The 72,089-nt window shown below is 41.4% G+C and overlaps 2 protein-coding genes and 2 pseudogenes across 2 annotated transcripts; 2 read left to right on the plus strand and 2 right to left on the minus strand.

The window, feature by feature from the left end:
- Positions 1-326: 326 nt before the first annotated feature.
- LOC148121230 (olfactory receptor 5V1-like) lies at positions 327-1,247 on the plus strand (annotated as a pseudogene).
- Positions 1,248-10,603: 9,356 nt separating this feature from the next.
- LOC146893971 (uncharacterized) lies at positions 10,604-13,372 on the minus strand. Its single transcript, XM_087908743.1, has 5 exons — positions 13,230-13,372; positions 12,458-12,588; positions 12,029-12,125; positions 11,223-11,391; positions 10,604-10,889 (listed from the first exon to the last, which is right to left on the minus strand). Exons 1-5 carry the CDS (start codon positions 13,249-13,251, stop codon positions 10,817-10,819), a joined length of 492 nt encoding a protein of 163 aa, XP_087764869.1. The 5' UTR covers positions 13,252-13,372; the 3' UTR covers positions 10,604-10,816.
- Positions 13,373-13,547: 175 nt separating this feature from the next.
- Positions 13,548-31,419, minus strand: LOC148121231 (uncharacterized). Its single transcript, XM_087909497.1, has 24 exons — positions 31,166-31,419; positions 30,251-30,368; positions 29,371-29,544; positions 27,955-28,061; positions 25,677-25,743; positions 24,489-24,569; positions 24,060-24,156; positions 23,288-23,418; positions 22,853-22,949; positions 22,081-22,211; positions 21,652-21,748; positions 20,880-21,010; positions 20,451-20,547; positions 19,631-19,809; positions 19,244-19,340; positions 18,472-18,602; positions 18,037-18,133; positions 17,265-17,395; positions 16,836-16,932; positions 16,064-16,194; positions 15,629-15,725; positions 14,857-14,987; positions 14,428-14,524; positions 13,548-13,789 (listed from the first exon to the last, which is right to left on the minus strand). The coding sequence occupies exons 1-24, from the start codon at positions 31,417-31,419 to the stop codon at positions 13,548-13,550; spliced, it is 3,012 nt and encodes a 1,003-aa protein (XP_087765623.1).
- Positions 31,420-71,368: 39,949 nt separating this feature from the next.
- The window catches only part of LOC148121232 (dehydrodolichyl diphosphate synthase complex subunit Nus1 pseudogene), an 827-nt pseudogene continuing 106 nt past the window's right edge, over positions 71,369-72,089 (plus strand).

Genomic DNA, 72,089 nt, shown 5'->3' on the forward strand with positions numbered 1-72,089 from the left:
CTGACAAATTCAGTTTATGAGGCCACAGTTACTGTGATACTAAAACCACATAGAGACTATGCAAAATAAAAGAATTGCAGATCAATTTCCCATTTGAACATAGATACAAAGCACTCAATGAAATATCTGCAAAACAAATCAAAAACACATGTAAAAGATGATCTACCATAATCAGATAATAGTAAATATGATAGCAGTAAGACAATCCATCTTCTATCATATTCTGCTGTTTTCCCACTTTCTCAGCACCGGAATCATTAATTAATCACTTGAATATTCATTCTTTGCTTTCACTTCCCTTAGAAACATCGCTGTGGACATATAATATGGACGTCTACAATCTTAACACGGTGACTCAATTCATCCTCATAGAGCTCTCTGACCTCCCTGAGGTGTGCTATCCACTCTTCGTGGCCTTTATCACCATCTATCAGATAACTTTGCTGGGAAACAGGGTCATCCTTGTGACCACAGTTACTGAGAGAACTCTTCAAACTCCCATGTTTTACCAGTTGGCAAATCTGTCCCTGCTAGACATATCAGCCACTGACCCCAAGATGGTCAAGAATCTCTTTACTGAAGATCACAGCATTTCCTTTGTTGGGTTGCTTTGAAGCTCTATTTCCTGGTGGCCCTAAGTGGGACTGAAGTTTTCTTGCTGGTTGTGATGACTTATGCCTGGTATATGGCCATATGCTTCCCTCTGTGTTATTCCCTCATCATGACCAAGGTTCGTTGTGTACACCTGTTGTTAGGGACCTGGGTAGCTGGGTTTCTCAACTCCTTTCTCCACACAAAGTCTACCTTTAGTCTGTCTTTCTACAAGTCCAATCGAGTAAACCAGTACTATTGTGATACCCTACCTGTGGTGGCCCTGTGCTATTCATCCACCTACATGCCAGAAATGCTTGTTTTAGTGGTAGAGGCACTTGGAGGGTTGGTTCTTTTCTCATCACTTTGATCTCCTTCATATACAGCATTCTCACCATCCTGAAGATCCAGTTAGTGGAAGGGAAGTGCAAAGCTTTCTCCACCTGTGCTTCCCACCTTCTTGTAGTCTTCTTGTTCTATGGCACAAGCATATTTACCTCTATCCACCCATCCTCCAGTCAACATTGTCCTGCTAGAGACAGACTCATCTCTATGAGATCATTACCCCCATTTTAAACCCAATTATCGACAGTCTGAGAAACAGAGAAGTCAAAGGAGCACTCAGAAAAGTTTTACGTCTTAGGATATGTCCATAGAAAACATGATTGAAGAGTCTCTCAAACTCTTCTGAGAATCAATATACAAAAAGAGGTAGCAAAGTACTAAAACGATGTATGTATAGAAAGAAATGGATAACAAACTTGCATTTAAATTCACATATTGTTACGCACATCTCTGTACCCACTTTAAAGTTTGTAATTGAAAGATAAAAACCTTTGATACTGCATAGGATTGGTAGGTTACATGAGATAACTGTATCTCCTGCTCTCTTACCTGTCTCAATAGCTATATCCACAAGAACGCCAGCCTTTATATTTACATATATCTATGTTACCACTTTCTTTTTGGTTCTAATCTACATTTATCCATGTAGTTATAAATCTTCATTATGTTTCTATTTTGTCTTGTTCCTTTTAAAAGACTTTTATATATGACCATGACTGCCTTGGCTGCTTGCTTATCAGCACACCATGTGCAGGCTTCATGCTCACAGTGTCCATAAGAGGGTGTTGGACCTCCTGCAACTGGAGGTATGGAGAAGAGTGAGTCACCATGTGGATGTCGGGGACAAAATCTTAGTCTTGTGTAAGAGCAGCAATTGCTTTTATCTTTTGAAATATTCCTTCCACTACAAATTTTATTAATTTTTTAATTTAAATATTGGTTTATTTTTAGGTTTGTGGGTGTTTTGTCTACATATATATTTGTGCACTATATATATTCAGTGACTATGGAGGCCACAGGAGGACATTATATTCCCAGGAACAGGAATTTAGGATGATTGTAGTTCATCATCTGTGTTGTGGGAATTAAACATGGGTCTTCTTAATCTCTGAGCCATCTCTCAAAAACTCCATAATTTACTTTAAGGGATAAGTTATTATAAACATCTAAGTTCAAACATTAAGTTTAAATTGGTTTTGTTGTTTATAAACACTGTGAGTAACAACTAACCATGATAGTTATCAAATATCTACCATTTTGTGGTGAGAGTTCTTGAAAAAATTTTCCCCACTAAGTAATGCATGTCTGATACTATCTATTATATTGAACATACTATTGAAGTAGCATTCATATGTACAAAATATTATTTATTCTGATATACTGTGCACTTATCAAAAGTTCTTTTTAGAACAGAGTTGGGAGGGGAGGATTTTTGTTACAGACAAGACAGTGAGAAACTATAAAGAGTACTGTCTAGCCTGATGTAGATGTCTCCTTTATGTTTTCAGATCCTTCAACAACAAATTCTCTTTTGTCTCCACACTCCTAAATTGACAGCACACTGCTGCGATGCCAAGCGGCAGCTCTGGCTCTGGCCATGGCCCAGGGCTTCCTGCTTCAGCCGCCTCTGCAGCCCCAAGGAGTCTCAGAGCTTGAGGAGGACGGGCTGCTGCTGAGGGAACTCCTGGCAACCCTCAGCCCCTAAGACCCCAGCCAGGGGAGTCCAGCGCTCAGGGTTGTGGCTGGTGGCTGGCAGCGCAGGGACAGGCAGGGCAGGGACCTAGCTGGCTCTGGAGGAGACTGCTCAACCCAACTGACCAGCCTCCCATATGGCAGAGCTGGAGGAGGAAGAGCTGGAAGGGTCTGAAGAAGAGGACCTCTCTGCTGCTGCTCCCTCCGCCAGTGGGCACCGCCTCCCAGACCAGCAGATCCTGCCGGGGCCCCTGGGGTTAGTGCTGTTGCCAGCCTGTGGTTCGATGCTCTGGAGACTGCAGCAGTGGCATCCCACCCCACCATACACCCAGGCCTTCTCCCAACCTGGGTGCCCACCTTCCCACCCCCAAGCCCCATGTCTCCTTCACTGGGACACAAATGGCTGCAGGATGGAGGAGGTCTCTCACCTGCCCAAAGCCAAAAGCTGCCTACCAGGCCCCAGGTGGGGATGGGGGTAGAGTCGGGGTCCAAAGCCAGTCCATGCCCTGGAAGTTATCTGAGGCCCTGCCAAATCTGACACCAATGGTTTCCCCACCAAGGGAGCCAGATGTGTGCACAAACTGGACCGTAGACCCAGGGCAAGGAAGAAGCTGGTTTGTGGGCCAGCAAACCTGCCAGGCACTCGGTTGGGGCCGGGTGAAGCTGCCAGATGAGGAATAGAAGACAAGGAACCGAAGGGAGAGAATGTCCGTTGGTAATGGTGGCAACTTTTGGCCCTGGGTCCAGGGTCCTGGTCCGGGCCCAGTGCTGAGGAGAGCCTTGCTGGCAGGTCGGCGGGTAGATTTCCTGGAGCAGCCTGGTGTGGCTTCAGCCAGGTCAGGGGTAGAGTGTTGGCTGGGCTTGGCTGGACTAGGCGGCCAGAAGGGATGTTGGAGGTCATGGGGGTGGGTGTAGAGGCAAGCAAAGCGGCAAACTCTAGGAGCCCTGCAGCCTCTGCAGCCTGTGCAGCCTCTTTCTATGGCCATACCACCCCGAATGTACCCGATCTTGTCTGATCTAGGAAGCGAAGCACAGTCCGGCCTGGTTAGTAGTAGTATGGGGGACCGCCTGGGAATACTGGGTGCCCTAGGCTTTTCTTTTGGCTGTTTTTTTCCCTTTGATCTTCTGTGGGCCAAGGGCCAGTCTGGGCCAGAACAGGCCACTTCCATTTGCACCCTGGAAAAAGGACCCACCCATGTCTGACAAGGTTCGAAATCTAATCAGGCATCCAGCAAACCCACAGGGGAAATACCCCAGTTTGGAATCCCAGGGCCAAGGAAGGAAGCTAAGAATCACAAGGTAGAGGCAGTTTTGAGTGACACGCAGCTCCAAAACTGATCACAATCATAGGCCACCCAGCGTCGCACTTGTCTCCCCAGTTCCCTAGCTCCTGGAACAAAACTCGATTTTTGCAATAGATAGAGCATTTCAGAGAGTCATAATCATTGACACAGTCCTTAATGACAAGTAACCTTGGCTGTGTCATACATAGGTATTCTTGTCACTAACAGGAAGGCTGAGACTATCACAGAAAATAAGGTGGGGAGAAATCAAGAGTCATCAAAGGAGTGGAGTGTAGCAGTTCCTCTGAATAGAAACATTGTCTCATTGAAGGAGCTCCTGAGACTTAATAAGTAAACAACCTTACAAGTCCTGGGGAGCTGAATCAAGAGTCACAAGGGCCCTGCCCTAGCTTCTGGAAGTTGTAAACAACTTCTGATGGGAACATTGTCTGAGCAGCTAAGCTTCCTGGAGGAGATTCTCCAACCTGGGCAGCTTCCTGTAAGTCTAGCAGAGAACTCCAAGGCTACAACATTCATGCTGTGGTGGACTTTCTGGTGATATGGCAACATTTAAATCATCCCAGCTCCTGTAAGCAAACCTAACAAACACCTTGGTTCTTCAAGTTGAACTTTTATGTAACCATCATTTTATGTATTATTGGTCCTGGTATCGACACAAAGATATGTGTTTCATGACTCCCCAGGTGTTGTGATCTGGCTGCCCCCACTCCCGCTGACCAACAGCTAAACTTCCTCGTCCTCTATAATCAACAAGGCTGTTTGTCTTCTTTCTGACAAGTGGTTTTCCACAGAAGCATTCCCAGTAGAGGATGCCCTTGATCTTGACCTCTGACTGCTCAGCATCTCTCGGGCCAGCTGCCTAATGGTATAAAAGGCTCTAGTTTGGGGTAAAATAAAGGTTGCTGTTCTTTTTTTTGTATTCAAATTACTTTTTTTTCAAAGTTTATTAAATTATGAAAGTTTTCATTTCCACCCCTCCTCCCAACACCCTCCCCCTCCTCCTCCCTCTCCATCCCTAAGAGCAGTCAGGGCTTCCAGCCCTGTGGGAAGTTCAAGTTCCTCCCCACTCCCTCCAGGTCCAGGAAGGTGAGTGTCCAAACAGACTGGATCCCAAAAATCCAGTATATGCAGAGGAAACAAGTCCCAGTGTCATTGTCAATGGCTTTTCAGAAAGGCTCCGGGCCGGATTCTCTGAATGTGGCTGGCCCGGAGCCTTTCTGAAAAGGTTGCTGTTCTTCTCCCTGCAAGGAAACCTCTGTGTCTGAACCCCCACATCCCCTGCTAGTTTCGGCATCCAAGCAGCACTGGTGTGGCACCCGGGAACACACTCACACAGCATATGCCATACATCTTTTTTTTTTTTCTCATTTTAAGAGCTTAGTTTTCCCCTTAAGTTTTTAGGCTAAAGTAAATGAGGAGGAGAGACATGGCCAGAATTTGAAAACAGCAGTCTACCCTTAGTTTTGTTTTTACTTTATGTGATTTAGTTAATCCCAGTCATTTATGTACCAAAAGTAAATTGAAAACTCTCGAAAAAAATCTTTATAGTTTATTTTAGTGCTCCATAGACTCATTTAATATGGGGACCAAAAGTTATCTCCTTTGTTTATGCAGTGAATGAAATCAATTAATAATCATTGATTTATAATCATCCAGATAGAGACAAAACGCTTTATTCTATAGTCTTTACTAATAGAAAACAGCCACTTAAAAATGTTGATTTTGTAAAGTTCATTTCAAACATCTTAGATACTTTTGATGATCTCAATAGATAGACACCCAAGCAAAAACCCATACAAAGACACCTAAGCACAAGTATGCACACCCCCCCCACACACACACGCAGGAAGACACCCAAGCACACTTGTATGAAAGCACATGCTCAGAGCTTACAGACATACACACAATCAGATGGACACACAAACACACATACACAAGCAGGCATGCACAGCACACACACGTCATATAAGAACACACACACTCCTAATCTTCTCCCCACAAAAAAGATAGACACCCAAGCAAAAACCCAGACAAAGACACCTAAGCACAAGCATGCACGCACAACCACAGACATGCACACACACACACATACACAAGTCATACTGTGGCCTACACAAATGAATGTCCACCCACATAACATGCACATTATACACAGGCAAGCAGGCACACAGGCACACACGTTGGCTTATATCCCCAGTCCCTTGGGGTGGGTCTAGAATTATGCATCTGGGGAGAGCAGGTTTTCTTATAGACTGCTTCCCTAGGGTCTTGAGCTTGGAGGGAGTTGGCCATCTGTTGCTGAATACACAGTGGTGAGCTTTGCAGTGGTGCGGGAGAATTGTCTGTATTCTGTCAATCATGTATTTTAATAAAACGCTGATTGGCCAGGCAGGAAGTATAGGTGGGTCAACCAGACAGGAAGTAGAGGCGGGGCAATGAGAATAGGATAAGGCTAGGGAGGAAGAAACTCCCTCGGCCACTCCTGCACAGATCACCGAAGAGGCAGCATGTAACCTGCCCAGCTGAGAAAGGTACGGAGCCATGTGCTAACATAGATGAGAGCAATGGGTTAATATAAGATATAAGAACTAATAAGTAGCCTGACCTAATGGGCCAATCAGTTTATAACCTGATGTAGACTCTGTGTTATTTTCTTTGTTGCTTGCTGGCTGTTGGGGTACTGGGAGGGACAGTAACCCCAACAAGCCTGCCCCCTCATGTTACATATGGCGCCCACATGGATAACTTCATCCACAGAAAGCCTGAGAAAGTTTGGGAAAGAATAGAGTAAAGCATGTTTTCTTGGTGGCAACAATTTCTCGGGTCTGCTCTGCTTGCTAGAGGCAAGCAAGGCTTTCATCTAAGAGAGGCTTCCTGACTCAGCTTTAGCTGCAAAACCCTGCAGCTCATTAAGAGGTCCTGCCACGAAAAACTTAAACGGTGTTGATGAAAAGCTGAACGCATGCTTTTCAGGTTTTCAGCCATAACAGGAAAAAAGCTGTGCTGTTTTAAAATGCCGGCTTTCTGGGCTGTCCTCTGACTCTTTCAGGCAGGCAGTCTGACTGAGTGTGATCTGTGAGCAGAATGATGCAGCTTGCTTGCTAGCAAGGACCTTGAAACGCCATAGAGTTGTGGCAGTGAACACAGCTCTGGCTGGTACCTCAGCCACGAGGTTGGAAAGCTAAGGAATGGGCTAATTCCAGCCGTAAAAGCCACAGTTTTAGTCCTCTCCTTAAAGACTCATGTGGTCAAAAAAGAGAGAGAGATACAGTAAAGAGATGTTCAAAGATGAAGAAAACCTCTAAAGAGTTTACAGTGTGTTAAAAATATATGCAGGCTAAAGGTTAAAGTCATTAAAAATAAAAAAGGAAAGAAAGAGAGTAGTTGGGTGTGGTGGTACACACCTTTAATCCCAATGCCTGGGAGGCAGAGGCATATTGACCTCTGTGACTTCAAGGGGTAGAGGTAGATTGACCTCTGTGACCTCAAGGTGTGGTAGTACACGCCTTTAATCCCAAAGCCTGGGAGGCAGAGACAGATCTCTGTGAGTTCAAGGTGTGGTAGCATACACCTTTAATCCCAGCACTGGGGAGGCAGAGACAGGCAGATCTCTGTGAGTTCAAAGACAGCCTGGTCTACAGTGTTATTCCAGGACAAAGATATACAAAGATCCTGTCTCAAAAAGTAAAAGTAAAAATAAAAGAAATAGAGGTTAAAATAAAGCCACATAAAGATGGAAAATGCACAGAGAATCTTGATACTGTATGCTATTATGCTCTCTTTAAATTGTTTGAATGCTGAGGAAGGAGCAACAGCTGCTAAAGGACTGTTGTTTATAAATGCTGCTGAACTAACTCAAGATAGGTATTTTGAAAATACCTTGACTTCAAAACTGAAGTCAAAAGGTTTGTTACTTTGGAGAAGAGATTTTGCTTTTGTTTCCACAGAAAATGAGAGGCTATGGATTCATTCTGAGTTAAGAAAAATCAAGTTCCACCAAGGGAGGCCACCTGAAAAATCTCTGACAGGAATAGATGGCCCAGATGTCTGAGTTCTTCATCCAGAAAAGGTTCAAGACTGCTGCCTGAGATGATCAAGACTCACAGGATACTCCAGTCAGGACTTGATGATAACTCTAAGTTTTCTTTAGGTCCCCATAAGATCATCAGCGCCCCCAACCAGCAGGAAGTAGCCTGAAATACTACGCCCACATTCCCAACAAATGGACTATGGGTATTTTCCTTTGTTTAAAAAAAAAAAGAGGGAAATGGTGCGGGAGAATTGTCTGTATTCTGTCAATCATGTATTTTAATAAAACGCTGATTGGCCAGGCAGGAAGTATAGGTGAGTCAACCAGACAGGAAGTAGAGGCGGGGCAATGAGAATAGGATAAGGCTAGGGAGGAAGAAACTCCCTCGGCCACTCCTGCACAGATCACCGAAGAGGCAGCATGTAACCTGCCCAGCTGAGAAAGGTACAGAGCCATGTGCTAACATAGATGAGAGCAATGGGTTAATATAAGTTATAAGAGTTAACAAGAAGCCTGACCTAATGGGCCAATCAGCTTTATAACTTATAGAGTTCTCTGTGTGGTTGATTTTTCTCTGGGATTTGCCGGCTGTTGGGTACTGGGTGGGACAGATACCTCAACAAGCCGGCCCCTCATGTTACATTGCAGGACTGTTATCCCAGGCATCCTTTGTACCTTGCCCCTCCCTCTTTGGCACTGGCTCTGTCTCCAGCTCCCTCTCATGTTACTGAGCCCATGCCAGAACCTGGCCAGCTCCAGTCTGGAACACCTACCCCACATAGCTCAGGTCACAGGGCCTGCAGGAGGGCAGGTGGTGCTGTGTTTGTCATCCTGTTTCCTGGACTGTCCCAGTTTTCAGGTCAAGTATGTCTGCCCAATGTCTGGAGAGAGCATACACCCAGCAACCTGCCTGTGGATCTGGGGAGCTGGAGAACTGAGGAGCCAAGTGAGGTGGTGGCTGGCCCAGGGTTTGCTCTGGTTCAAGGCCAGCTTGGGCTGCATATCACTTTGTGATTCTTAGCTCTTTAGGTGGTCCTGGGATTCCCCATTGGGGTGTTTCCCCTTGTAGATTTCCTGTGTGCATCAGGGCTCTGAACAGTGGATGGATTTTGAAACTTATCAGAGGTGTGCACGCTTTCCAATGTGCAGAGACTGCAGTAGCCTGTCCTGTCCAGTGTGACTCTTGACCTGTGGCCTGCTGCAAAGGCCACAAGAGCCAAAAAGGCCAAAAGTAAAGCCTACAGCACCCGATATTCCCAGGAGATCTCCCATCAAAGTATTAACCAGGCCCAACCCAGTCTATCTTCTGAGATTAAAGGAGATTGGGCTCTTTCAGGGTGGTATGGCCACAGATGAAGGTAGCACTCGCTGCCGTGCCCAAAGAGCCTGTTGTTGCTGTGCTTGTCTGCACACCCATCTGCAAGCCCTCTGCACCCCTTTCGGCCACCTAGTCCCGACAAGCCCTCCCTGCCCAAAGCTCCTGAAATGGCACAGTCACACCAGGCCAAGTCAGGTAGCCGACCAGCCTGCCCATCAACCCCCCTGCCATCTGGGCCCTTCTCAGTCGTCTGCCACAACCTGGAGCCAGGATCCAAAGCCAGAAGTGTCCAGCATTCTCTGCCTTCCATCTCCTTCCTCATCGAGCACCCTCATTGTGCCCCAACGTGCCCCTCATTCCTGCAAATCATTTGTGTTCCTGATGGAGGAGGCATGGGGCTTGGTGTGGGAAGATGGGTGCCTGGGTTGTGAGTAGGGGTGGGAGTGGGAGTGTAGTGTTATGGGATGGGGTGGTATGCTGAGTTTCATGCCATGTTTGGGCTGCAATTTGCTTTCTCTCTTTTTTTATTCTGAATGGATGTGTCATGATTGAGTCTTGATCCTTTATAAATGAGAGAGAGGAGGAGTGGGTTGGGGGTGAAGAAGACATGGGGGAAGGGAACTGGAGAAGAGGAATCAGGTAAATCAAACTTGGGATATAAAATCAATGAAAATTTTAATTTAAAAATATTTATTTTACCTATAACCATGTGATATCAGTTTTTCTGCTTTTAGTCTTGTACATATACATATGCATGCAGTTGTCTAGGCAGGCCAGAGAAATGGGATCATCTTAGCAGGAATTACAGTAGGTAGTCAGTCGCTGCACTAGAGTCCTAGGAATGACATTTATTTAACTGAAGTGCTGCTTTCTAGACCAGGCTGGCCTTAAACTTGGCTCTACCCTGGTGTAGGAAGTCCTCCTGTGTTTGTATTGCTTTCATTGGTTGAATAGAGAAACGGCCTTGACCTTTTGATAGGGCAGCCCTTAGGTGGATAGAGTAGCCAGAACAAAATGCTGAGAAGAAGGGAAGTGTTGCTGACACCATGGCTCTCCTACCCGAGGTGGACGCTGATTAGACTCATGCCTGTAAGCCACAGTAAAGTGGCAATATACATTAATGGAGACAGATTAATGAAGATGTGAGAAGTAGAGAAGAAGAGGCTATAGCTAATGGGCCAGGCAGTAATTTATTAATACAATTTCTGTGTGGTTATTTTGGGTCTAAGCTAGCAGGTAGCAGGAACTTGGCACACTCCTCCCACAGCACTACCTCCCAAGTGCTGGAATTAAATATGTGCACAACAACCACCAAGCCAAAAACAGTATTTTAATACCTTTATATATCATCTTTATTTCAGGAAATATGAAAGAAATCATGACAGGTAACTCTCAACTGTAGGAAACAATTTGTAAAACAAATTAGTATCTAGAGTTGCCTTTGATTGCAAAAAACATTTGCTTCAATTTTTTCCCATCATAGCCTTGAAACAACTGAACAAGGCAATTTTTCTTATACCTGGGGAAAGTGGTAAATCAGTGTGGGGAACAGGCTGGTCCACAAGGCCAACAACAAACGTTGTATGATGATATTCTTCCTGCTTTGATTCTTTAAGGAAAGAGTGAGATGTTAGATTTCATTAAAAAATTTCACTGATATTATTCACTTTAGAAGAACTTGTCTGTTCATGACAGGGTCTAGATTTATAGTCCTCAAATATTTGATTGCTCAGGGAAATTTTATCACTATAACCACGGATGTTGTGTAACCTTTGTTTCCTTACTGTTTCAATCAAAGCCCAGGGTGAGAATATTAAAAGAGGACCTGCTCAGCTTTTTGTGTGTAGGGGGGTAAAGAATAACCTTCATAAGAAAGCTCTCTGTTTTCACCTGGTGAGGTGGCCCTAGTGCCATGCAGGGAGTAAGAGGCAGACTTACGTACCTTGGTGGTAATGGAGAAACTTCTCGAGGTGGCAGAGGTGGAGACAGAGGTGGCTTCAGAGGTGCCCGTCTCTTGTGGTCAGGTGGATTCAGAGGTGGCTCCTGAGGTGCCCGTCTCTTGGGCCAAGGAGGATTTGGAGGCAGAACACAGTGTCGACTTGGGGTTCCTCCTGTACCATTGATGGAAAAGACAGAATATTAAGATGTGGACATAGAGGACCTGGTGGATCTGGATTAAAGGATAAAGGCGAGTACTGTCAGAAACTTAAGAGACCGGCCTTACTAAAGAAATCTGCACAGCTGCATTGATGACGAGATTAAGTTTTTTAAAGACAAAATGTTTTAAATTCATACTTTAATATTTATACTGATGGCCACAACATTATGGTTATTTCTTGCCTGTACGTTAGTATTTTAACCATTTGTGAAGAGACATTAAAGCAAGTAAAATGGTAATGTGCTGAGATTTTTTTTTCTATCAACGATGATTGTTTTAGACTTAACAATGGGAATCCCTTGTGAGCATACTCAATATCATTGTGGAGAATCAACAGGGCCTCTAGAAGTAACAAAATTTATGGTCCAGAAATTGTTCAAAAAATCAAAATATTTATAATCTGTAAAAAATACTGTTGCAGTGGGTCCATGTTGTCACCAGTGTGGCTACCAGGAGCAAGCTCAGTGTCAGCATGTGGTCTCCCCGTTGCATGCCCAGGGCATGTCGTAAAGTACATGTGTGATCCAGAGTGGTGTGGTGAAGCGTAGTTTTCTCAGATGCCTGAAGAGTGTCACCTCTGTCACTTGTACCTGGAGATGGCTGTACGTCCATGTTGGAGGTAGGCTGGGGCCCAATTGAAGAGTCATAAGTTTCGGGAAGACATCCCTCCTGTGTTGTTCTTTCCAGCTTTAAGGAAATTGTGAGAGGTTAGTTTTCGTTAAAATTTCTCTGATTTTTATTCACTTTAGAGGAACTAGTCTGTGAATGCCAGGGTCTTGATTTATAGTCCTCAAATATTTGATTGCTCAGGGAAATTTTATCACTGTAACCACTCATAGTGTGTGAGCTTTGTTTCCTTTCTGTTTGAATCAAAGCCCAGAGCTTGAGAGTCTTAAAAGAGGACCTGCTCAGCTTTTTGTGTGTGTAGCGGGGTAAAGAATAACCTTCATAAGGAGACTCTGGGTTTTCACCTCGTGATGCTGCCCTGGTGCGAAGCAGGGAGTAAGAGGCAGACTTACGGGCCCTGGTGGTCCTGGGGAAGTCGTCCCAGGTGGCAGAGGTGGAGGAGACAGAGATGGCTTCGGAGTTGCACACCTCTTGGACCGAGGAGGCTTTGGTGGTGCGACTCGACCCGGTCCTGGGAGTTTTCCTGGACCATAGATGGAACAGAAATAATTAAGAAGAAGTGGATCTGGAGGAACTGGTGGACCTGGGTTAATGGATAATGGTGAGTACTGTCAGAAACTCAAGAGACAGGCCTTCCTAAAGAGACCTGCAGAGCTACATTGATGACGAGATTTATTTTGTTAAGCATGAAAACGTTTTAAATTTTTAGTTCTATATTTCCAATCTGGGCCACAACCTTATGATTATTTCTTGCCTGTACGTTAGTATTTTAACCCTTTGTGAAGAAAGATTAAAGCAAGTTAAATGGAAGTGTGCTGACATTTTTTTTCAATTAACGATGATTGTTTTTAGACTTAACAATGGGAGTCCCTTGTGAGCATACTCAATATCATTGTGGAGAATCAACAGGGCCTATAGAAGTAACAACGTTTATGGTCGTGAAATTTTTCAAAAAAATCCAAATCTTTATAATCTGTCAAAAAATACTGTTGCAGTGGGTCCATATTGTCACCAGTGTGGCTACCAGGAGCAAGCTCAGTGTCAGCATGTGCTCTCCCCGTTGCATGCCCAGGGCATGTCGTAAAGTACATGTGTGATCCAGAGTGGTGTGGTGAAGCGTAGTTTTCTCAGATGCCTGAAGAGTGTCACCTCTGTCACTTGTACCTGGAGATGGCTGTACGTCCATGTTGGAGGTAGGCTGGGGCCCAATTGAAGAGCCATAAGTTTCGGGAAGACATCCCTCCTGTGTTGTTCTTTCCACCTTTAAGGAAATTGTGAGAGGTTAGTTTTCGTTAAAATTTCTCAGATTTTTATTCACTTTAGAGGAACTAGTCTGTGAATGCCAGGGTCTTGATTTATAGTCCTCAAATATTTGATTGCTCAGGGAAATTTTATCACTGTAACCACTCATAGTGTGTGAGCTTTGTTTCCTTTCTGTTTGAATCAAAGCCCAGAGATGAGAGCCTTTAAAAGAGGACCTGCTCAGCTTTTTGTGGGTGTAGCGGGGTAAAGAATAACCTTCATAAGGAGGCTCTGGGTTTTCACCTCGTGATGCTGCCCTGGTGCGAAGCAGGGAGTAAGAGGCAGACTTGCGGACCCTGGTGGTCCTGGGGAAGTCGTCCCAGGTGGCAGAGGTGGAGGAGACAGAGATGGCTTCGGAGTTGCACACCTCTTGGACCGAGGAGGCTTTGGTGGTGCGACTCGACCCGGTCCTGGGAGTTTTCCTGGACCATTGATGGAAGAGAAATAATTAAGAAGTGGATCTGGAGGAACTGGTGGACCTGGGTTAATGGATAATGGTGAGTACTGTCAGAAACTCAAGAGACAGGCCTTCCTAAAGAGACCTGCAGAGCTGCATTGATGACGAGATTTATTTTGTTAAGCATGAAAATGTTTTAAATTTTTAGTTCTATATTTCCAATCTGGGCCACAACCTTATGATTATTTCTTGCCTGTACGTTAGTATTTTAACCCTTTGTGAAGAAAGATTAAAGCAAGTTAAATGGAAGTGTGCTGACATCTTTTTTCAATTAACGATGATTGTTTTTAGACTTAACAATGGGAGTCCCTTGTGAGCATACTCAATATCATTGTGGAGAATCAACAGGGCCTCTAGAAGTAACAAAGTTTATGGTCGTGAAATTTTTCAAAAAAATCCAAATCTTTATAATCTGTCAAAAAATACTGTTGCAGTGGGTCCATGTTGTCACCAGTGTGGCCACCAGGAGCAAGCTCAATGTCAGCATGTGCTCTCCCCGTTGCATGCCCAGGGCATGTCCTACAGTACATGTGTGATCCAGAGTGGTGTGGTGAAGCGTAGTTTTCTCAGATGCCTGAAGAGTGTCACCTCTGTCACTTGTACCTGGAGATGGCTGTACGTCCATGTTGGAGGTAGGCTGGGGCCCAATTGAAGAGTCATAAGTTTCGGGAAGACATCCCTTCTGTGTTGTGCTTTCCACCTTTAAGGAAATTGTGAGAGGTTAGTTTTCGTTAAAATTTCTCTGATTTTTATTCACTTTAGAGGAACTAGTCTGTGAATGCCAGGGTCTTGATTTATAGTCCTCAAATATTTGATTGCTCAGGGAAATTTTATCACTGTAACCACTCATAGTGTGTGAGCTTTGTTTCCTTTCTGTTTGAATCAAAGCCCAGAGCTTGAGAGTCTTAAAAGAGGACCTGCTCAGCTTTTTGTGTGTGTAGCAGGGTAAAGAATATCCTTCATAAGGAGGCTCTGGGTTTTCACCTCGTGATGCTGCCCTGGTGCGAAGCAGGGAGTAAGAGGCAGACTTACGGGCCCTGGTGGTCCTGGGGAAGTCGTCCCAGGTGGCAGAGGTGGAGGAGACAGAGATGGCTTCGGAGTTGCACACCTCTTGGACCGAGGAGGCTTTGGTGGTGCGACTCGACCCGGTCCTGGGAGTTTTCCTGGACCATAGATGGAACAGAAATAATTAAGAAGAAGTGGATCTGGAGGAACTGGTGGACCTGGGTTAATGGATAATGGTGAGTACTGTCAGAAACTCAAGAGACAGGCCTTCCTAAAGAGACCTGCAGAGCTGCATTGATGACGAGATTTATTTTGTTAAGCATGAAAACGTTTTAAATCTTTAGTTCTATATTTCCAATCTGGGCCACAACCTTATGATTATTTCTTGCCTGTACGTTAGTATTTTAACCCTTTGTGAAGAAAGATTAAAGCAAGTTAAATGGAAGTGTGCTGACATTTTTTTTCAATTAACGATGATTGTTTTTAGACTTAACAATGGGAGTCCCTTGTGAGCATACTCAATATCATTGTGGAGAATCAACAGGGCCTCTAGAAGTAACAAAGTTTATGGTCGTGAAATTTTTCAAAAAAATCCAAATCTTTATAATCTGTCAAAAACTACTGTTGCAGTGGGTCCACGTTGTCACCAGTGTGGCTACCAGGAGCAAGCTCAATGTCAGCATGTGCTCTCCCCGTTGCATGCCCAGGGCATGTCGTAAAGTACATGTGTGATCCAGAGTGGTGTGGTGAAGCGTAGTTTTCTCAGATGCCTGAAGAGTGTCACCTCTGTCACTTGTACCTGGAGATGGCTGTACGTCCATGTTGGAGGTAGGCTGGGGCCCAATTGAAGAGTCATAAGTTTCGGGAAGACATCCCTCCTGTGTTGTTCTTTCCACCTTTAAGGAAATTGTGAGAGGTTAGTTTTCGTTAAAATTTCTCTGATTTTTATTCACTTTAGAGGAACTGGTCTGTGAATGCCAGGGTCTTGATTTATAGTCCTCAAATATTTGATTGCTCAGGGAAATTTTATCACTGTAACCACTCATAGTGTGTGAGCTTTGTTTCCTTTCTGTTTGAATCAAAGCTTCAAACCAGAGCTTGAGAGTCTTAAAAGAGGACCTGCTCAGCTTTTTGTGTGTGTAGCGGGGTAAAGAATAACCTTCATAAGGAGGCTCTGGGTTTTCACCTCGTGATGCTGCCCTGGTGCGAAGCAGGGAGTAAGAGGCAGACTTACGGGCCCTGGTGGTCCTGGGGAAGTCGTCCCAGGTGGCAGAGGTGGAGGAGACAGAGATGGCTTCGGAGTTGCACACCTCTTGGACCGAGGAGGCTTTGGTGGTGCGACTCGACCCGGTCCTGGGAGTTTTCCTGGACCATAGATGGAACAGAAATAATTAAGAAGAAGTGGATCTGGAGGAACTGGTGGACCTGGGTTAATGGATAATGGTGAGTACTGTCAGAAACTCAAGAGACAGGCCTTCCTAAAGAGACCTGCAGAGCTGCATTGATGACGAGATTTATTTTGTTAAGCATGAAAATGTTTTAAATTTTTAGTTCTATATTTCCAATCTGGGCCACAACCTTATGATTATTTCTTGCCTGTACGTTAGTATTTTAACCCTTTGTGAAGAAAGATTAAAGCAAGTTAAATGGAAGTGTGCTGACATCTTTTTTCAATTAACGATGATTGTTTTTAGACTTAACAATGGGAGTCCCTTGTGAGCATACTCAATATCATTGTGGAGAATCAACAGGGCCTCTAGAAGTAACAAAGTTTATGGTCGTGAAATTTTTCAAAAAAATCCAAATCTTTATAATCTGTCAAAAAATACTGTTGCAGTGGGTCCATGTTGTCACCAGTGTGGCCACCAGGAGCAAGCTCAATGTCAGCATGTGCTCTCCCCGTTGCATGCCCAGGGCATGTCCTACAGTACATGTGTGATCCAGAGTGGTGTGGTGAAGCGTAGTTTTCTCAGATGCCTGAAGAGTGTCACCTCTGTCACTTGTACCTGGAGATGGCTGTACGTCTATGTTGGAGGTAGGCTGGGGCCCAATTGAAGAGTCATAAGTTTCGGGAAGACATCCCTCCTGTGTTGTTCTTTCCAGCTTTAAGGAAATTGTGAGAGGTTAGTTTTCGTTAAAATTTCTCTGATTTTTATTCACTTTAGAGGAACTAGTCTGTGAATGCCAGGGTCTTGATTTATAGTCCTCAAATATTTGATTGCTCAGGGAAATTTTATCACTGTAACCACTCATAGTGTGTGAGCTTTGTTTCCTTTCTGTTTGAATCAAAGCCCAGAGCTTGAGAGTCTTAAAAGAGGACCTGCTCAGCTTTTTGTGTGTGTAGCAGGGTAAAGAATAACCTTCATAAGGAGGCTCTGGGTTTTCACCTCGTGATGCTGCCCTGGTGCGAAGCAGGGAGTAAGAGGCAGACTTACGGGCCCTGGTGGTCCTGGGGAAGTCGTCCCAGGTGGCAGAGGTGGAGGAGACAGAGATGGCTTCGGAGTTGCACACCTCTTGGACCGAGGAGGCTTTGGTGGTGCGACTCGACCCGGTCCTGGGAGTTTTCCTGGACCATAGATGGAACAGAAATAATTAAGAAGAAGTGGATCTGGAGGAACTGGTGGACCTGGGTTAATGGATAATGGTGAGTACTGTCAGAAACTCAAGAGACAGGCCTTCCTAAAGAGACCTGCAGAGCTGCATTGATGACGAGATTTATTTTGTTAAGCATGAAAACGTTTTAAATCTTTAGTTCTATATTTCCAATCTGGGCCACAACCTTATGATTATTTCTTGCCTGTACGTTAGTATTTTAACCCTTTGTGAAGAAAGATTAAAGCAAGTTAAATGGAAGTGTGCTGACATTTTTTTTTAATTAACGATGATTGTTTTTAGACTTAACAATGGGAGTCCCTTGTGCGCATACTCAATATCATTGTGGAGAATCAACAGGGCCTCTAGAAGTAACAAAGTTTATGGTCGTGAAATTTTTCAAAAAAATCCAAATCTTTATAATCTGTCAAAAACTACTGTTGCAGTGGGTCCACGTTGTCACCAGTGTGGCTACCAGGAGCAAGCTCAATGTCAGCATGTGCTCTCCCCGTTGCATGCCCAGGGCATGTCGTAAAGTACATGTGTGATCCAGAGTGGTGTGGTGAAGCGTAGTTTTCTCAGATGCCTGAAGAGTGTCACCTCTGTCACTTGTACCTGGAGATGGCTGTACGTCCATGTTGGAGGTAGGCTGGGGCCCAATTGAAGAGTCATAAGTTTCGGGAAGACATCCCTCCTGTGTTGTTCTTTCCACCTTTAAGGAAATTGTGAGAGGTTAGTTTTCGTTAAAATTTCTCAGATTTTTATTCACTTTAGAGGAACTGGTCTGTGAATGCCAGGGTCTTGATTTATAGTCCTCAAATATTTGATTGCTCAGGGAAATTTTATCACTGTAACCACTCATAGTGTGTGAGCTTTGTTTCCTTTCTGTTTGAATCAAAGCTTCAAACCAGAGCTTGAGAGTCTTAAAAGAGGACCTGCTCAGCTTTTTGTGTGTGTAGCGGGGTAAAGAATAACCTTCATAAGGAGACTCTGGGTTTTCACCTCGTGATGCTGCCCTGGTGCGAAGCAGGGAGTAAGAGGCAGACTTACGGGCCCTGGTGGTCCTGGGGAAGTCGTCCCAGGTGGCAGAGGTGGAGGAGACAGAGATGGCTTCGGAGTTGCACACCTCTTGGACCGAGGAGGCTTTGGTGGTGCGACTCGACCCGGTCCTGGGAGTTTTCCTGGACCATAGATGGAACAGAAATAATTAAGAAGAAGTGGATCTGGAGGAACTGGTGGACCTGGGTTAATGGATAATGGTGAGTACTGTCAGAAACTCAAGAGACAGGCCTTCCTAAAGAGACCTGCAGAGCTGCATTGATGACGAGATTTATTTTGTTAAGCATGAAAATGTTTTAAATTTTTAGTTCTATATTTCCAATCTGGGCCACAACCTTATGATTATTTCTTGCCTGTACGTTAGTATTTTAACCCTTTGTGAAGAAAGATTAAAGCAAGTTAAATGGAAGTGTGCTGACATCTTTTTTCAATTAACGATGATTGTTTTTAGACTTAACAATGGGAGTCCCTTGTGAGCATACTCAATATCATTGTGGAGAATCAACAGGGCCTCTAGAAGTAACAAAGTTTATGGTCGTGAAATTTTTCAAAAAAATCCAAATCTTTATAATCTGTCAAAAAATACTGTTGCAGTGGGTCCATGTTGTCACCAGTGTGGCTACCAGGAGCAAGCTCAATGTCAGCATGTGCTCTCCCCGTTGCATGCCCAGGGCATGTCGTAAAGTACATGTGTGATCCAGAGTGGTGTGGTGAAGCGTAGTTTTCTCAGATGCCTGAAGAGTGTCACCTCTGTCACTTGTACCTGGAGATGGCTGTACGTCCATGTTGGAGGTAGGCTGGGGCCCAATTGAAGAGTCATAAGTTTCGGGAAGACATCCCTTCTGTGTTGTGCTTTCCACCTTTAAGGAAATTGTGAGAGGTTAGTTTTCGTTAAAATTTCTCAGATTTTTATTCACTTTAGAGGAACTAGTCTGTGAATGCCAGGGTCTTGATTTATAGTCCTCAAATATTTGATTGCTCAGGGAAATTTTATCACTGTAACCACTCATAGTGTGTGAGCTTTGTTTCCTTTCTGTTTGAATCAAAGCTTCAAACCAGAGCTTGAGAGTCTTAAAAGAGGACCTGCTCAGCTTTTTGTGTGTGTAGCGGGGTAAAGAATAACCTTCATAAGGAGACTCTGGGTTTTCACCTCGTGATGCTGCCCTGGTGCGAAGCAGGGAGTAAGAGGCAGACTTGCGGACCCTGGTGGTCCTGGGGAAGTCGTCCCAGGTGGCAGAGGTGGAGGAGACAGAGATGGCTTCGGAGTTGCACACCTCTTGGACCGAGGAGGCTTTGGTGGTGCGACTCGACCCGGTCCTGGGAGTTTTCCTGGACCATAGATGGAACAGAAATAATTAAGAAGAAGTGGATCTGGAGGAACTGGTGGACCTGGGTTAATGGATAATGGTGAGTACTGTCAGAAACTCAAGAGACAGGCCTTCCTAAAGAGACCTGCAGAGCTGCATTGATGACGAGATTTATTTTGTTAAGCATGAAAACGTTTTAAATTTTTAGTTCTATATTTCCAATCTGGGCCACAACCTTATGATTATTTCTTGCCTGTACGTTAGTATTTTAACCCTTTGTGAAGAAAGATTAAAGCAAGTTAAATGGAAGTGTGCTGACATTTTTTTTCAATTAATGATGATTGTTTTTAGACTTAACAATGGGAGTCCCTTGTGAGCATACTCAATATCATTGTGGAGAATCAACAGGGCCTCTAGAAGTAACAAAGTTTATGGTCGTGAAATTTTTCAAAAAAATCCAAATCTTTATAATCTGTCAAAAAATACTGTTGCAGTGGGTCCATATTGTCACCAGTGTGGCTACCAGGAGCAAGCTCAGTGTCAGCATGTGCTCTCCCCGTTGCATGCCCAGGGCATGTCCTACAGTACATGTGTGATCCAGAGTGGTGTGGTGAAGTGTAGTTTCCTCAGATGCCTGAAGAGTGTCACCTCTGTCACTTGTACCTGGAGATGGCTGTACGTCCATGTTGGAGGTAGGCTGGGGCCCAATTGAAGAGTCATAAGTTTCGGGAAGACATCCCTCCTGTGTTGTTCTTTCCACCTTTAAGGAAATTGTGAGAGGTTAGTTTTCGTTAAAATTTCTCTGATTTTTATTCACTTTAGAGGAACTAGTCTGTGAATGCCAGGGTCTTAATTTATAGTCCTCAAATATTTGATTGCTCAGGGAAATTTTATCACTGTAACCACTCATAGTGTGTGAGCTTTGTTTCCTTTCTGTTTGAATCAAAGCCCAGAGCTTGAGAGTCTTAAAAGAGGACCTGCTCAGCTTTTTGTGTGTGTAGCAGGGTAAAGAATAACCTTCATAAGGAGGCTCTGGGTTTTCACCTCGTGATGCTGCCCTGGTGCGAAGCAGGGAGTAAGAGGCAGACTTACGGGCCCTGGTGGTCCTGGGGAAGTCGTCCCAGGTGGCAGAGGTGGAGGAGACAGAGATGGCTTCGGAGTTGCACACCTCTTGGACCGAGGAGGCTTTGGTGGTGCGACTCGACCCGGTCCTGGGAGTTTTCCTGGACCATAGATGGAACAGAAATAATTAAGAAGAAGTGGATCTGGAGGAACTGGTGGACCTGGGTTAATGGATAATGGTGAGTACTGTCAGAAACTCAAGAGACAGGCCTTCCTAAAGAGACCTGCAGAGCTGCATTGATGACGAGATTTATTTTGTTAAGCATGAAAACGTTTTAAATCTTTAGTTCTATATTTCCAATCTGGGCCACAACCTTATGATTATTTCTTGCCTGTACGTTAGTATTTTAACCCTTTGTGAAGAAAGATTAAAGCAAGTTAAATGGAAGTGTGCTGACATTTTTTTTCAATTAATGATGATTGTTTTTAGACTTAACAATGGGAGTTCCTTGTGAGCATACTCAATATCATTGTGGAGAATCAACAGGGCCTCTAGAAGTAACAAAGTTTATGGTCGTGAAATTTTTCAAAAAAATCCAAATCTTTATAATCTGTCAAAAAATACTGTTGCAGTGGGTCCATATTGTCACCAGTGTGGCTACCAGGAGCAAGCTCAGTGTCAGCATGTGCTCTCCCCGTTGCATGCCCAGGGCATGTCCTACAGTACATGTGTGATCCAGAGTGGTGTGGTGAAGTGTAGTTTCCTCAGATGCCTGAAGAGTGTCACCTCTGTCACTTGTACCTGGAGATGGCTGTACGTCCATGTTGGAGGTAGGCTGGGGCCCAATTGAAGAGTCATAAGTTTCGGGAAGACATCCCTCTTGTGTTGTTCTTTCCAGCTTTAAGGAAATTGTGAGAGGTTAGTTTTCGTTAAAATTTCTCTGATTTTTATTCACTTTAGAGGAACTAGTCTGTGAATGCCAGGGTCTTGATTTATAGTCCTCAAATATTTGATTGCTCAGGGAAATTTTATCACTGTAACCACTCATAGTGTGTGAGCTTTGTTTCCTTTCTGTTTGAATCAAAGCCCAGAGCTTGAGAGTCTTAAAAGAGGACCTGCTCAGCTTTTTGTGTGTGTAGCGGGGTAAAGAATAACCTTCATAAGGAGACTCTGGGTTTTCACCTCGTGATGCTGCCCTGGTGCGAAGCAGGGAGTAAGAGGCAGACTTACAGGCCCTGGTGGTCCTGGGGAAGTCGTCCCAGGTGGCAGAGGTGGAGGAGACAGAGATGGCTTCGGAGTTGCACACCTCTTGGACCGAGGAGGCTTTGGTGGTGCGACTCGACCCGGTCCTGGGAGTTTTCCTGGACCATAGATGGAACAGAAATAATTAAGAAGAAGTGGATCTGGAGGAACTGGTGGACCTGGGTTAATGGATAATGGTGAGTACTGTCAGAAACTCAAGAGACAGGCCTTCCTAAAGAGACCTGCAGAGCTACATTGATGACGAGATTTATTTTGTTAAGCATGAAAATGTTTTAAATTTTTAGTTCTATATTTCCAATCTGGGCCACAAGCTTATGATTATTTCTTGCCTGTACGTTAGTATTTTAACCCTTTGTGAAGAAAGATTAAAGCAAGTTAAATGGAAGTGTGCTGACATTTTTTTTCAATTAACGATGATTGTTTTTAGACTTAACAATGGGAGTCCCTTGTGAGCATACTCAATATCATTGTGGAGAATCAACAGGGCCTCTAGAAGTAACAACGTTTATGGTCGTGAAATTTTTCAAAAAAATCCAAATCTTTATAATCTGTCAAAAAATACTGTTGCAGTGGGTCCATATTGTCACCAGTGTGGCTACCAGGAGCAAGCTCAGTGTCAGCATGTGCTCTCCCCGTTGCATGCCCAGGGCATGTCGTAAAGTACATGTGTGATCCAGAGTGGTGTGGTGAAGCGTAGTTTTCTCAGATGCCTGAAGAGTGTCACTTCTGTCACTTGTACCTGGAGATGGCTGTACGTCCATGTTGGAGGTAGGCTGGGGCCCAATTGAAGAGTCATAAGTTTCGGGAAGACATCCCTCCTGTGTTGTTCTTTCCACCTTTAAGGAAATTGTGAGAGGTTAGTTTTCGTTAAAATTTCTCAGATTTTTATTCACTTTAGAGGAACTGGTCTGTGAATGCCAGGGTCTTGATTTATAGTCCTCAAATATTTGATTGCTCAGGGAAATTTTATCACTGTAACCACTCATAGTGTGTGAGCTTTGTTTCCTTTCTGTTTGAATCAAAGCTTCAAACCAGAGCTTGAGAGTCTTAAAAGAGGACCTGCTCAGCTTTTTGTGTGTGTAGCGGGGTAAAGAATAACCTTCATAAGGAGGCTCTGGGTTTTCACCTCGTGATGCTGCCCTGGTGCGAAGCAGGGAGTAAGAGGCAGACTTACGGGCCCTGGTGGTCCTGGGGAAGTCGTCCCAGGTGGCAGAGGTGGAGGAGACAGAGATGGCTTCGGAGTTGCACACCTCTTGGACCGAGGAGGCTTTGGTGGTGCGACTCGACCCGGTCCTGGGAGTTTTCCTGGACCATAGATGGAACAGAAATAATTAAGAAGAAGTGGATCTGGAGGAACTGGTGGACCTGGGTTAATGGATAATGGTGAGTACTGTCAGAAACTCAAGAGACAGGCCTTCCTAAAGAGACCTGCAGAGCTGCATTGATGACGAGATTTATTTTGTTAAGCATGAAAACGTTTTAAATCTTTAGTTCTATATTTCCAATCTGGGCCACAACCTTATGATTATTTCTTGCCTGTACGTTAGTATTTTAACCCTTTGTGAAGAAAGATTAAAGCAAGTTAAATGGAAGTGTGCTGACATTTTTTTTCAATTAACGATGATTGTTTTTAGACTTAACAATGGGAGTCCCTTGTGCGCATACTCAATATCATTGTGGAGAATCAACAGGGCCTCTAGAAGTAACAAAGTTTATGGTCGTGAAATTTTTCAAAAAAATCCAAATCTTTATAATCTGTCAAAAACTACTGTTGCAGTGGGTCCACGTTGTCACCAGTGTGGCTACCAGGAGCAAGCTCAATGTCAGCATGTGCTCTCCCCGTTGCATGCCCAGGGCATGTCGTAAAGTACATGTGTGATCCAGAGTGGTGTGGTGAAGCGTAGTTTTCTCAGATGCCTGAAGAGTGTCACCTCTGTCACTTGTACCTGGAGATGGCTGTACGTCCATGTTGGAGGTAGGCTGGGGCCCAATTGAAGAGTCATAAGTTTCGGGAAGACATCCCTCCTGTGTTGTTCTTTCCACCTTTAAGGAAATTGTGAGAGGTTAGTTTTCGTTAAAATTTCTCAGATTTTTATTCACTTTAGAGGAACTGGTCTGTGAATGCCAGGGTCTTGATTTATAGTCCTCAAATATTTGATTGCTCAGGGAAATTTTATCACTGTAACCACTCATAGTGTGTGAGCTTTGTTTCCTTTCTGTTTGAATCAAAGCCCAGAGCTTGAGAGTCTTAAAAGAGGACCTGCTCAGCTTTTTGTGTGTGTAGCGGGGTAAAGAATAACCTTCATAAGGAGACTCTGGGTTTTCACCTCGTGATGCTGCCCTGGTGCGAAGCAGGGAGTAAGAGGCAGACTTACGGGCCCTGGTGGTCCTGGGGAAGTCGTCCCAGGTGGCAGAGGTGGAGGAGACAGAGATGGCTTCGGAGTTGTTCTTTTCACCTTTAAGGAAATTGTGAGATGTTAGGTTTCATTAAAAATTTCTCTGAGTTTTATTCACTTCAGAAGAACTTATCTGTTAATGCCAGTGTTTTTTTCATCAAAATTTCTATTCTTTGTATGAGAATTAAAAATGCATATTATTTTCCAGTAGTAGTAAACTGTTGCTTACTATTGTCCTTCATATCATTTTATGTGTCAAACTGCTTCAGAGATACCCATTGTTCCATTGAGTCCCATTCAACATCATTAATATTCACCTTCTGATTCACACAAACCCTTACTTTAGGGCTCCAGTTTACAAACAGGTTTCATAATCTCCTGCATTGCTTGATGATGAGGTCACTTTATTATGAATAGATAAATATCTAATTACAACCCTTAAATATTGTAAATTGTGAACATGATACAAAGAATCAGAGTGTATATTATTGTCAAATATAGAACAAAAATTTAGAAATCAAAGTGTTACTATATGTTAATTGAATCTTAACCTCTACAACTCCTGGCTCATTGGGAAAAATACTTAAAATGTGACTGGAGGAAGTGTTTTCATTATCCTTCTGGTGGAATCAAATCGAAAACATGCTGTAATCTCTTCATAGTGAAAATTTGGTTGAACAGATTACAGATATTTAAATTTGCACAATTTCTTGCTAGTGTAAATACAGAAACAAAGAGACAAACTGAGGAGATGTTCTTATCTGTGCTCCTGAAATAGGAATAACAAAGGGAAGAGAAAAATCTACCTGTAATTATGCTGAAGAAAAAGGCACCTGGGTAATGCCTGGACCACTGCAATAACTGGACCAGTTAAATTGTATTCAGGTTCATTACCTCAGTCATTTTAAAAATCAGTCTAATGTGTATTTATTTCTGCAAACCATCCTTAGTCAAACATCAGGCCCCTTCCTGTGTTTCCAGCTCATTCTCTTATTGGGCCACTGCTACCTGCACGGACTTACTGCTCACTGGAATTTATAGAAAGGATGGTTCACAAATACCAAATGTTTTTCTCTGACCAAATCTCCATATAAAAACTGTGATAGATAGACTTCTGCTGCATTTTAACAAAATTCATAAGAAAACAGATTTCACCAAGAATTTTACCTTACTAACAGAGGTAGGGTCCTTGTCCTCTGTTTTACGTGCAGCATCTTTGGCATTTTCAGAGAGCCTTTAGAATAAAAACATGTAGTGTTTGGTGAATTTGGTCCTTAGAGAAACTCTCTTGAAAGATTTGTTACCTGTATACTAAGTAACATTTTTTGCATTTATGTAATTCAACATTGATCTCTGTCTTAAAGGTTTTTGTTGCTTTTGTAGTTTCAAATTATTGTAATCTATGTAACATTCAGTGAAGACTCAGTCATAGTTCTATTTGAAAATAAAATTTAAAAAGACAGTGGTTTTGGAGATGGCTCAGTCAATAAGATGTTTGCTGCCCATACAAAACAACCTGAGTTTAAATCCTCAGCATCCACATAAAATACTGGGCATGGACACATGCACATGGAACCCCAGTACTGTGGGTGGAGGAGACAGGTTGCCATTTGGGCTTATTGGCTGCCAGACCAGCTTCAGGGTCAGTCAGAGATCTTATTTCAAGGGGAAAAGTTAGAGAATGATACAAGACATCAATATCCTCCTCTTTCCTTCATGTCTGCACAGAGAAATATGCAAAGCACAGAAAAACATGTAAAGTACAAACACACACACACACACACACACACACACACACACACACACACACACACATCCAAACACATAAAGGGGTGAATGGTGGTTTTTTCCACACACTTTGTTCTGATGGTTGCAGTAACTGGTTGCTCTGTGCTCTAAGCACTTAATGCTCCTATTTCATTTTTTCCCCAACCCTAAAGCACGTTGGCCTGTTTTCTGTCAAAAAATTTTTAGACATTTTATTTAGTCTCACACTCTCTCCCAAGGAGTTGCTTTGGTAAAACACAAAATAGACTCTATGTCTAAGCATTAAGCTGCCAAGAATCTCAGAAGTCACCATATTTCGGTGCCTTGAAGTGGCCTTTTGATAGTCTGTCCACAAGTATATGATGAAACTCTTTATGCTCAAGGGCATTTCTGAGCCATTTTAAAGGACACCTGGAGTAAGTGGCCAAATGACAAATAAAAATAGAAGACTTGCCTCAAATAAGATGGAAGGCAAAGCCATCACACATGTTGTTCTGTATCTTGGATGGGAATATCAGGGAATGTGTGTCCCCTGACACAAAAACAAGTACATGAAGATGAGGGATTTTAAACTATGTTTAGAATATATAGTTTGTACAAAAGTGTATTTACAATAAAAATAAAGCACACACACAGTCTTTACTTTTTAATTCATCTGACATTAAACTTACATGTGTGAACAAAAAAAGGAATCATTTGAGTTTTAAACCTGAACTCATCTTGAATACCTAGTGTCCTATTTAGAGCTGTTATTTCTGTGATAAAACACCATGAGCAATATGAGCTTGGGGACAAAAGGATTCATTTGCTTTTATGTCCACATCATAGCCCATAATTAAAGAAAGTCAGGGCAGGAACTCAAACAGGGAAGGAAGTTGGAGGCAGTAGCTGATACAGAGGCCATGAAGGGAAGCTGCTTGCTGGCTTGCTCATCCTGCTTTCTTATTGAACTCAGGACCACGAGCCCTGGGACAGCACCACTTACGATGTGCTAGGTCCTCATCCATCAATCACTAATTTGAAAAAATGCCTTACAACTAGATCTTATGGAGGCATTTTCTCAATGGAGTCTTAGTTCTTTGTACTCATTGTGGACAAGTGTCCCTAAGCAGATTAGCTAGTTTGGGTACACAGATTCACATCTGACCAACACAGTGTCAGGACATTTCAAACAGGACAGAAGAAAACAATAACAGCATCTGGCAATATCATTTAATTGATGGATAACCTAATGTATTTGCTTGTTCAAAATTCATTTATAGCAGAGTGAGTGATCAAAGAGACAACATGATTTTAAAAACTATGTTGAACATAGTATATTGAAAAATATATAAGGAACAGAATAAAAATACTAAAATTATAAATTTCAGTGTTGAAAATAGAGTTGACACTTTTCAGTGTAAACAACATTAATGTGAAGTTGCCTTAACTAGTAGAAAATTGCCAATCAAATCATATTAGAAATGACAAACTTGTTTTTAAACGGGAAGCTGAGCCCTCGTACACACTGTTCCTTTGTTTATGTTGGAAGAGTCTCATTCACACTCCCTATGAGCTAGGCTTTCTCAATATGCGCTTCTGAGTTGAAGCCATATTCCTTCTACCACTTTAGTGTTCATTACTTAAGCAATGTCACTCTCAAGAACAGCGCTAAGATTGTAAAAAGGAGAAACAGTACCTATTTGGCTTAAGCACCAAATGTGCCTCTGCATCATGTTTTAGTAAAAAATCCGCCATTTCTTGATGTTTTTTGTAGATTGCGAGTTGATATGGGGTCAACCCATACTGTAAAGAAAAAAAATCATTTTATAAATTGACATGCTTCTCAACTGAAAAAGTATCACAGATTTTGTAAACAAAAAGAGTCACAAAAGGATAGTTTCCTTCAGCCCTTGCTGCAGATTCATACACACAGGGGCTTCTTTCCCTTTGACACACCTTCCCCTGTCCAACACTGCCCGTGAACACCATTCATCTCCAGAACTTCCCACAAATGCTCGCTGGTTCCAAGCTTCTTATCTCCATGGAGATGTGCTTCCATTTCCCAACCCTAAAGCATCGAGTTAGATTTGATGTGCCTCTGTTGAATGAGTGGACTCAAGAGGCATCTCTGGAGCAGTTTCTCAATCTGTTTTTTCAGAACTATTTTTTCCCTAAACTAAAAATTATCTCACAAACCAAACATCATTTCCTATTGTAGTGGTTCAAAAAATGCTGGAGGAAGACCCCAGACTCAAATGGTATGTAAACACAGAGTACTTATTCTTCAGAAATAGCCAGCATGCAGTCCATCATCCATATAAAATGTTAATGAGGACCAGGGACAAAGACATGGATGCCCTTTTAAAGGGGACATGGGGAACTCTAAGTATCGGCTTTATAACTAGGCAGTCAAGAAGCAGTTACACGAGGTGCATGTTGATTTACAGGACTAGTAACAGTTTCATCCATTGTTGGATTTTTCTGTCACATATTGACCATTTTTTCTGTCACATATTGCAGCCAGATCCTGCAACTCTGGGTCTCCCAGCCCTATAAGGCCAGGTTTGGAACTGTTTAGCCGATTGGCTAAACTTGACTGGGAACTTCCTGGATTCAGGCTTAGGAAATTAATTAAAATGGAGTCACTATTTGTCTAGGATGGAGTCACATAGAAAATTTGAAAAGGTTAAATAAAGATGTCTTCTCAGTATGTTTTCTTCAATGATCAAATTTCCACATTTGCCTGTGTCCCTGTGACCTTTCCACTCTAGCCTCATCTCTGGGAGACAAAACACATCAGTAGCTTCTTAACTGTAACAGATTTCTTGGGTTTTCTACAGACATTTACCTTAACATTATTTTTTTATTGTTTGTGTGTATATGAAGTATGTGTGGGCCCAAGTACTTTACTTGTTCAATTTTAAAGTAAAGCCCAAGTCTGAAACAAAATATACTGTGCCGAGTTTCTTTAAGTTACCTGCAAAACTATGAAAAACAGATTGGGAAAAATGTTTGAACAGATTCAGAGAGACTGCTTGAGCTTCAGAATGTGGAAAGTGATCTGAGTGTCAATGCTGGAAGTACATTGCGAATGAAGTTGAATGAATTTTACCCTTGTCTTGGCGTTAATGTCAGCCTGGTACTTAAGCAGTTTTCCAGCAATAATGATGTTCCCTCTGAGTACTGCGTGGTGGAAGGCTGCATCCCCAACAAAATCTGTGATGTGGGGATCAGCACCCTGCGTGAGTAGTATATTCACGCATTCCACGTTGTCCCACTGGGTCGCCTGTGGGTATTGTATAAAGAAAGAAATTCTGAATTCAAGAAAGTCAGGATAAGCATTCCAACAAGTGCATTGACTAGTTACCCTTGGATCAGACCAATTGTTTAGGTTATGCATATTATCTCTTTTTCGAGACTGGGCTCTCTCAAGTACCCCAGGCTTGCCTAAATTCATAACCTCCCCACCAAAGTTTTCCAAGTGGTAGAATTTCAAGGGTGTGCCACCACACCTCAATATTAAAGCATTACACCAGCACTGTTTGGCCATTGTTGTAGTGGGGGAGGTTGCTTGTTCATTTGCTTGCTTTGATAACTTGACACAGGCTGAAGACACCGGGAAAGAAGGAACCTCACTAGAAGAATCACCTCCACCAGACTGGACTCTGGGGAGTCTGTAGAGCATTTTCTTGATTGAGGTTGATATGGGAGGACACAGCTTCCTAGGGGAGGTGGTATGACTGGGCAGGTGGTCCTGAGTAGTATAAGAAATCTGGGCATGGAAAAACAGCATACCCCCATGACCTCTACCTCTGGTCCTGATTGAGCTTCTGCTCTGGTTTCCCTTCATGACTGACTGTGATGTAGAACTGTAGGCTGAATAAATATTTCTTCTCTCAAGCTGGTTTTGGTCAGTGTTTCATCACAACAACAAAACCAAACAAGGATAATATCTAATCCATTTCATACCAAAACTCTTGCCTGATAGCTACCTTGATTAAGGGCGTGCGGCCTTCGTCATCCTGCATATTTATATTCGTACAGTCGTTAGATATTAAGAACTTTACCATGTCCGGGTGGTTGTGTGCACAGGCATAGTGGAGCGCTGTCCTACAAATTGAGAGGACATTTTAGGAAATTAAAGATTATTATGTAAAGTCACATTCAAGTGTAAATACTATATGGAAAAGTGCATTTCCTTCTGATGGAAGAGAAAAAACTAAAATGTTCTTATTTACTTATTTCTCTACTTAGGTGTTCATTTGCTGTGCTAGGCAGATAGAGCATGGTTGTCCCATTCAAGGAAAGTGCTCTATCACAAGCTTCATCCTTCCTCAGAGAAGCCTCTCTGGATTACAGGAGAACACCTATTAGAATTATCTCAGATTGGATTTGAATCCTACCCCAATCACTGTTAGTTATTAGTTACCACTTAGACTACCTAGGAGCTCCATGACTCAATCTCTCCAGGAGATCCAACACCCTCTTCCTATGTGTGTGTGGTACATTGAAAATACATGCAGGCAAAACCCTCAAACCTATAAAATTTTAAGTGCGCAGGTAAAAAAATGTACTTGGTTTCCTTAGCTAAATCCCTTTAAAGCACTCAATAAAGTGCTCTAAAAGAGACAATGTAAAAGGATTTGTAAACTAACTGAAGTTTTTTGTTTCGCTTTCTTAAAGAAGGCCTTGGAGCTGCCCTTCCAAGGTGTGTAGGTTTCAGGTGCCTAGGAGCCTAAAGCAGGCACAAAACCCAGTGGTCTCCATGAAAGAAGAGCCTTAAGCAGCATGACCTCTGCCCTCCCTCAGGCTGCAGATCTGGAAAGTATGTTTCTCCCTGGTAGACCCTGACTGTCCCCAACAGTTTCCACCCCTTCTGCCCCTCGACCCTTCCCAGACCCCATTACCTGCCCCTCCTGTCGCACTCATTTATGTAGTATTCGCTGCCATTAATGAATCTTTCGACTAAAGTCACATCACCCACACCGGCCGCCCTGTGGAGTTGCCCCTCAGGATCGTATCCAATGAGGGGCACGGGAAATCGCTGTCGATCCCGACCAAAGCACCCATGACCCAGGCATGTGGGCCACAGGCGGGTATACCATCGGGTCCGCTGGGGGGCTCTAAAAGTTAGGGCATCGTATTTGAAATCTTCCTCCATGTTGAGCCTCAAGGCTCCGCAGGCCCTCCCAGCCCGATCATCCCCCGGCCCTCCCGGCCGGCCTCCGGCCCTCCCGGCCGGCCGGCCCCCCGCCCTCCCAGCCCTCCCTTCCTTCCCCTTTAGCCACCCACACCCTCCCAAACCCAACAATAAACGTTCAAAAGAGTGGTTAAGTTTCCCCACTGAACCAAATAAGCGTCCTGCTAGGGCAGATCCTTGGTTCAGTGTGAGTGGAACTCTGCTTCCTCCTTAGAAACAGAGTTCCATGGGCATAGTGATGTGCTGTGAGCACACAATGATGCTCAGCAGCTGTGCACCATGTGTGTTCTGCGCATGCCCATGTCAGACTCCAGCGACAAAAGCCTACAGTCCTCAGCACATGTAGACAAATATTGTATGTTTTCTCTTTTAAGGATGTTCCCTTTTAAGGTTCTGATATGGCAACTACAATCATAATACACAGAGGTTTGGAACCTACAAAGGGACCAGGAGGGAGGAGAGTATCTCTCAAGGAAAGTAAATAGTCTATAGTGTTTGGAAGCTAAAAGGAAAACTAGAATTGGATGGTTTAATAAAAGGGGGATGGGACAGAAAGATAAAGAAGGGAAAATAGAAAGGGACAACCAATACTAAAGGTTCTTTGTAAAACTATATGGAAACCGACTACCCTAGAAGCTTCCTATACATATGTGAAAGGAAACCACAGGGAGACAAAAAACAACAGGGAAGAGAAGGCTTCAACTAGAGATCTTGTGCCACCAAATGAAACCTCCAGTGCCAGGAACAGGTTACAGCCTGTTGAGTCATTGAGCAAAGGGACCCATGGAAACCAGCAAATAGCACAGCTATTGCCAAGGTTCTTGGTTGCTCACAAAACCTGATGTTAAGGTCTTGTTTCTGAAGGTGACACTTCTGTCACTGAATATGGAGAAGTTGAGCTGCTGTCTAACTAGGTTATTCACATACTAACCAGAGTTCACAGTACTGGAAGGTACTCTGCGTGCTCCTGGAGGAGAAAGGGAGTCCTCAATACCTCTCAGCACAAACCCTTCAACCTACAACCACACCCACATGGAAGAAAGCTCACAGACATCTGTAAATTTATTTCTAGGGGATCCAGCACCCTCTTGTGTCTTTGAAGGCACCAGTCATGCACACAGTGAACATACATACATGCAGACAAAACATACATAGACATGAAAGAAATGTGATTTATAAATAGTGAGAAGTAATTTATGTAGTAAGTTCACTCTTTTAAAGTATACAACCTAGTAGATTTTTATATGTTCTTTAAATTATGCAACCATCACCCTATTTATTTTTAAAATATTTTCGTCATTTGAGACAAAAACCCTTTGTTCATGAGTAGTTACTCTTCATTCGTCCAGACCCCACACCCTATCAGTTTCCAATATAACTTTTTGCTTCAAGTGTCTCATTCTGGGTATTTAATAGAAATCAAATCATCTAACAAAAAGTGTCCCATTCTTCAGTCTTTTGGCTACTTTCAACCGAGCTTAATGTTTGTGATATTTATTCATGTTATAGGATGTATCAGTTCTTTACCCTTTTCCATGGCTAGAAACTAGATCATTGTATTAACACACCACCCTTTGTTTACTCACTCATCAAGAAGTAGGTAATTACGGCTTCACCCTTTTTTCTTTTTTCAGGCACTAATGGCTGCACTATCTTCATCTACAATTTCAGCAGTAATGTAGCAGGTTCCTGTTCTCCGGTATCTTTACACTTTCAAATGTCTCCCAGCACCTGTGCATGCTAGACAAGTGCTCTACCTGTGACCTATATCCTCAGCATGCAACATTTTCATATACTTTTCAATTTTTATACCAGATTTTGTTGTCCAGCTTCAACCTCCTATATGTGACACACAAACATACACATACACATACACACACACACACACACACACACACACACACACACACACACACACGTATGCATGCACACTTTCCTCTACCAAGTGCTGGGATTGCAGAGCTGTGCCACCATGATTGACTTATCTTTTATATTTTCACCATCTTAATGATATCAAGTATCATCTCATTGAGCTTTGATTTGCAGTACTTGAGGGCTGATGGTGTAGAACATCTTCCAGTGTGCCAGTGGGACATTTGGAAATCTTTTCAGGTCCTATAACACATGGCTGAGGTTCAAACTGTGGCTGGTAAGGGACAGACAAATATGCCATGCAGACGGAGATTGAGTGCAAAGTTTTATTAAAGGGAGGAGTGTAGAGGGAGGAAATGACAGAAGGAAGGAAGAGAGAGGAAGAGAGAGAGAGGGAGGAGGGAGAAGGGAAAGAGGATGAGACTTGCTTGCCTCAGTGAGGAAAAAAGAGAAAAAGAGAGAAGGGGAAGGGAGGGTGAGAGAAAGGGAGGAAAGGAGGGAAGGAGCGAGGAAAGGAGAGCACTAGAGAGACTGGCAGGGGACAGAGCATCTCTTAAAGGGACAGGGTACCATTGTTATACAACCAGGCGTAGGGCATGAGGTGCTGTGATGCGGCTGAATACTAACAAAACATCTCTTGAGATCCATTGCCCTCTGTGTCACTGGGCTCTCATTCTAGTGCTGAGTCATAAGAAATTTATACGTTCTGAAGAAAAATTCCTATAGGCCTATATATGGTTATAAACAATACATGGGAAGAAATACAACAGCAGGGGATATATAATGATTTCTTCTGGGTCTAAAGGAATAAGGAAAGCAGGGACTTGATCATCGGGTCCTTGTGTGTTATACAATTACTGATTGTACTGAAAAAATTTAGTTACCTTAAAATGTTGTTGCTTTTTTTTAGTGTTAGAGAGGGGACCTGGAGCCTTCCATGTATAAGGCAAGCTCACACTATGCCCAAGCTACATGCTCAGCCCAAAGTTTTCCTTAATAGCTAGCACTTTACAGGCATTTACTTATTTAGGAAGGGAGAGGAATATAAGAAACACTTCTCTGTTTTATTTTTTACTGAAAAGAATGTTAACAGGATGAAGCCCTGAGAATAGGGCCACTGAAATGTCTCAGCACCTAAGACCATTTTTCACACAAGCCTGATAACCTGAATTCCATCTCTGGAATCCATGATAGGAGAATTAAACTAATTCCCAGATGGTGTCCTCTGACTTCTACACATATACCTTGTCTTTCAACACACACAAACACACACACACACACACACACACACACAGAAAGAGAGAGAGAGAGAGAGAGAGAGAGAGAGAGAGAGAGAGAGAGAGAGAAAGAGAAGCCAAGGAGGATCACTACTTATTGGCCTGTTCCCTATGGATTTCTCAGCCTGATTTCTTATGGGAATGAGGACCCTTTGTACAGACTGCCACTACCCACACTAAGCTGGGCCTTTCTACATCAAAAATTTTCATGAAAAGGTTCCTACTGCCTTGCCTACTCTACCAAAGTATTTGGTGATATGGATAATATTTAAAGAGGTAGCACTTGGGCAGAAGGGCTGGTCCTGAGGGAGGAGCTTCAAAGGAACAAGGATGCACTTGACCAGAAAATAGATAGAAAAGCTCAACCTCAGCACGATATCACAAAATGAGAAGAATGTAATATGCCTTTGGTTGCACCTAGACTTTGTTATCATCTAGCTAAATGCCAGATAGCTTTTTAATTGTTATTTATTCAACAACCATGTACTAGGACAAGCAGTAGACTCATGACAAGATCCACTATTCAGCAACCATATGATATAAACTGAGCCCATGGATTCAAGAAACTGCAACACCCACTGGCAGGCAATGGTTATTGCACCTATTCCAGCTGATTAAACCACAGGAGAGATTTATTATTCTAACTCTAATCCATAAGTTATTGATTTAAAATGGGCAATATGTCAGACAATCTAATCGTCCAAGCTTTCAATAGCCTTTTCACTTACAACATGTGTGAGGTCTTACAAGACGCATGTGATGTCCCTCCTACACTGCTATTCCTATTTCTAGGGTTTAGTTTTGTACTCAATTTTTTCTGAAAAATATGGTTTGACAATAGGAAAAAGTGCAGTCTTTGCAGACTGAACCCAGTCTTCTTAGAAAAGAAGTTGGAAATCTGAAAAAAGACACGACCACCTTAACTAACAATAGTCAGTCAGCTGAGGTACTTTTAAACACTGTACAGACTGGTACTAAGCTTCTTAAAGAGGAGGTCATACATCCACAAGAGAAAACAAACACTTTTAATACCAAAACCCAGTCGAATGAGGTGCTTTTAGAAGTGGTACAGACTAATAACAAACTTTTCAAAAAAGAGATTGCACACTGAAGGAAGATACTAGGACGTGTCTTAACAAGACTTGCTCAACTGAGATATCTTTGGAAAAGGTAAAGTCTGGTAGTAATTTATTTAAAGAGAGATTCAGCACTCTGGAGAAGGAAACAGCTGATATGGCACATAAAACCTAGGCCATGACAGTGGGTGCTGAAACATTATTTGAGAGAATTTGCACTGTTGAATGTATTAATCGGAATCTGTCAAAGTGGTATGACAGATTGACTCATAGACTGTCTCCCCAAGAAGGTAAAATGCATGCCATGGAGATTATATCCAAGGATGAGACATTATCTCTACTGGACAGACTTCATACATTGGAATCCTCAATGAGGGCATTAGAGCAGAATACTGGACAGGAGGTCCAGACTTTACAGAAGGCAGTGGTAAACAGATTTGAAAAGATTGATGGAGGGGCTGGAGAGATGGCTCAGAGGTTAAGAGCATTGCCTGCTCTTCCAAAGGTCCTGAGTTCAATTCCCAGCAACCACATGGTGGCTCACAACCATCTGTAATGGGGTCTGGTGCCCTCTTCTAGCCTGCAGACATACATACAGACAGAATATTGTATACATAATAAAAAAAAAAGATTGATGGAATTATCATCTTTGATGACCAGGAGCAAAAGGTTTAAAGGCAAAATTAAACTTCATCAATATGTAAAACTCTCTGGGATAGCTTTCCCAGGGTTCTACCTGACTTTCCAGTAATAACGTCAGAAAAGATATCCAGCTCCAAGTGCCCTAAGTTGTCAAGGAATAGACATGGGAGCCCATAGGTATGACTGATTTAAAAGAAATTGAACAAGCAATTGTAGCTTATGGACTACATTCATCTTATGTTAGGAAAATGGTTAAAATGTGGGCTTTCAGTAGCAAAGCCATGCCTCACGATTAGGCTCAGTTAATCTCAGCGGTCCTAGATTGTGGACCACAATTGCATTGGAGATGTTTTCTTAAAAAGGAAGCAAGAATTTTAGAGCAACAAGAATAAGCAAAAAGAACTGAGATCTCCCTAGATCAAATTCTAGGTAAAGGACTTTACTCTGATCCTCAGGATCAAGCTCTCTATAATGACCACACCCTGTCCCTATGTACCACAGCAGCTTTAAAGGCCTGGGATAGAATTCAGGAACTAGGAAAGGGAGTTGAATCATATCCAATGGTTAAAAAGGGTCAGAGAGAACCTTTTAGTGACTTTTTGCAAAGATTAACTAGGGATGTACAAGTAGGGATAACTGACACAGTCTCTGGCTTATAAGAATGCCAACATAGAGTACAAAGAGATCATGGGGCCTTCAAAGATCAGATCTACAACCATGGATGAATGGGTTTTACAAATATTGAATGTCAAGACACTTGACTATGGTACTGAACCTTGGGTAGGAGAAGCAATTTCCAATGGTAAAGGAAGACATCAAAATACCAGATGTTTTAATTGTGGTAGAACGGGACATATAAGAAGGGATTGTAGGCAATGGATTTCCAAGAATAATGCCTCTTCTGGAAATGACATAATTAGGAGGACTCAGCCTTCAGGCATATGTAGGAGGTGTTGCAAAGGCTGACAATGAACCAATGAAGGTAATCAACAACAGATAGACAAGACAACCCAATACCATCGGGAAACGGTGTGTGTGGGGCCTCTCGCAGGCCCCCATGACAAATATGGTCCAGTCATTCCCAGTTACTGTGGAGAATGTGTCTCTTCAGGAAAGTTAAATAGTCCCATGCTTGTTGTTAAAAGCAATACTGGTCTGAATGATGAGATAAATGTGGAGAATGAGTCAAGAGCTCTAGTGAGACAGAGGAAAGGTATATTCTTACAGGCTTCTATAAATTAGCAAAGACCAATGCTAAAAGTGTGTATAAATGACATTTTTATTGAAGGCTTATTAGACACGGGTGTGGATGTAAGTATCATTAATCCAGAATCTTAGCATCTGAATTGGCCTCTTTAGGAGGTAGACGTTCAGTTCATGGGAATTGGAACCTTATCTTGAGTAAGACAAAGTACAAGATGGGTTGAATGCATAGGACCAAAAGGGCAAATCGTAAAACTAAGGCCATATATAGCCAATATTGCAGTGAATTTGTGGGGTCATGACCATTTGCAGCAATGGAATACCCAGAATAATATTCCTGAAGCCCCTAAAGCTTATGTTAGAAGATATTACAGATGATGAACACCGGCCATTTGGGCTGTACAAGAACACAAAGCAATTGATAGCCCTTCAGATGTACCAACAGACCTGCTTTAAAATGGTTGACTGAGAAACCAATATGGGTTAAGCAATGGCCCCTAGCTGAGGAATAATTGCAGGCTTTAGAACAGCTAGTACAAGAGCAATTCGATGCTTGACATAGAGAAGAATCTACCAGCCCTTAAAATTCTCATGTATTTGTTGTTAAGGAAAAAACCTGGAAAATGGAGAATGGTGACAGATCTTAGAGCTATCAACAAGGTTATTCAATCAATGGGCCCTCTGCAACCTGGAATTCCTCTGCCCTCTTCGTTGCTAAAGGGATGGCCTCTCATAGTGATTGTTTTAAAGGATTGTTTCTTCACTATACCTATAGAAGAAAACGATAGAGAAAAGTTTGTCTTCATGGTGCCTACTTGTAATAATTCTCAGCCTACTAGGAGGTACCAATGGACTGTCTTCCTACAGGGAATGCTCAATAACCCCACCCTGTGTCAATACTTTGTAAGTCAGCCATTGGAAATAATATGTAAGCAACTTCCTAAGTCTATAATTTACCATTACATGGATGACATTTTGCTGTTTAAACATAAATCCTTCAGAAAGAATGTTTGAAGAAATAAAGATAGTTTTACCTAAGTAGGGATTATAGCTACAGAAATATAGAGAGGAGATTCTGTCAGTTATCTAGGTTATAAAATAGGTTTACAAAAAATTAGGACACAAAAGGCACAAATTAGGAGAGACCAGTTACAGACTCTTAATGACTGTCAAAGATTGTTAGGAGACATTTCCAGCCTACGGCCAACTGTTGGGATAACACCTGATCTAATAATTCATTTAAACAGAGCATTATCTGGTGATAAAGATTCGAATAGTCCAAGAGAATTCACAGTTGAAGCGGTGGTTGAGAAAAAATTACAGAAGGCACATGTGGATAGGGTGAATGAAAATCTTAGTTGTATCCTAGTCATACTGCCTTCCAGAATTTCTCCTATGGGAATTTTCATGAAGAGTGAAGATACTGTTTTTGAATGGATCTTTTTACCACATAAATCATGCACAAAATTAAAAACTTTTGTGGGAAAAGTCTATGAATTAATTATAAAAGGTAAATTGAGACTTTGTCAACTAGCATGTATAGGACCAGCTGAAATTATAGTGCCTTTTACTATTGATGAAATCAAAAAGTTATGGAATGACAATGAACCATGGCAATGACCTTGTGCTATTTTTTTTGGAGAAATTAATAGCAACTACCCCCAAGGCGATTGACTTAACTGTCTAAGGAGGGCTTCTTGGACTCTTACTCATATCATATTGATGCTCCAATAATTGGAGCCCATACATTTTATACTGATGCTAAAAAATCAGGGAAGGCAGATTAAAAATCAGACAAATTGAGTAAGGTGGAACAAAGCCCTTATAATTATGTCCAGATGGTGTAATTATTTGCCATTCTTATGGTGATAAGGGATTTCATAGAGCCTCTTAATATAGTTACTGATTCACAATATGTGGAAAGAGTTATCTTGCATATTGAAATGGTTAAATTTATACCTGTTAATACAGAATTGACTTCATTGTTTATCCAGGTGCAAGACATGATCAGGAATAGGCTTTGTCCTCTGTACATAACACACATCTGATCCCATACGGGTCTGTCAGGTCCTCTACCACAAGGTAATGAAGAAATTGATCAATTATTGATTTGAAACCTGTTGCAGGCCTCTGAAATTTATTTTAAATAAATCACGTCAATAGCAAAGGTTTAAAAAATGAGTTTTCTATTACATGGCAACATGCTAAGGAGATTATAAAAAAGTGTACTACTTGCTCTTTCTATAATCTTCTTACAGAAGGAAAAAATGACTATCTACTAAGGGGAATCTAGAAAACAAAATATGGTTTATGAATCCAGGTACTGTTTACACTTACAATTTATATACATGCACACACACACGTGTGTGTATATCTGGTTTTGAAGGGGCTTTGTGCTTCTCTAAATCCAAGTATTTTTGTTAAAATGAACACTCAGAGGCTCTGTCTCATATCAGGAGCCATCTCTCCTGGTATGAGACAGAAGACTTTATAAAAAAATTTACTTTCTCCATTCCTATTTTGTCTATATCATATTCTTCATTGTATGTATGTTTATATGAATGATATTTAAGTTATCCATGATGAACAATAGATTTTCCTACAGATCCTTTTCCTGCTATAAACTTTGAAGTTTCCAGGAAGAAGATGAGGCCCCACAGCAACCACTGCACCTAATTGAGATGACATCGTGATATAGACAGTGATAATATAAGACCACTTTTTTGGGTACCAGCTGCTGCAATGATACACCTTCTCATATTCTGGCCAAAACTCTAAATGAGAACTTTGAAAACAAAAACAAAAAGAAAGAAACAAAAACCCATTGACTGCTCAGAAATTGTTTGCAACTATGCTAGACAGTAATTTTGGAACTTAACCACTAATTGATTCTTGCAGGATTCCATTCAGAGAATATTGCCCCCAAGACAGCGGGAAGCAATTCTAGAAGATGACGTCCCCTATCCCCAAAAAGTTTGTTCTTAGGGTTGGGAACACTGTTTAGGGGTTGTTATTATTACTTGTACTAGATAGAGGGTTGGGGTGAAATCTGTGTTTGTCCAAAGGAAAGGGGTAACAGTAAAGTGGGTAATAAAGTGAATGCTTGTGAGCTATTATTTATGAATAATTTATATTGGTATAGTTTTGTATATTGATACAAGTTCAAATTATATTTTTTACTTTTGTTTACTTTATTTGTACAACTACATAAAGTCCTTTTGTCAGATTGTATGCATGTGTGTTACTGTCTCGGTGTAGGACATTTTGTATACTGATACAACTTTTAGGGTATATTTTCATATTGCATTATATATTACTGCTACCTCTGATCAAGATACTTATAGATTGTTTATATTTTGAGGTCATTATTCTCATTTGTTACACACTTGTTTACAGATGATTTAATATTCTGACATGAAGTTTTAGTCTTTAAGTTATACAGGTATTAATTATTATAGGTCAATAGTTGTTCATGTTTGTTGTACAGTCAGATAAATTAGGTTCTTTAGATACATAGAGATTGTATTCTGTCTAGTTAGGTCATCTTCAACCACTTCAAGGATCTGTGGAACATGGCATTTAAATAATTTAGGGTTCTGTTGACATGAGACATGATTGCTTCTGATAGCACTGATCAATTCCTGAAAGGATGTTGAGCACCGAAGACACTCCACTTGGAGTTTGTGTTCTTCTTGGCAAAACTGGCCTTTGGGCAAAGAATTGACATTTCCTCCACCACTGACAAGTTACATAGTATCCGGAAATGGATAAGCAGGACTATCAAATCTTACTAAGACAGGGTGAGACGGTTTTGAAAAATTTCCTGCCTCTGAAATAGTCTGTCAGTTAAGCTAGGCCTTAGCCAAATTTGGTTGTTTCAACATTGCAAAATGAGACTTTGGGTGATTGCTCAGTTGGCTAATTGTCTCCATCATATATCGCTTGCTTTGGAAGCTACTTGATTGTACTTCCTGCCTGCTCAAGTAATATTATCTCCCTTCTCAGGCCTTCGGTGAGGTTGAAGATTAGATAGTTGTAGTTACTGTACGCTTATGACTTAGCCAAGCCATTTCCTATAGAAGACTTAGACTCCATAGGATAGAATGTTTATTAAAACATTTAGCATATGTTCCTTGCTTAATATTGGTTATGCTGGGTGTAATTCTATTTATACTTGATATCTGTTCCTAGTGTATATAGTTTTGTATTGGGTTTGGAACTCTCTTATTTAAGTAAAAAGGGGAGGTATGTGGGTGATGTAGGTGGGCCTTCTGTCTATGTGTTATTTTCATTGGTTAATAAAGAGACTGCCTTGGCCCTTTGCTAGGACAGAAAATTAGGTAGGTGGAGTAAACAGAACAGAATGCTGGGAAGAGGGCAATGAGGCAGACGCCATGGAGCCAGCCACCAGGTCAGACATGCTGAATCTTTCCCGGTAAGCCACACCTCGTGGTGCTACATAGATTATTAGAAATGGGTTAATCAAGATGTGAGAGTTAGTCAGTAACTAAGTCTCTAGAGATAATGGGACAGGCAGTGTTTAAATGAATACAATTTGTGTGTTGTTATTTCTGGGGCTAAGCTAGCCGTGCAGGAGCTGGGCAGGATGAAAAGCAGGCCTGCCCGTGGCCCCTCATACTACATGTGGGAGCACATTCTGCTCCTTCAGCCAATAGCCTTTAAGATACCAACCCATTTGGGCATGTTTTCTTATACTATAAAAGCAGCAGTAACCGTGTGCCTGCTCTCTCTTGCTTCTGGTTCCCGCTTCTGGCTGCTAGACTCTGTTCCTCTTCACCCAGAGGGCTGTTTTCAAAGACAGTAACCTGTAAGTTTAACCCTTAAGAGATAACCCTTTTATTATCCATAATTCTGAACTGGTGTGGGATTATTTTCTGATTTATGCCTTCAAAGAATGAAGAAAATGTGGTATGTTTACACGGTGGAGAACTGCTAAGCCAACGCAGTATGTATTAACTTATATGTGGATGTTACCTATGAAGTCGGTGATAATCATGCCATAATTCATAGAAATACAGATGGTAGGAATAGAATAAGGGACTAAAGGTAACAGATAGCTTTTATAAAGAATGGCAAACATGATAGATATGAATGGAATGGGCAAGGGGCTGAAATGGGGTGAGCAGTTGAGGCAGAGGAGGTGACAAGGGGTTGAGAGGGAATACAGGGAGAGACAGCTAAAATTAATGGGTCTTTGAGAGATAGTGTGGAAAGCTAACCCAGAGAGGCAGGGCTGGTTCAACATACAAAAATCTATCAACGTAATCCATCATATAAATAAACTGAAGGAAAAAAAACCATATGATCATTTCATTAGATGCTGAAAAAGCATTTGACAAAATTCAACACCCCTTTATGATAAAGGTCTTGGTGAGATTAGGGATGCAAGGTTCATTCCTAAATTTAATAAAAGCAATATACAGCAAGCCGACAGCTAACATTAAATTAAATGGAGAGAAACTCAAAGCCATCCCACTAAAATGAGGAACAAGACAAGGCTGTCCACTCCATCCATACCTCTTCAATATAGTGCTTGAAGTTCTAACAATAGCAATAATACAGCATAAAGAGATCAAGGGGATTCAAATTGGAAAGGAAGAAGTCAAACTTTCGTTATTTGCAGATGACATGAAAGTGTATATAAGCGACCCCCAAAACTCTACCAAAGAACTCCTACAGCTGATCACCACCTTTAGTACTGTGGCAGGATACAATATCAACTTCAAAAACTCAGTTGCCTTCCTATACACAAAAAAGAAAGAAGCAGAGAAGGAAATCAGAGAAACATCACCTTTCACTATAGCCACAAATAATATAAAGAATCTTGGGGTAACTCTGACCAAGGAAGTGAAAGATCTATTTGACAAGAACTTTAAGTCTTTGAAGAAATAAAATTGAAGAGGATACCAGAAAGTGGAAGGATCTCCCTTGCTTTTGGATTGGGAGGATCAACATAGTTAAAATGGCAATTCTACCAAAAGCAATCTGTAGAGTCAATGCAATCCCCCATCAAAATCCCAACAAAACCTTCACAGACCTTGAGATTCCAATAGTCAACTATATTCTTTCTTTAATCTGTATGTTTTGTGTTTTGATTATTATATGGCGAGGGGATTTTTTTTTTGATCAAGTCTATTTGGTGTTCTGTATGCTTCTTGAACCTTCATAGGAATATCATTCTTTAGGTTGGGAAAGTTTTCTTCTATAATTTTGTTGAATATATTTTCTGGGCCTTTGATCTGCAGTTCTTCTCCTTCTTCAACCCCTATTATTCTTAGATTTGGTTTTTTTATTGTGTCCCAGATTTCTTGAATGTTTTGTGATGAGAATTTGTTGGATTTGCTGTTTTCTTTGATCTGAGCATTTATTTTCTCTATGGTATCTTCAGACTCTGAGATTCGTTCTTCCATCTCTTGTATCCTATTGGTTATGCTTGATTCTAAACAGAGAATTCACAACAGATGAACTTCGAATGGCCAAAAGGCACTTAAGGTCATGCTCAACCTCCTTAGCGATCAGGGAAATGCAAATCAAAACAACTTTGAGATATCATCTTACACCTGCCAGAATAGCTAAACTCAAAAACACCAATGATAGCCTATGCTGAAGAGGATGTGGAATGAGGGGAACACTCATCCATTGTTGGTGGGAATGCAAACTTGTGCAGCCACTGTGGAAATCAGTGTGGCGGTTTCTCAGGAAACTGGGAGTCAACCTCCCTCAGGACCCAGCAATTCCACTCTTGGGAATATACCCTAGAGATTCCCTAACATACTACAAAAGCATTTGTTCAACTATGTTCATAGCAGCACTATTTGTAATAGCCAGAACCTGGAAACAACCTAGGTGCCCCTCAATAGAAGAATGGTTAAAAAAGGTGTGGAACATATACACATTAGAGTTTTACTCAGTGGTAAAAAACAATGACATCTTGAATTTTGCATGCAAATGGATGGAAATAGAAAACGCTTTACTGAGTGAGGTAAGCCAGACCCAAAAAGAGGAACACGGTATGTATTCACTCATAAGTGGATTCTAACCATAATTAAAGGTCTTTGAGCCCATTATTTGTGATCCTAGAGAAGCTAAATAAGAAGATGAACCTGACGAAGATTATTTAGCTATCCGCCAGGAGGTAGGAAATAGTCAAGAGTCCCAGGTAACCTCGGGTGCATGGTGGGGGGGGGGTTAGAGGGTTGTTGGAAGGGGAGAGGGTTAGAGAGAAGGGAGTAGGGGAGGAATGGGGAAAGCTCGGTGGATCGAGGTGGGGGGGAGGGAGGAAGGATGAATATGGGATCAGGGAAGAATATATTTCAACTAAGGGAGTCATTTTAGGGTTTACAGGAAACTTGATTATATATGGGATCCCAGTTCCAAGGAGAGATCCCCAGATTGCTCTCTGGACAGAGGAGAGGGTGCCTGAACCGGCCTTGGCCCATAACCATACTGATGAATATTTTGCTTATCACCATAGATCCTTCATCTGGCGATGGATAGAGATAGAGACAGAGACCCACATTGGAACACTGGACTTAACTCCCTAGGTCCAAACGAGAAGCAGAAGGAAAGAGAACGTGAGCAAAGAAGGCAAGACCAGAGGGAACCTTCATCTGACGATGGATGGCGATACAGACGGAGACGCACATTGGAGCACCGGACTGAGCCCCCCAAGGTCCAAATGAGGAGCAGAAGGACGAAGAAAATGAAAAAGTAAATCAGGACTGCGAGGGATGCAATCACCCACTGATACAATGAGATCTAATTGAGACTGATCTAATGAGAGTTCACCAAGGCCAGTTGGACTGAGACTGAACAAGGACGCCATCCAACCAGATTCTCTGAATGTGGCCGGATTCTCTGAATGTGGCTGGCCCGGAGTCTTTCTGAAAAGCCATTGACAATGACACTGGGACTTGTCTCCTCTGCATATACTGGATTTTGGGGATCCAGTCTGTTTGGATACTCACCTTCCTGGACCTGGAGGGAGGGGGGAGGAACTTGATCTTCCCACAGGGCAGGAAACCCTGACTGCTCTTAGGGATGAAGAGGGAGGAGAAGAGGGAGTGGGGGGAGTGGGAGGGTGTTGGGAGGAGGGGCGGAAATGGAAACTTTTATAATTTAATAAAATTACTTTCTAAAAAAAAATACCAAAAAAAGAATAGTCAACTATATATGGCAAAACAAAACACCCAAGATAGCCAACACAACCCTATACAATAAAAGTACTTCTGGAGGCATTATCATCCCTGACTTCAGTGCTACAGTAATGAAAACAGCTTGGTATTGGAACAAAAACAGGGATGTTGACCAATGGAATTGAATCGAAGACCCAGATATTAATCCACAAACCTATGAACACCTGATTTTCGACAAAGAAGCTAAAGGTATGCAATGGAAGAAGTAAAGCATCTTCAACAAATGCTGCTGGTATAACTGAATGTCAACCTGTAGAAGAATGAAAGTAGATCCATTTCTAACACCATGCACAAAGCTCAAGTCCAAATGGATTAAAGTCCTCAGTATTAATCTGACCACACTGAACTTGATAGAAGAGAAAATGGGAAGTAGTCTACAACACATGGGCACAGGAGACCTCTTCCTCTATAGAAGCCCAGTAGCACAAGACAATAAGAGCAACAATGAATAAATGGAACCTCCTGAAATTGAGAAGCTTCTTTAAAGCAAAGGACACTGTCATTAAGACAAAAAGTCAATCTACTGACTGGGAGAAGATCTTCACCAATCCCACATCAGACTAAGGTCTGATCTCCAAAATATATAAAGAACTCAAGAAACTAGACTTTAAAGTGCTAATTAACCCAATTAAAAAATGGAGCTCTGAACTGAACAGAGAATTCTCAACAGAAGAAGTTCGAATGACCAAAAGATACTTAAAGCCATGCTCAACCACCTTAGCACTCAGGGAAATGCAAATCAAAACAACTCTGAGATGCCATCTTACATCTGTCAGAATGGCTAAAATCAAAAACACCAATAATAGCCTATTCTGGAGAGGATGTGGAGTATGGGAAAAACTCATCCATTGTTGGTGGGAATGCAAACTTGTGCAACTGCTTTGGAAATCAGTGTGGCAGTTTCTCAGGAAAGTAGGAATCAACCTACTTCATTACCCAGCAATTCCACTCTTGGGAATATCCAAGAGATGCCCAATCATACTGCAAAAACATTTATTTAACTATGTTTCTAGCAGCACTATTTGTAATAGCCAGAAACTGGAAACAACCTAGATGCCCCTCAATTGAGGAATGGATAAGGAAGGTGTGGCACATATACACTTTAGAGTTCTACTCAGCGGTAAAAAACAAAGACATCTTGAATTTTGCCTACAAATGGATGGAAATAGAAAACACTTTACTGAGTGAGTTAACCCAGACCCAAAGAGAGGAATATGGTATGTACTCACTCATAAGTGGATTCTAGCCATAATTAAAGGAAATTGAGCCTATAATTCGTGATCCTAGAGAAGCTAAATTAGAAGGTGAACCTAAAGAAAAACATATAGTTATCCTCCTGGATATTGGAATTTGACCAAATTGTCAGGCAGGGGTTGGGAGCACGAGGTGGGAGTAAGGTGGAGATAAGGGGAAATGGGGCAAGAGAAGGGAAAAGGGGTAGATGGGGAGAGCTTAAGGGAATGGGATGGTTGCGATGAAGGAGGGGTGGATGTGGGAGCAGGGAAGTATTTATCTTAATTATGGGAGTCATTTTAGGATTTTCAAGAGACTTGACTCTAGAGGGGTTCCCAGGTGTCCAAGGAGATGTCCCCAGTTTGTTCCTTGAGCAGCATAAAAAAAGGGTGCCTGAACTGGCCTTGTCCTATAGCCACACTGATGAATATCTTGCATATTACCATAGAACCTTCATCTGGTGATGGATGGAGATAGAGACAGAGACCCACATTGGAGCACTGGACTGAGCTCCCAACGTCCTAACAAGGAACAGAAGGTGGGAGAACATGAGTAAGAAAGTCAGGACCGTGAGGGGTGGATCCACCCACAGAGACGGTGGGACAGAGCTAATGGGAGATCACCAAGGCCAGTTGGAATGGGACTGATGGAGCATGTGATCAAACCAGACTCTCTGAATGTGGCTGATGGTGGGGGCTGACTGAGAAGCCAAGAACAATGGTGCTGGGCTTTGATGCTACTGCATGAACGGGCTTTGTGGGAGCATTGTCTGTTTGGATGCTCACCTTCCTGGACCTGGGGGGAGCAGGGAGGACCTTGTACTTCACATAGGTTAGGGAACTGTGACTGTTCCTTGGCCTGGAGTAAGTGGGGGAGGGGAGCTGGGGGAGGGGAGGGAAGTTGGAGGAGGGGAGGATGCGGAAATTTTTAATAAAAAAAAGTAAATTAAAAAAGGAAAGAAAAGGAACTCTAGACACATTAAAACAAAGTTTAGCTTCATTTTTTTTTTTGGCTGGTGGTGTCCTGCATTTCTCTTAAGGGAGGTTTTCCTGATTCCCTGGTAACATAAAAAATGCTACACCTTTAAAAAACAGACAGCTTCCTGGCCATGCTGCCAGTGCAAACTCTGGCTATGGAGCTTTTTAATGGCATTTGTGGGCTCAGGTGTTTGTGTGCCCACTCAGGGTCTGGAGGAAAGAAACTGTGACCATGCCCATGGCTCAGCGCTCTCCTCCTGGGCAGTTGGTAGGATCAGGTCTACTAGGTATGCACAGGCAGGAGAACATGGCAGATTCTTGCCTCCATACACAGAGATATTTCCAGGCCATGCAGTGTGCTGCATGATGGATTTAACGATTACTCAGATAAAAAGGGTTCATTTGCTGCACACTCATTCTCAGAGTTAAAGTGCTGAGCACAGCTTCTCCGAGACCTGGCAGTAATGGTATGTCTACCATTTTGAAAGTGGAGAGAGGCAGTGCCAGCATCCAGAGCAGCTGCAACCGATCTGTTTACCATTTTAAAAGCTCTTCCAGACAGTAAAGAATTACAGATAATGCAATAAGGATAGATTCAGACATAAAAGAACTCTAACTGGGTCACAGTGTTGGATAAATGTACATAGGCTTGAAAGAGAGAAAAAAGAGCATAGAGAGTTGGAAAGGAAGTAAAAAGTCTTTAAAGAGACAGTATAGACTGTCATAAATTAAAAGGAGTAAAGAAAAATAAGCCACGTAAAGATGGAAAATTCACAGAGAGTTTAGATTATATATATGATATGTATATCATATATATTATATTATTATATATATTATTGTGTTTTCTTTGAGTTTTTTGACTGTGAAAGAGCTAAGTACAGAGAGACATTTCATTGTATTGACTCTAAGTTAAACCAGCATAAAGGTATCCTGATTCCAAAATTTGAATCTGAGAATATGTTGCTTTGGAAAGGAGATTCTTCTTTAGTTTTCACAGAAGATGAGAACCTGTGGATTACTTCCAGACCAATATGGTTTGATGGCTCAAGACCTCCTGAAAGGTTGCTGTAAACAGTCCCACAAAGAAAATTCTTTGCCCAATAAAAAGCAGAAAGGAGTTTGGACAGTACTGTACCCATATTCTCAAATATTGTTTGTAAATGTTTCTTTACATTTAGAGGGGGATAAGCTATAGAGGGGGCTATTTTGCATTGGTATGGATCTTGCTATATTCATACAAATTCAAAGTAAATTTAGTTATATATATTGTTGATCTTGATTCAGGTATTGTGTTTGTATAGCTCATTTAAAAATGTAATATATAATTAAGAAATATATGTTAATAGATACTTACCTATAATAGTCAAGCTTGAAATCATGTTACATTTTCTAGATGTACAGAGATGTATTTCTGTTAGATGGGTATTCTTCAGATCTTTCAGAGACCTTTAAAATGTAAACGAACTTAAGACTCTTCATGACAGTGAGACATATCTGCTCCTGGCAGCACCAGCTACTTCAAGAGGATGATGGGCATTGAAAAGGCTCCTTATGGAGTTTATTAGTTGAACTGGACATGCAGAACCCACAGAGAAATGACTGTTGAACTTGCCTAAAAGTAAGACGATCTGTTGGGGTTCCTGCTTCATAAAAAAAAATCTGCAAGACATTCTGCAGAATACAGAAGAAGGTAACTGGCAAACTACCAATATAGGCAGAATTGTCTTTGAAATTTCATGCTTCATGAAAAAGTCTGCTGGATACTATCAGCCTGTAGGCTAAAGATGAATGCCCCAATGGTACAGAAGAACTTTGGTAAGTGTCCAGACAGTGAGATGTCTGTCATTTCTAGAGTTTTAGAAGTTGCTTACAATGTACCTCCTGTTTTCTTAGGTAATATTATATCTTTCTGGAGTCTTTGATACAGTTGAAGAAAAAATAGATAGTTATAGTTTTCCTTAGTTATGATAAAAGTTAAAGTAAATAGAAATATTGTAACTGTAATTCTTCCTTGATACCTATTTTGTTATATGTAATTTTACTATTTTAAAGTTAAAAGCTACTTTTATATTTAAACAGATGTGGGAGTTCCCTCTGTGTGCTGTGACTACCATTAATGAATAAAGAAACTGTCTTGGCCTGTTGATGGGGAAGAACTTAGGTAGGCAGGGGGGTTGGGCTGAATGCTGGAGAAAGAAAGGTAGAGTCAGGGAGACACCATGGATCTGCTGCCAGAGAGAGATGTGCTGAAACTTTGCTGGTAGGTCATGACCTAATGATGATACACAGATTAATGGAAATGGGTTAAGTTAATATGTAAAAGTTAGCCAATAAGAAATTACAGTTAATGGCCAAGCAATGATTTAATTAATATAGTTTCTTTGTTATTGCTTTATAAATAATACCATTCAAAATTTCCACCTCCTCCCATTTCCCTCCTTCTCTCCCACTCATGCTCCCCCTCCCCCTCCAGTCCTCAGAGAGGGCAGAAAGGGCAGAGAGGATAGGGAACCCTGCCCTGTGGGAAATCCAACGCCCTCTCCCCTACATCCAGGCCTAGAAAGGTGTGTATCCAAATAGACTAGGACCCCAAAAAGTCAGTATATACAGTAGAATCAAATCTCAGTGCTATTATCATTGGCTTCTCAATCAGCCCCCATTGTCATCCACATTCAGAGAGTCCAGTTTGACCACATGCTCCTTCAGCCCCAGTCCAGCTGGCCTTGGTGAGGTCCCATTAGATCAGGCACACTGTCTCAGTAGGTGGACCAAACTCTTGCGGTCCTGACTTCCTTGCTCATTTTCTCCCTTCTTCTGCTCTTCAACTGGATTTTGGGAGCTCAGTCCAGTGCTCTGATGAGGGTCTCTGTCTCTATCTCCATCCATTGCCGGATGAAGTTTCTATGGTGATATTCAAGATATTCTTCAGTTTGGCTGTGGGAAAAGGCCAGATCAGGCACCCTCTCCTCTACTGCCCAAGAACCTAGCTGGGGACATCCCCGTGGACACCTAGGAATCCCTCTAGAGCCAAGTCTCTTGACAACACAAAAATGGTTTTCTTAATTAAGATCTCTTCTTCCCTGCTTCCATATCTGTCCTTCTTCAATCTTGACCATCCCAATCCCCCAAGCTCTCCCCAATCCTCCCCTTCTCCCTTCTCCCTTCCCTTCTCCCCTTCCCCACACCACACCCCATCCCCAAGCTCCCAACTTTTGCCCTGCAATCTCGTTTACTTCCAATTTCCAGGAGGATATATATATATATATATATATATATATATATATATGTTCACCTTATTATTTAGCTTCTTTAGAATCATGAATTATAGGCTCAATGTCCTTTATTTATGGCTAGAATCAACTAATTAGTGAGTACATACTAAATTCACCTTTTTGGGTCTGGATTATCTGACTAAGGATAGTGTTTTCATTTCCATCCATTTCCATGCAAAATTCAAGATGTCATTGTTTTTTACCACTGAGTAAAACTCTAATGTGTATATATTCCACAACTTCTTTAACCATTCTTCTTTTGAGGGGAACCTAGGTTGTTTCCACGTTCTGGCTATTACTAACAGTGCTTCTATGAACATAGTTGAACAATTTTTTTTTTACTATGATTAGGCATCTCTCAAGTATAACCCAAGAGTGGAATTGCTGGGTCCTGAGGTAGGTTGACTCCCAGTTTCCTGAGAAACCTCCAAACTGATTTAAAAAGTGGTTAAACCAATTTGCAATCCCACCAGCAATGAATGAGTGCTCCCCTTACTCCACATCTTCTCCAGCATAGGTTATCATTGGTGTTTTTGATTTTAGCCATACTGACAGGTGTAAGCAGGTATCTCAAAGTTGTGTTGATTTGCATTTCCCTGATTGCTACAGAAGTTGAACATGACCTTAAGTGTCTCTTTGTCATTTAAAATTCTTCTGTTGAGAATTTTTGTTCAGTTCAGTACCCCACTTTTAATTGGGTTATTTAGAATTTTAAAGTCTAGTTTCCTGAGTTCTTTATATATTTTGGAGATCAGACCTTTGTCTGATGCTAGGTTGGGAAGATATTCTCCCAGTCAGTAGGTTGCCTTTTTGTCTCCTTTTTTTGAAACCTTTAATTTTTCATTTTCAATAATATCCTTTTAAAATTGACAATATAGCAAATGTTATTTCACAAGTTACTTGAAAATCTAAATTACTTCTTATTTCTAACTTCTTTTTTTTCATTCTTTTTTTTAAAGTAATTTTATTAAATTATAAAAGTTTCCATTTACGCCCCTCTTCCCAACACCCAACCACTCCCCCCACTCCCTCTCCTCCTCCCTCTTCGTCCCTAAGGGCAGTCAGGGTTTCCTGCCCTGTGGGAAGTTCAAGTTCCTCCCCCCTCCCTCCAGGTCCAGGAAGGTGAGTATCCAAACAGACTGGATCCCCAAAATCCAGTATATGCAGAGGAAACAAGTCACAGTTGTCAATGGCTTTTCAGAAAGACTCCAGGACAGTCACATTCAGAGAATCCGGCCACATTCAGAGAATCTGGTTGGATCACTTCCTCATTCAGTCGCAGTCCAACTGGCCTTGGTAAACTCTCATTTGATCCGTCACCTTGTATCAGTGGGTGATAGCATCCCTCGCAGTCCTTATTTGCTTTTTCATTTTCTTCGTCCTTCTGCTCCTCATTTGGACCTTGGGGGGCTCAGTCCGGTGCTCCAATGTGGGTCTCTGTCTGTATCATCATCCATCGTCAGATGAAGGATCTATGGTGATAAGCAAAATATTCATCAGTATGGTTATGGGCCAAGGCCGGTTCAGGCACCCTCTCCTCTATCCAGAGAACAATCTGGGGATCTCACCTTGAACCTGGGATCCCATATATAATCAAGTCTCCTGTAAACCCTAAAATGACTCCCTTAGTTGAAATATATTCTTCCCTGATCCCATATTCAACCTTCCTCCATCCCCCCCACCCCGTCCCGGTCAACCGAGCTTTCCCCATTCCTCCCCTACTCGCTTCTCTCTAACCCTCTCCCCTTCCAACAACCCTCCCACCCCCCCACCATGCACCCGAGGTTACCTGGGACTCTTGACTATTTCCTACCTCCTGGCGGAGAGCTAAATAATCTTTGTCAGGTTCATCTTCTTATTTAGCTTCTCTAGGATCACGAATAATAGGCTCAAAGACCTTTAATTATGGTTAGAATCCACTTATGAGTGAATACATACCGTGTTCCTCTTTTTAGGTCTGGCTTACTTCACTCAGTAAAGCGTTTTCTATTTCCATCCATTTGCATGCAAAATTCAAGATGTCATTGTTTTTTACCACTGAGTAAAACTCTAATGTGTATATGTTCCACACCTTTTTTAACCATTCTTCTATTGAGGGGCACCTAGGCTGTTTCCAGGTTCTGGCTATTACAAATAGTGCTGCTATGAACATAGTTGAACAAATGCTTCTGTAGTATGTTAGGGAATCTCTAGGGTATATTCCCAAGAGTGGAATTGCTGTGTCCTGAGGGAGGTTGACTCCCAGTTTCCTGAGAAACCGCCACACTGATTTCCACAGTGGCTGCACAAGTTTGCATTCCCACCAACAATGGATGAGTGTTCCCCTCATTCCACATCCTCTTCAGCATAGGCTATCATTGGTGTTTTTGAGTTTAGCTATTCTGGCAGGTGTAAGATGATATCTCAAAGTTGTTTTGATTTGCATTTCCCTGATCGCTAAGGGGGTTGAGCATGACCTTAAGTGCCTTTTGGCCATTCGAAGTTCATCTGTTGTGAATTCTCTGTTCAGAATCAAGCATAACCAATAGGATACAAGAGATGGAAGAACGAATCTCAGAGTCTGAAGATACCATAGAGAAAATAAATGCTCAGATCAAAGAAAACAGCAAATCCAACAAATTCTCATCACAAAACATTCAAGAAATCTGGGACACAATAAAAAAACCAAATCTAAGAATAATAGGGGTTGAAGAAGGAGAAGAACTGCAGATCAAAGGCCCAGAAAATATATTCAACAAAATTATAGAAGAAAACTTTCCCAACCTAAAGAATGATATTCCTATGAAGGTGCAAGAAGCATACAGAACACCGAATAGACTGGATCAGAAAAAAACATGCCCTCGCCATATAATAATCAAAACACAAAGCATTCAGATTAAAGAAAGGATATTAAGAGCTGCAAAGGAAAAAGGTCAAGTAACCTATAAAGGTAAACCTGTCAGACTTACACCAGACTTCTCTATGGAAACCATGAAAGCCAGAAGGTCCTGGATAGAGGTACTGCAGAAACTAAGGGATCATGGATGCAAGCCCAGACTACTATACCCAGCCAAGCTTTCATTCACTATCAACAGAGAAAACAAAATATTCCAGGATAAAAACAAATTTAAACAATACGTAACTACTAATCCAGCCTTACAGAGAATATTAGGAGGAAAATTACATCCCAAGGAATCCAACATTGCCAACACTGCCTACAATAACTCAGACATCTAGCGACCCTTCACTAGCACAACCCAAAGAAGGAAAACACATACACTCTACTACCCAAAAAAAAAAAATGACCAGAGTCAACAACCACTGGTCATTAATATCTCTTATATCAATGGACTCAATTCACCTATAAAGAGGCACAGACTTAGAGATTGGATACGAAAACAGGATCCAACATTCTGCTGTTTACAAGAAACGCACCTCAACCACAAAGACAGACACCTACTCAGAGTAAAGGGGTGGGAAAAGGTTTTCCAAGCAAATGGACCTAAGAAACAAGCGGGTGTGGCCATTCTAATATCTAACAAAATCGACTTCAAACTAAAATCAATCAGAAGAGATGGAGATGGACATTTCATACTCATAACAGGAACAACTCATCAGGAAGAAGTCTCAATCCTGAATATCTATGCCCCTAATATAAAAGCACCCACATATGTAAAAGAAACTCTTCTAGAACTCAAGGCAGTCACCAAACCACACACGCTAATAGTAGGAGACTTCAACACTCCTCTCTCACCAATGGACAGGTCAATCAGACAGAAACCAAACAGAGAATTAAGAAATTTATTGGAGGTATTGAATCAAATGGACTTAACAGACATCTATAGAACACTCCACCCAAATAGGAAAGAATATACCTTCTTCTCTGCAGTTCATGGAACCTTCTCGAAGATTGACCACATACTCGGTAACAAAGCAAACTTCCACAGATACAAAAAAATATTAGTTACCACCTGTGTCTTGTCAGATCACCATGAATTAAAATTAGAATTCAACAACAATGCTACCCCCAGGAAGTCAATAAACTCATGGAAGTTGAACAGTCAACTACTAAATCACCCCTGGGTCAAGGAAGAAATTAAGAAAGAAATTAAAGTCTTCCTTGAATTTAATGAAAACAAAGACACAACATACTCAAACCTATGGGACACTATGAAAGCAGTGCTAAGAGGAAAGTTCAAAGCAATAGGTGCACAAATAAAGAAAACAGAGAAAGCACACATGGGAGACTTAACAGCACACTTGAAAGCTCTAGAAAAAAAAGAAGCTGATTCACCCAGGAGGAGTAGAAGACTGGAAATAATCAAACTGAGGGCTGAAATCAACAAAATAGAAACACAGAAAACAATCCAAAGAATCAATGAATCAAAAAGCTGGTTCTTGGAGAAAATCAACAAGATTGACAAACCCCTATCCAAACTAATCAAACGGCAGAGAGAGAACATGCAAATTAAAAGGATCAGAAATGAAAAGGGGGACATAACCACAGACACAGAGGAAATTCAGAGAATCATTAGATCTTACTATGAAAGTTTATATGCCACAAAGTTAGAAAATGTAAAAGAAATGGACATTTTTTTTAGATAAGTACCATATACCAAAGTTGAACCAAGAACAGGTGAACAATCTAAATAGACCTGTTAGTCGTGAAGAATTAGAAGCTGTTATCAGAAATCTCCCTACCAAAAAAAGCCCAGGACCAGATGGTTTCAATGCAGAATTCTACCAGAACTTCCAGGAAGAGCTAATACCTATACTCCTTAATGTATTACACAATATAGAAACAGAAGAGTCATTGCCAAACTCCTTTTATGAAGCTACAGTTACCCTAATACCAAAACCACACAAAGACACAACCAAGAAAGAGAATTACAGGCCAATCTCACTCGTAAACATCGACGCGAAAATTCTCAATAAAATCCTGGCAAACCGAATCCAGGAACACATTAGAAAAATTATCCATTATGATCAAGTAGGCTTCATTCCAGAGATGCAGGGCTGGTTCAACATACGCAAATCTATCAATGTAATCCATCATATAAATAAACTGAAAGAAAAAAACCATATGATCATTTCATTGGCTGCTGAAAAAGCATTTGACAAAATTCAACACCCATTTATGATAAAGGTGTTGGAGAGACTGGGGATACAAGGATCATACCTAAATATAATAAAAGCAATATACAGCAAGCCGACAGCTAACATCAAATTGAATGGAGAGAAACTCAAAGCCTTTCCACTAAAATCAGGAACACGACAAGGCTGTCCACTCTCTCCATACCTCTTCAATATAGTGCTTGAAGTTCTAGCAATAGCAATAAGACAACATAAGGAGATCAAGGGGATTCGAATTGGAAAGGATGAAGTTAAACTTTCGTTATTTGCTGACGATATGATAGTGTACATAAGTGACCCCAAAAACTCTACCAAAGAACTCCTACAGCTGATAAACACCTTTAGTAACGTGGCAGGATACAAGATCAACTCCAAAAAATCCTATACACAAAGGATAAAGAAGCAGAGAGGGAAATCAGAGAAACATCACCTTTCACGATAGCCACAAATAGCATAAAATATCTTGGGGTTACTCTAACCAAGGAAGTGAAAGACCTATTTGACAAGAACTTTAAGTCTTTGAAGAAAGAAACTGAGGAGGATACCAGAAAATGGAAAGACCTCCCCTGCTCTTGGATTGGGAGAATCAACATAGTAAAAATGGCAATTCTACCAAAAGCAATCTATAGATTCAATGCAATCCCCATCAAAATCCCATCAAATTTCTTCACAGACCTTGAGAGAACAATAATCAATTTTATATGGAAAAACAAAAAACCCAGGATAGCCAAAACAATCTTATACAATAAAGGAACTTCAGGAGGCATTACCATCCCTGACTTCAAACTCTATTACAGAGCTACAGTATTGAAAACAGCTTGGTATTGGCACAAGAACAGAGAAATCGACCTTTGGAATCGATTAGAAGACCCGGATATTAACCCACAAACCTATGAGCACCTAATTTTTGACAAAGAAGCTAAAGGTATGCAATGGAAGAAGTAAAGCATCTTTAACAAATGGTGCTGGCATAACAGGATGTCAACCTGTAGAAGGATGAAAGTAGATCCATATCTATCACCATGCACAAAACTCAGGTCCAAATGGATTAAAGACATCAACATTAATCCATCCACTTTGAGCCTGATAGAAGAGAAAGTGGGAAGTAATCTACAAGATATAGGCACAGGAGGCCTCTTCCTAAGTAGGACCCCAGTAGCACAGACAATAAGAGAAACAATGAATAAATGGGATCTACTGAAACTGAGAAGCTTCTGTAAAGCAAAGGACACTGTCAGTAAGACAAAAAGGCTGCCTTCTGACTGGGAGAAGATCTTCACCAACCCCTCATCAGACAAAGGTCTGATCTCCAAAATATACAAAGAACTCAAGAAACTAGACACTAAAACTCTAATTAACCCAATTAAAAAATGGGGTACTGAACTGAACAGAGAATTCACAACAGATATACTTCGAATGGCCAGAAGACACTTAAGGTCATACTCAACCTCCTTAGCGATCAGGGAAATGCAAATAAAAACCACTTTGAGATACCATCTTTCACCTGTCAGAATAGCTAAAGTCAAAAACACCAACGATAGCCTATGCTGGAGAGGATGTGGAGAGAGGGAACTCTCATCCATTGTTGGGGGAATGCAAACTTGTACAGCCACTGTGGAAATCAGTGTGGCGGTTTCTCAGGAAACTGGGAGCCTTTTTGTCTTAATGACCGTGTCCTTTGTTTTACAGAAACTTCTCAGTTTTAGGAGGTCCCATTTATTCACCGTTGAACTTATTGTCTGTGCTACTGGGGTTATATGTAGGAAATGGTCTCCTGTGCCCATGTGTTGCAGTCTACTTCCCTCCTTCTCTTCTATCAGGTTCAGTGTGATCAGATTTATATTGAGGTTTTTAATCCATTTGGACTTGAGTTTTGTGCATGGTGATAGATATGGATCTATTTTTATTCTTCTATAGTTTGACATCCAGTTATGCCAGCAGCATTTGTTAAAGATGCTTTCTTTCTTCCATTGTATAGTTTTAGCTCCTTTGTAAAAAAAAAAACAGGTGTTCATAGGTTTGTCGATTAATATCCGGGTCTTCTATTAGATTCCATTGGTCCACTTCTATGTTTTTATGCCAATACCAAGCTGTTTTCCTTACTGTAACTCTGTAATTGAGTTTGAAGTCAGGGATGGCAATGCCTCCAGAAGTTCTTTTATTGCATTGGATTGTTTTGGCTATCCTCGGTTTTCGTTTTTCCATATAAAGTTGGTTATTGTTCTCTCAAGGTCTGTGAAGAATTTTGTTAGGATTTTGATGGGGATTGCATTGAATTTATAGATTGCCTTTGGTAGAATTGTCATTTTTATTATTTTGATCCTACCCATTCAAGAGCATGGGAGATTCTTCCATTTTCTGGTATCCTCTTCAATTTCTTTCTTCAAAGACTTAAAGCTCTTGTCTAAAAGATCTTTCACTTCCTTGGTTAGAGTTACCCCAAGATACTTTATGCTATTTGTGGCTATCATAAAAGGTGAAGTTTCTCTGATTTTCCTCTCTACTTCTCTATGCTTTGTGTATAGGAGAGCTACTGATTTTCTTTGAGTTGATCTTGTAATCTGCCACATCACTGAAGGTATTTATCAGCTGTAGGAGTTCTTTGGTAGAGTTTTTGGGATCACTAATATACACTATCATATCAACTGCAAATAGCAAAAGTTTGACTTCTTCCTTTCCAATTCGAATCCCCTTGATCTCCTTATGCTGTATTATTGCTATTGCTAGAACTTCAAGCACTATGTTGAAGACATATGGTATGAATGGACAGTCTTGTCCTGTTCCTGATTTTAGTGGAATGGCTTTGAGGTTCTCTCCATTTAATTTCATATTAGCTGTTGGCTTGCTACATATTTCTTTTATTATATCCTTGTATCCCTAATTTCTCCAATACCTTTATCATTAAGGGGTGTTGAATTTTGACAAATGCTTTTTCAGCATCTAATGAAATGATCATATGTTTTTTCTTTCAGTTTATTTATATGATGGATTACATTGATATATTTTTGTATGTTGAACCAGCCCTGCATCTCTGGGATGAAGCCTACTTGATCATAATGGATAATTTTTGATATGTTCTTAGATTCTGTTTGCCAGAATTTTATTGAGAATTTTTATATCGATGTTCATGAGTGAGATTGGTCTTTAATTCTCTTTCTTGGTTGTGTCTTTGTGTGGTTTTGGAATCAGGGTAACTGTAGCTTCATAAAAAGAGTTTGGCAATGACTCTTCTGTTTCTATTATGTGAAACACATTAAGGAGTTTAGGTATCAGCTTGTCTTGGAAGCTCTGATAATATTCTGCATTCAAACTATCTGGTCCTGGGCTTTTTTGATTTGGAGGTTTTTTTATGACAGCTTCTATTTCCTCATGACTTATAGGTCTATTTCAATTGTTCACCTGGTCTTGATTTCATTTTTGTAAATGGTATTTATCTAACAACAAGTCCACTTTTTTTACATTTTCCAAATTTATGGCATATAAGCTTTTGTAGTAAGACCTAATGATTCTCTGAATTTCCTCAGTGTCTATTGTTATGTCTTCTTTTTCACTTTTTTTTTAAATTTTATTAAATTATAAAAGTTTCCATTTCCGCCCCTCCTCCCAACACCCTCCTACTCCCCCCACTCCCTCTCGTCCTCCCTCTCCATCCCTAAGAGCAGTCAGGGTTTCCTGCCCTGTGGGAAGTTCAAGTTCCTCCCCCCTCCCTCCAGGTCCAGGGAAGGTGAGAATCCAAACAGACTGGATCGCCAAAATCCAGTATATGCAGAGGAAGCAAGTCCCAGTGTCATTGTCAATGGTTTCTCAGAAAGGCTCCGGGCCAGCCACATTCAGAGAATCCAGCCACATTCAGAGAATCTGGTTGGATCACGTCCTTGTTCAGTCCCAGTCCAACTGGCCTTGGTGAACTCTCATTATATCAGTCCCCTTGTATCAGTGGGTGCTCACGTCCCTCGCAGTCCTGATTTCTTTTTTCATTTTCTTCATCCTTCTGCTCCTCATTTGGACCGTGGAGGGCTCAGTCCGGTGCTCCAATTTGGGTCTCCGTCTGTATAGCCATACAATGTCGGATGAAGGTTTCCTCTGCTCTTGCCTTCTTTGCTCACATTCTCTTTCCTTCTGCCCCTCGTTTGGACCTAGGGAGCTAGGTCCAGTGTTCCAACGTGGGTCTCCACCTCCATCTCCATTCATCGCCAGATGAGAGTTCTATGGTGATATGCAAAATATTCATCAGTATGGTTGTGGGCCAAGGCCGGTTCAGGCACCCTCTCCTCTGTCCAGAGAACAATCCGGGGATCTCTCCTTGGACCTGGGATCCCCTTTATAATCAAGTCTCTTGTAAATCCTAAAATGACTCCCTTAGTTGAAGTATATACTTCCCTGATCCCATATCCATCCTTCCTCCCTCCCCCCCATCCCAGTTCCCCGATCTTTCCCCATTCCTCCCCTACTCCCTTCTCTCTAACCCTCTCCCCTTCCAACAGCCCCCCACCCCCCCCATGCACCCGAGGTTACCTGGCACTCTTGTCTATTTCCAATCTCCAGGAGGATAGCTACATGATTTTCATCAGGTTCACCTTCTTATTTAGCTTCTCTAGGATCACGAATAATAGGCTCAAAGACCTTTAATTATGGTTAGAATCCACTTATGAGTGAATACATACCATATTCCTCTTTTTGGGTCTGGCTTACCTCACTCAGTAAAGTGTTTTCTATTTCCATACATTTGCATGCAAAGTTCAAGATGTCATTTTTTTTTTTTTTTACCGCTGAGTAAAACTCTTGTTAATTTGTGTGTTGTCTCTCTGCCTTTTTATTAGTTTTGATAAAGGTTTGTCAGTCTTGTTGACTTTCTCAAAGAACCAGCTCTTTGTTTCATTGATTCTTTGGATTGTTTTCTGTGTTTCTATTTTGTTGGTTTCTGCCCTCAGTTTGATTATTTCCAGTCTTCTACTCTTCCTGTGTGAGTCTGCTTCTTTTTTGTTCTAGAGCTTTCAGGTGTGCTGTTAAGTCTCTAATGTGAGCTTTCTCTGTTTTCTTTATGTGGGCACTTAGAGCTATGAACTTTCCTCTTAGCACTGCTTTCTTAGTGTCCCATAGGTTTCCCTATGTTGTGTCTTTATTTTCATTGAATTCAAGGGAGACCTTAATTTCTTTCTTTATTTCTTCCTTTACCCAGCGGTGGTTCAGTAGTTGACTGTTCAGTTTCCATGAGTTTGTAGGCTTTCTGGGGGTAGAATTGTTGTTGAATTCTAACTTTATTCCATGGTGATCTGATAATACACAGGTGGTTTACTACAATTTTTTTCATATCTGTGGATGTTTGCATTGATACACCGAGTATTTAATCAATTTTTGAGAGGGTTCCATGAGATGCTGAGAAGAAGGTATAATCTTTTCTATTTGGGTGAAATGTTCTATATTTGTCTGTTTGATTCATTACCTGTGTTAGTTCTCTTATTTATCTGTTCTGCTTTTTTATTATAAGCATAGATATTCAGGATGGACACTTCATCCTGATGACTTATTCCTGTTATGAGTATAAAGTGTCCTTCTCCATTTCTTTTGATTGATTTTAGTTTGAAATCAACTCTGTTAAATATTAGAATAGCCACACCTACTTGTTTCTTAGGTCCATTTGATTGGAAAACATTTTCCCAACCCTTTACTCTGAGGTAGTTTCTGTCTTTGAGGTTGAGAAGAATTTCTTGTAAACAGCAGAATGTTGGATCCTGTTTTTGTATCCATTCTCTTAACCTGTGCCTTGTTAAAGGTGAATTGAGTCCATTGATATTAAGTGATATTAATAACTCATGGTTGTTAACTCCAGATCTTTTTTTTGGTGATAGTGTTTGTGTATTTTCCTTCTTTGAGTTGTGCTGGTGTAGGGTTGTCAGATATCTGTGTTGTTATGGGTGTGTTGGCTTCCTTCGATTATGGTTTTCTTCAAGTACTTTCTGTAAGACTGGGTTTGCGGCTACATATAAACAATATATAAATAAAAAAATCTGTTTTTGTCCTAGAATATCTTGTTTTCTCCATTGATGGGAAAAAAAAGCTTAGCTGGGTATAGTAGTCTGGGCTTGCATCCATGGTCTCTTAGTGTCTTTAGTACATATATACAAGTCCTTCTGGCTTTCCTGGTTTCCATAGAGAAATGAGGTATAATTCTGATGGGATTACTATTCTATGTTACTTGACCCTTTTTCTTTGCAGCTCTTAATATTCTTTCTTTATTCCGTATGTTTTGTGTTTTGATTATTATATGGTGAGGGGATGCTTTTTTTTGATCCAGTCTATCTGATGTTGTACACTTCTTGTACCTTCATAGAAATATCCTTCTTTATGTTGGGAAGGTTTTCTTCTATAGTAGTGTTGAGAATGTTTTCTGGGCCTTTGAGGTGTAATTCTTCTCCTTCTTCTACCCCTATTATTCTTAGATTTGGTCTTTTCATGGTGTTCCAGATTTCCTGGATGTTTTGTGTTAAGAATTTGTTGGATTTGCTGTTTTCTTTGATCAATGATTTTATTTCCTCTATACTATCTTCAGTGCCTGAGATTCTTTTATATATCTCTTGTACTCTGTTGGTTATACTTGTTTCTGTAGTTCCTGTTCATTTACCCAGATTTTCCATATCCAGCCATCCCTCAGTTTGTGTTTTCTCTATTGCCTCCATTTTGGTCTTCACATCTTGAACTCTTTCCTTTACCTGTTTGATGCTTTTTCTTGGCTTTCTTGGGTATATTTGATGGATTTATTAATTTCTTCTAACTATTTGTTTGTCTTCTCTTCCATTTCTTTAAAGGAGTTTATCACATCTTGTTTAAAGGCCTCTATTATTTTCATAATGTTACATTTAAAGTCAATTTCTTCTACTTCTGGATTGTGGTGTTCAAGTCTTCCTGTTGCATGTTCACTGGATTTCTGTTGTCATCATGTTGCTTTTCAGTTTGTTGGAGGAATTCTTGCATTGGCACATGCCCATCCTTTCCTTCAAATGTGGCCAGGAGAGTCTTGTTGTCTTGGTCCAATCTTTGCTGTGACTGATTATGTACTTGGGGGATTTTCTTGGTCTGCCCTCTCTTAGGATCCCTCAGCACTGGAGCTGTCTCTCAGATCCCGTCTGCCCTGCAGCAGGTCGTGCTGGTGGATCTATGGACCCAGCAGATGAAAAGAGAAATTGCAGGCAAGATGGGTTAGAGTAAGTAGAGAAAGCTAGTAGCTGGGGAGACACCCTGCTGAATGGCCAGAAACGTTAGGGAATCAAGGGGGCCTCTACTCCATTCTTTGGAATGGTCAAGAGGGCACACTCTTACCCCTCTGGATGCATGTCCTCAGTACAGGAGCAGGGACTCTTGCTGGGCCAAGGACCTCACAGACAAAAGGGCAGGCTTGGGGGAGGCAGGGTTGTGTTTTGGGACCTTAACATAGTTTCTATGTGTTTATTTTGGTTCTGGGCTGCTGGGATGAAAAATTGACGGCCCCCTACAACAAGAAGGGTGTTAGAAAACACAATTTCATGAGGGTCAAATGTAGGTGATCACAGTTGTTCTAATTCAAGATGGTAATTTCACATCAACACTGAAGAGAATATACAAGAATAAATTCCACCATTCAAGTCCAAGAGAAAGAATTCCATGACAATGTCAGTAATGTTTTTTTCTTCAGCCCTAAACTGTGTTTTATACCCCTTCACCCTTCCCTTATTTTATATGAAGATACCCAACATGTTGGGCAAGACAAAGATATAGGCATCAGCCCTATGTTGTGAGTACCAAAGCCTGCCAAAGGGTAAATTGGTATTCACATATGGGGAGCCAGAATGTTGATGGTTGGGGTCCATCTTTACAGAAAATATGGCAATATTGGTGATGAGAGATCTGTTATGAAAAATAGCTTGAACAATAAAATGATTATTATCACAGCAGTAGAAGCCACATTTATGTCAAAAAAATGGGCTATATAAAAAAGAAGACTAGCATGAGTTCTAAAGTGCCTGGCTGAATTGATACATATTTACTTAAACTTATAGTTTTGAATACTATCAGTCATTTGTACACATGACTTAGTAAAAACAACTTTCATGGGAAAAACACAAAAAACTTTTAGATAAAAGGAAAAATTGCTGTATGATACAAAGGACTGACAATTATTTATTACTCCTACAACCTGCAAAAGATCCAAGACACTAGGATACAATATTTTTATTAAGACACACATAATTCATCTTCATGTTCAATAACTCACTTCTTTTGGTATTTTATAGGGACTTTTGCAATCCTGAGAGTTGAAGCCAGAGTTGCAAACATGCCAAGCAACCGCTCAGCTACTGATGAGCCCAAGCCCTACTGCCCCTCCTCTCCATTTGGAGATAGGTTTCCATATGTAATCCAAGCCTCAAACCCTCTGCCTTAGCTACTGTGATCGGGCAAGGCAGTGCTGACATTCCTCATTCTTCTATTCTTGCTGAGGCTGTTTTGGGATTAACTGGAATTTGATTCTCCTTTTCAAAACAAGAACTCTGAATCCACTTTCCTTTGTTTGACTTTTTTATTGTCCAGTATCTATTACAACTTGTAATCAACACTCAAAACAAAGACAAACAATAGTAACATATACTTGTAATCTCAGCGTGTGAAAAGTTGAGTCAGGGAGACCAAGAGTCTTAGACCTACCTGGTCTATATAGAAAGATCCTCTCTACCAGAAAATGGAAGAATCTCCCATGCTCTTGTATTGGGAGGATCAACATAGTAAAAATGGCAATTCTACCAAAAGCAATCTATAGATTCAACGCAATCCCCATCAAAATCCCAACAAAATTCTTCACAGACCTTGAGAGAACAATAATCAACTTTATATGGCAAAACAAAAAAATCCAAGATAGCAAACACAATCCCATACAATAAAAGTACTTCTGGAGGCATTACCATCCCTGACTTCAAACTCTTTTACAGAGCTACAGCAATGAAAACTGCTTGATATTGGCACAAAAACAGAGATGTTGACCAATAGACTCGAATTGAAGACCCAGGTCTTAATCCACAAACTTATGAACAACTGATTTTTGACAAAGGAGCTAAAACTATACAATGGAAGAAAGAAAGCATCTTCAACAAATGCTGCTGGCATAACTGGATGTCAAACTGTAGAAGAATGAAAATAGATTCATATCTATCACTGAGAAACTTCTGTAAAGCAAAGGACACTGTCAGTAAGACAAAAAGGCTACCTTCTGACTGGGAGAAGATCTTCACCAACCCCTCATCAGATAAAGGTCTGATCTCCAAAATATACAAAGAACTCAAGAAACTAGACACTAACACTCTAATTAACCCAATTAAAAAATGGGGTACTGATCTGAACATAGAATTCTCAACAGAAGAAGTTCAAATGACCAAAAGACACTTAAGGTCTTACTCAACCTCCGTAGTGATCAGGGAAATGCAAATCAACACAACTTTGAGATAACTGCTTACACCTGTCAGAATAGCTAAAATCAAAAACACCAATGATAGCCTATGCTGGAGAGGATGTGGAGTAAGGGAAACACTCATCCATTGTTGGTGGGAATGCAAACTTGTGCAGCCACCTTGGAAATCAGTGTGGTGGTTTCTCAGGCAACTGGGAGTCAACCTACCTCAGGACCCAGCAATTCCACTCTTGGGAATATACCCAAGAGATGTCCTATCATACTACAAAAGCATTTGTTCAACTATGTTCATAGCAGCATTGTTAGTAATAGCCAGAATGTGGAAACAACCTAGGTGCCCCTCAAAAGAAGAATGGTTAAAGAAGTTGTGTAACATATACACATTAGAGTTTTACTCAGTGGTAAAAAAACAATGACATCTTGAATTTTGCATGCAAATGGATGGAAATACAAAATGCTTCCCTGATTGAGGTAACCCAGACCCAAAAGGAAGAATATGGTATGTACTCACTTATAAGTGGATTCTAGCCATAATTAAAGGAAATTGAGCCTATAAATTGTGATCCTAGAGAAGCTAAATAAGAAGGTGAACCCAAAGAAAATTATATAGTTATCCTCCTGGATATTGGAAGTAGACAAGATTGCCAGGCAAAACTTGGGTGCACGGGGAAGTGAGGGGGTGGATGTAATGGGAGATGGGTAGAGAGAAGGGAAAAGGGGAGGATTCGGTAGAGCTTGGGGGAATGGGATGGATGGGATGGAGTAAGGGTGGATATGGGAACAGGGAAGTAAATATCTTAATTAAGGGGGCCATTTTAGGGTTTGCAAGAGACTTGACTCTAGAGGGGTTCCCAGGTCCAAGGAGAGGTCCCCAGATTGTTCCTTGGGCAGCAGAGGAGAGGGTGCCTGAACTGGCCTTGTCCCATAGCCACGTTGATGAATATCTTGCATATCACCATAGATTCTTCATCTGGCGATGGATGGAGATAGAGACAGAAACCCACATTGGAGCATTTGTCTTTGCTCCCAAGGTCCAAATGAAGAGCAGAAGGAGGGAGAACATGAGCAAGTAAGTCAGGACCACGAGGGGTGCGTCCACCCACTGAGACGGTGGGACTGATCTAATGGGAGCTCATCAAGGCCAGCTGGACTGGGAGTGATGGAGCATGTGATCAAACTGGACACTCTGAATGTGGCTGGCAATGAAGGCTGACTGAGAAGTCAAGGACAATGGCACTGGATTTTGATTCTACTGCATGGACTGACTTTGTAGGAGCCTGGTTTGTTTGAATGCTCACCTTTATAGATCTGGATGGAGGGGGGGAATGACCTTGGATTTCCCACGGGGCAGGGAACCCTGACTGCTCTTAGGTCTAGAGAGGGAGGGAGAGGTGGGAAGTGGGAGGGCAAAGGGAGGCAGGGTGCAGGTGGAAATTTTTTAATAAATAAATATATTAATGTGGAAAAAAAGAAAGATCCTCTCTAAAAAAGCAACAACAAAGAAATTAGTTCACAGAATTTTCACCCAGCTCACAGGGTATACCAAAAGTTGATATACCATCAATAGAGACAGTTCAAATAAAAGATGTTAGGATTTCCCTTTAGAGATGATAGTATATTACAGAGGTAACCCAAATCTATAGAAATTTGTAAAGAAAAATTAAGTTAAGCCTTTATTTGAATAAAAACTAAATAGTTTGCCCCTATAACTTTAGAAAAGCAAAAGAATATCACTGAGTCAAAATTGTCTACTGGCTGCTCTCTATAAGATCTGTATATTAAACTTATGAACAGACACAATTCTCAGAAAAAAATTACTCTTCTTTCTCCACGCTTTCTACCTATAGGAAAACACATATTCTGCCTAAATTACTATATGTTCTCTACTAAATCCACAAAAAGTTACACTATAGCAAGAAAATCAAGAGAAGGAAAAGTGACAGTGTATTTGAATCTGTACTTTCTCACCCATATGTTGCTGAAGAGTCCAAGAAGAGTTTGCACGAGCAGAGATCATCTTCTAAACAGGTGGTAGAAGTCTCTTCCAATTACAAAGTACCAAAGTAAAAACAGGGACACCATTGCTGACCGTGTCAACCCTATATTAACAACAAGTTAACAGGCCATCAAAAGCAAAATATTAACATATCTAGGGCTAGTACTAAAAGCAAATATCACACTCTTTTTTTTTTTGCAAGAACTTAATGATGAAGATTAACAAAAACTAGACCACTAAAAGTATCTATAAAGCTAGGGCCAGTTCAATAGACAATAATAATCTAGGGTATTCCTAGACATGGACTAGACTCTGTGCGCAGTTCTCTGAGGGGCCTCATGAGGAATCTCCACCCTCATGAAGAGCAGGTACTTTCTTCCACATTGGAAAATGCAGCAGTGTCTTGGGTGAGTTTGCCATTACCTCCTCCCAACTAAGCTCCCTTGCCAAATGTAGTTCTGCCATCCCAATAGTCACAGAATCATATAAAAGGATAAAGCTCAAATATTTCCATTCACCACTGAGCTGAATATACAGGAATGATAGCGCCCCAATGCTCCAGCCCCAGCTTCCATACCATTTCCAGGGATTGTGCAGCTGTTCTAAGAACGTTCCTCATTAAAGATTCAGTCCTCAAGGGTGATCCAAATATAAAATTCAGCTTTAAGAAGGGAAGTATGAGTTCCACCCTAATAGTTACTCCTCTCTTCTTTTAAAACACAAAATTCCTGGCCAATTTGTCCAGAAGAGCCTTCCCCAAGTGTTAGAAATACTTGAAAATTAAGGAATAGAGCAGTAATTTAAAGTAAGTCCCAATTTCTAAAATATCTGTACTACTTAAATGTTGAAATTCTTTAAGGTCCAGCTATCTTACATAGTACATAACTATTTCTGCAGAGTTTATAGAAATAATAACCAAGAAGAGAATAAACACACTTTTAAAAGTCTACAATATAGACTGGGAGGTGGTGGTGCACACCTTTAATCCCATCACTAGGGAAATAGAAGAAGGCCCATCTCTCAGTTTATGGCCAGTCTGGTCTACAAAGAGAGTTCCAAGACAGGCTCCAAAGCTATATAGAGAAATCCTGTCTGGAAAAACCAAAAATGTCTACAATATATTAATTACTGATGATTAATAGGACATGGAAACTTCAGTATTGTAGTATGAGGGCTGGCTTGTTGGGGTTTCTGTCCCTCCCAGTACCCCAACAGCTGGCAAGCAACAAAGAAAATCACACACAAGACTCCATAAGGTTATAAACTGATTGGCTCATTAGGTCAGGCTTCTTGTTAACTCTTATAACTTATGTTACCCCATTATCCTTATCTACTTTAGCACATGGCTCTGTACCTTTCTCAGCTGGGCAAGTTACATGCTGCCTCTTCAGTGATCTGCGCAGGAGTGAAGGAATGGCTTCCTGCTTTCCAGGATACTCCTGTTTTCATTGCATCACCTCTACTCAGTATTGTACTTTCCAGTAGATCTCACATCATTATACACATGAAATTCAGTCAAAACTTTAAGAAAACTCAAAATCCTACCAAAATTACTTATGTAAGTCTCAACTAGACAGCCTCACGTCCTTTGAAGAAAACAGGTCTACTGCATTACTGTTAGGTCTCAAACCAGACCTAGGTGCATACTTAACATATCAAAGCAGATTCTGTCTGCCAGTCTCTCAGCATTGCTATGACCTGTTAAAGAGACATCCTGGCTGGTATAGCATTCCACCTACCCTAAACTCTCCATCCCAGTGACTGGGTTATGTGTCTTCCTCTTGCTTCTCTTCACATTATAACCCAGCCATTTTAGTTACACTGACCTCTTGGCTCCTGGTTCCCCCTCTTTCTACTTCTCTCTCCCACCTCTGCCTGAGCCTCTGTTCTCCCTTCTATCTCTTTATTAGACCCTCAATTCCTTAGGAGCAGTCATGTCCTCCTTTTATTTCCTTTTATTCAATTAATACAAAATAAATTCTTTTCAAGTTCAATTTCTGAAGACATCCAATAGGGAGCAACTGAAGAGAGGACAAAAATAAGAGGCTAGAAGTAAAGTTGAGTTGTAGGTTCCTTAGAAAGCACACTGAGAAAAGGAAGCGGTGGACAGAGGGAACCCTCGGTGTCCTCAGACCTCCTCAAACACATGCACACTAATTAATACATCCCACACAAACACAAAGAAACAGAAGGTAAAAAAACTAAATAATACTCTAAACTCATCTCAAAACAACTTGTTTCCTGTATTTGAAAGTATACATGAAATGACTGAACAGAGTATAAAAAATGATTCCCAATTTAAAAAACTCATGTGTGTCTGTGTATGGTAAGTTGGGGGAACTGGGTCTCTCCTGTCATGTGGGTCCCAATCATCAGGCTTGTAGGCAAAGGCTGAGTCACCTCCCTTAATTCTTAATTCTTTAATATACAAACATATAAGGAAAAACTGAAAACAGCATAGTTACATAAAAATCTTTAGTTTCCAGTTTCAGTAAAATGAAGACTTATCAGGAAATAAAAAAATGACAAAACATACTCCAACAATCACAGGAAAGATATTTTCATTCCACTTTTGCTTAGGAACTGAGGAGGAAGCTCTGTTGATGGAAGGCAGGACTGCTTGCTACTGGATAATTGTAGCCCTTCATGTTGTACCTCTCCAGGTTCTTAAGGGATTCTCTGTTTGGGTTCCATTTTGTATAATTTTGGCAAATAACCTGCAGAAACGAGCTGTGCTTGCAAGGACTTCCTAGTTCCCAAGAATTTAAGAAAAGAAAAAATTTTCACTTGGTCAACTTAATTCCCTTCTTTTATTTTTCCCTCCCTCACTCCCCTAACTTTTCCCCTTTTCCAAGCTGTTTGCTTTGCAATGTGTTACTGGTAATGAATTGCATATAATGCAATCTTAACTTGTATTCTTCTAAGTATTTGAGTTCAAAACTCCTGTATCTAAAGAAATACGGTTTGGGTCATTAATAAAGATAATCTTTCTATCTAAAAAAATTTCTGAAGGTTATTCTTCACCACTATGGTGTTTCATGTTAGAAATAGACAAAAATATGATACTTACATGAAAGAAAACTCAGGTTGTCAGACTTGGTGACAAGTGTTTTTATCTAGTCATCTGGCTGGGCCAGTGAAAATGTTTGGAGAGAGTTAAGTTATATTACAGCTAGCTATGCTTAACACTGAGTTCAAGAAAGTCAATGAAATTTGTAGTATGCTTGTAGCCACTTCTGCAGCATTAAAATGATAGCATCTATGGCCACAGGAGTCAGGGGTGGGGTTCCAAGGAGAACTGGGGATAGAAAGCACCAATTAATTAGGGATGTATTGGGGCTACTGAAGTGATATTCCTGAACTGACAGATATTACCATTACTAGGTGGTCGGGACAAAAAAGAACAAGTAGAATCTGAAAACTGTTCAATCTTTCAAAGAAGATGTCACCAATTTGTTGTCAGGAAGCCATAAATAAAAAGACTAGGAGGTGAGAGGAAGATGGCAGCGGGAGGGCTAGGTGAGGAGTTGGCAGTGGTGAGGGGCTCGGGCACGGGGATGTGGGACGGAGGGAGGAGACGGTGCCCGCGTGCCACGGGAGTATGACCGGGCTGTGGGAGCTGGTGTGGCGTGTGCTGCACGTGCTGCTATGCCTGCACAGTGCTCACCTCCTGGCTCTGCCTTTGCTTCCCCTGGAACTGAATCTGGAGGAGCTGCTGTTGCGCTGCCTCCACTGCCGTCCTAGCGCCGCTCGGCTTCACGCTCAGCAAGCCCTGGCCATTGGCAGGAGCCAGGATCATCACCTGCACCCTCACTGGGACCCAGGCTGGCTGCCATCCCACCCAGGCCGTGCTGGTCTTCCGAGGGCGGGTCTCTGCACAAGCTGCTACTGCACATGGGCCTGGTGGTCACCAAGGAGGAGCACGAGCCCCGCTTCTCAGACACCGTGAGCCTCAGTGGTGCGGTGTATGGCCTTGGGGATCTCTACATTAGTGTCTGATTGATGGATAAAATTTTGAAACAACAACAGGAACTTTTGGGCTGAGATTGTTCCAAATAATCACCAGAATTTGCAAGTAGTAATGACAAAGACGACCAAGTTTTAAATTGCTCTTCAGCAGTGAAGGTGCTGTCCCCGGAAAATGGAAAAGCAGATATTCGGAGAGCTGCTCAGGACTTTTGCTCAGCAGCAGAGGACACTCAGAGATTTAGATGTAGATCTGCTAGAAGACTTACTTAGTTCACATGGTTTCCCTGACCCTGAGTTAGTATGGAAGTTTGATCCTGTGGACAGCATCTTAGGCTTTCTTTCCTGGCAAATCA

This window comes from Myodes glareolus, chromosome 8 (genome assembly GCF_982192425.1).
Source record: "Myodes glareolus chromosome 8, mMyoGla1.1, whole genome shotgun sequence".
Classification (NCBI taxonomy): domain Eukaryota; kingdom Metazoa; phylum Chordata; class Mammalia; order Rodentia; family Cricetidae; genus Myodes; species Myodes glareolus.

Coding starts and splice junctions, on each gene's coding strand:
- LOC146893971 (XM_087908743.1), bottom strand. CDS start 13,251: ATGGACGTACAGCCATCTCCAG. Junction 12,589..13,229: donor GGACGTACAGCCATCTCCAG/GTACAAGTGACA, acceptor TCTATGGTCCAG/GAAAACTCCCAGGACCGGGT. Junction 11,392..12,028: donor GGACGTACAGCCATCTCCAG/GTACAAGTGACA, acceptor TCAATGGTACAG/GAGGAACCCCAAGTCGACAC.
- LOC148121231 (XM_087909497.1), bottom strand. CDS start 31,419: ATGGAGGAAGATTTCAAATACGATGCCCTAACTTTTAGAGCCCCCCAG. Junction 22,950..23,287: donor CCCCAGGACCACCAGGGCCC/GTAAGTCTGCCT, acceptor ATTTCCTTAAAG/GTGGAAAGAACAACACAGGA. Junction 21,011..21,651: donor GGACGTACAGCCATCTCCAG/GTACAAGTGACA, acceptor TCTATGGTCCAG/GAAAACTCCCAGGACCGGGT.